The 72089-nt window shown below is 38.5% G+C and overlaps 1 long non-coding RNA gene and 1 pseudogene across 1 annotated transcript; one reads left to right on the top strand and one right to left on the bottom strand.

The window, feature by feature from the left end:
* Window positions 1-40262: 40262 nt before the first annotated feature.
* On the bottom strand, window positions 40263-41384 carry LOC133815863 (uncharacterized). Its single transcript, XR_009884872.1, has 3 exons — window positions 41252-41384; window positions 40738-40831; window positions 40263-40314 (listed from the first exon to the last, which is right to left on the bottom strand). It is a non-coding gene; the product is annotated as an uncharacterized LOC133815863 (long non-coding RNA).
* Window positions 41385-41780: 396 nt separating this feature from the next.
* Window positions 41781-43152, top strand: LOC133813963 (microtubule-associated protein 70-5-like; annotated as a pseudogene).
* The last annotated feature ends 28937 nt before the right edge of the window (window positions 43153-72089 follow it).

The raw sequence follows: 72089 nt of genomic DNA, 5'->3' as shown, positions 1-72089 counted from the left end.
TTTGGTAAACTAATTCAATTAATTTAATTAATTAAAAAGCATAGGATGTTTTGAGAAAACACATATTCTAAAATAGTGAGTGAGAGCATGAGTCATAACAATAACTCCTATGGTCTCCATTATTGGTTAACACCGATGTTTCATGGAATGGGCCTCGATGCACCTTTGTTTGCGCCCCCCTAAGGATGGTTTCTGATTGTGCTATTTTTCAAGGTTAACTTCTTTAAAGAATAGGATTGAATGATGTATTTCAATTTTGATTGACCCTAAGGCACACTCTTGAGTTAAGTCATTAATCTAAAATAATGGGTTACACTCAAAAATGTTAACTAGGCTTTCGAGCAGACTAATTAATCTTGACTAAACAAACGATTGTTCGTAAGTCAAAAGAGAAAATAGTTGATTTTAAGTTTTCACTTATGGATTTGAGAAGTGTCTCAAAATTAATTTGGGATTAGTTTGACCTACCCTAAGGCTGTTCCATTAATTTATCACAGAATTAATAATAACTATTTTTATGTGTTATTTAAATTTGTTGCATTCATGCATCATATTTACTATTCCAAAATTGATTGATATTCATAATATATGATAAGTTCATTTTGTGATATTATTCATTTATTTGAGCAATCGTGCCATCTCCTAAACATACCCTTGATGTCTTCCTCGAAACTTTCACATTTGATCTTAATGACATGCATTGTTGGTTTTCGGGAATGCTGATCGTTCTCAAAACTAAAAAGTTAATGAATGTGGTTGTTAAAAAGCCCCTCTCAGTTTCAACTTTTTCACATGGCTGTGGAGAACATGAAAAATATAGTGATTGGAGTAAGTCCAATCTTTTGGCTCGTTATTGCTTGCTTTATAGCTCGCCTCACGAAATGATAGGAAAATATATACAAATTGAGAACACCTATGATATATGGCACTCAATTATAGACGAAGCTAATGGAGTTGCTAGGTCTAATTGTTTGAAAGAAACGAAGGTAAATATGATTTACATATATTTTTCTAGTGATTATTGTACTCACACATGCCACTAACTATATTTTTTGTTGTTTTTTCTTCATTGCAGAGTAAGAATCTTTCCACAAAGAGGTTAACCGTGCGCCATATGCTAGATAGAAATGGAGCTTGGTTTTAGTTTTATTTAGAATTTAAATTTTTTTATGAACAATTTAAAATTTTAGTCTGTTCTTATTTTAGAGACTTTAGATTTCTATTTAGAACAAAAAAACTAATGTCTTAGAAAATTTTTTAGTCTATGATTAGTAATGTGATTATTAATTGGGAACTTTATTGTTTCTATGTTGCATGAACAATGTTTTGATATTTCTTTCAATAATAATTCGATTGTTATCTCAAGATATGATATTCAAATATGTTATGCAAAATTCGATTATGGGTTGTATAAACTTAAGACAAAAGAGCGATCTGTATACAACTCTGAAATGTTTAAAGTTGCAAACCCAAGGTCTACTAAACGTCAAAAGACTAATTTCGATAGTGAAACATATCTATGACATTTGAGATTAGGGCATATTGGTTTGGATAGAATTAACATACTAGCAAAAGAGGGACCTTTAAGAGAATTAACTATTGGTTCTCTTCTAGTCTGTGAATCATGCCTGGAAGGCAAGATGGCCAAAAGATATTTCTCTGCAAAAGGTTCAAGAGCCATAGAACCACTCCATCTTGTACACATTGATGTGTGTGGACCACTTAATGTACAAGCGAGAGGAGGGTTTGAATATTTCGTCACATTCATTGACGATTATTCAAGATATGGTTACCTATACTGTTGGTTTTTGATCATATGATTGACAGTGTAGTGAAAGCATGTGATAATATTTCAATTGAATAATAACAATTATTAAAGCATGGGATTGAATCATTCTAGGAACCATAACTAGAATGGAATCTTTCTCATGCGACATGAATCTGAATAAAAAGAAAAATACAAATACCTTTTTGTAGATGTAGAACACGTGTAGATCAGATAGCCTCCTAACCCACAATCTTCCATACTATGGCTCACACAAAGAGAAGGAGATAGGTGGACGTCTATGCTATTTGGTAGGATACACAAGAACACACTTTTGAATGTCAACACATGAGAGAATGTTGTTCTAACAATTCAGAGAGAACAAAGTTCTCTATTTCTCTCTCTTGGAAAATAACGTGAAAATGCATCTGATGCCTTTTTTTTCTTGATGTTATATTCTATTAATACAACAATATAAATAAGACCTAGCCCTAATCATATTGGGCCTATGCAAGGCCACATTCCATTTGGACTATGGATGGCGCAACTGCAGGGTTGTGGGCTTTGTGGTATTTTATCTCTATAAAATACTATTTGTTGGGCCTTTATCATATTATTTTATGCAGTATACAAAATTAAATATGATTAAATTAATTTTCAATAAAAAAATGTCACAAAATTATTAATATAATTTTATTTGCCATTAAATATTATTTCATAAATAATATTTTAAATACTATTTCACAAATAATATTAATTTGTGAAATTAATATTAATACTTTTTTATTTTTAATTACTTCATTTTAATACTGAAATTCTACCTCTGTGTTGTTGAGCTAGTACGAGGACAGTTTAGACCCGTAGTTCTAAGTCCAATAGTTTAATTAATTTCACTAACTTTTAGTTCCATTAATTAACTTATTATCTATGAATTATTCCACTAGAAATTCATAGTTGAACTCTCAAAACTATAGTCTTATATTATCAGAAATTATAACTATAAAGTTGTTCATTGATTTAGTCATTGCATGAGTTATGACCCTCTGCTAGTTGTTCATAATTAAAGCTAGGTCTTAACGTCTGTTAACCACTCTAATTATGTCTTTATCAATTAGTTCCATTGATCCTCTAATGAATATTATTCTATAAATTTAATTATAGAATGAAATTTTTGTTCTCTAACAGAAATTGAGCGCTCTATGTTCAAGCCTCGTATCAACACTAAAATGAACAACTATTCTGCTTGCATTTAAGTAAGGAGCAGATTCCGTATCTGTGTAGTATTATCCCAGCCACTTGTTGTTCTATGACTCTAAGATATCAGAAATTCGGTCGTAGGAATATTGAACCTTACCTGATAAGTTAAAAGTCATAAAAGCACAAATATGAGTTCATTACTCACTTTAGGATTAATGTCAAGTCTCAAACAACCATCGATTGATGAATTTTGAACTTATATATTTTAACGGAGATTATAAAAAATTCTTTCTTTCATCGTGTCCCAGTCCAATACAATCTATATTGTATATGATACCTCTATCTCTCTGTGTTGGTACACTTAATAGTCTGGATAAACTGCTCTGTCTTAAACAGAAGATAGACTGTACTCATAATCTTTATTAAATAAAGCTCCCATTTTATTTAGCGATTATGAACAATTTTTATATTATTATCTTGAATTAAATCCTCATGTATATATATCATTACACATATACTTAATTCAAGACCACATCAATAATATTGGATCTTCATGATAAATGACATGTATAATTAAATACAAATATGACTGCAAGATATTAACTTTATTTAATTAACAGTAATCGTTCATACAGAATTATGCTTTAAGGGCACAAATCCCAACATATACATGATGCAAAAGAAATCTGAAACTTTTGGAAAGTTTAAAGAATTCCAAGCTGAAGTTGAAAAAAAATTAGGTAAATCGCTGAAAGTTCTTTGATCTGATTGAGGAGGAGAGTACTTGGATTATGAATTTGAGTATCACTTGTGTGAGCATGAAATTCAATCCCAACTCATTGCACCCGAAATGCCACAACAAAATGGTATTTCAGAAAGAAGGAACATGATGTTGTTAGACATGGTTAGATCAATGATGAGCTATTCATCATTGTCACTGTCATTCGGGGGCTATGCCATTCAATGTGCCATTCACACATGCTGAAAGGAAAGACTAAAAAGTTGGAATCTCGCACTAAACTGTGCATGTATGTGGGATATTCCAATGAGACTAGATGTGGTATATTCTATAGTCTTAAAGAAAATAAAACATTTGTATCGAAAAATGCTACTTTTCTTGCAGTATGACTATATTAACAACCACAAGTCTTGCAGTAAGGTTGTACTAGAGGAGATGGTCTCAGATCAAGTAAATAGATCACTAACTGTTCGCAATGAACAACGAAAAGAGAAATCCACAAGTTTTAGTCAGAACAACATAGAGCTTTGTCATAGTGGGAAGGTTGTTAGGCAAACAAGTCGCTATGAACACGAAGTTCAAATACTTGCGTCTGACACAAACAAAGATGATCAATTGACATACAGAGATGCAATGAAAGATTCTGACAAAGAAAAATGGCAAGATGCCATGAACCTGGAAATGGAATCGATGTATTCCAATTCCGTCTGGACTCTTGAAGATCTTCCTGAAAATGTTAAGCCTACTGGTTGCAAATGGATATTCAAGAGTAAAAGAGGGCAAATAAGAAAGTGGAAATTTTCAAAGCAAGGATTGTAGCCAAGGGCTATACTCAACGAGAATGGGTTGATTATGAAGAAACCTTTTCTCTCGTGGTCTTGCTTAAATCCATTTACATACTCTTGTCTATAACTGCTTGCATGGATTATGAGATATAGAAAATAGACGTTAAGACAACATTTCTGAATGGTTATCTTGACGAGACCATTTATATGTCGCAACCAGAAGGGTTCGAAATAAAAGGTCAAGAGAAAAATGTTTGCAAGCTTCTTAGGTCCATTTATGGACTCAAACAAGCTTCTAGAACTTGGAATGTGAGATTTGATGACACAATCAAAGCATATGATTTTGAAAAAAACGTTGATGAGCCTTGTGTCTACAAACAAATCAAAGGTGGGATTGTGGTATTTCTGGTTCTTTACGTTGATGATATTCTACTGATTGGAAATGATGTAGGAACATTGACGAAAGTAAAAAAAAGGCTAGCCGAGCAATTCCAAATGGAAAATTTGGGAGATGCAAACTACATTATGGGCATCCAGTTCCTTTCTAAAGGGCAATGTCCTAAGACACCTCAAGAGAAAAGGATATGAGACAGTGTCCCTACACATCCGCGGTAGGCAGTCTAATGTACGCCATGTTGTGTACAAGACCTGACTTTTACTATGCAGTAGGGATAGTCAGTCATTATCAATCCAACCCTGGATTGAGTCATTGGGTTGCAACAAAGAATATTCTCAAGTATCTTAGGAAAACTAGAGAATATATGCTTGTATATTCAGGTGGTGACCTGAACCTTACTGGATACACTGATTCTAATTTTCAATCAGACAGAGATAGTCGGAAATCAACTTTTGGATAAGTTTTCACACTTAGTGGAGGAGCTTGGCGTAGTATCAAACAAACCAGTATTGTACATTCTACCATGGAAGCCAAATACATAGCGGCTTGTAAAGCAGCTAAATAGGTTGTGTGACTCAATAAGTTCTATTTTGATTTGGAAATGATTCCAGACATGAATAAGTCGCTGGTCCTGTACTGTGATAATAGTGGGGTGGTAGCTAACTCAAAGGAACTGAGGAGTCACAAGAGGGGAAAGCATATTGAGAGGAAGTAACACTTGATCAGGGATATTTTTCATAGAGATGTAGCAATTATGAAGATAGCTTTAGAATATAACCTTGCAGTCCTTTTATTAAGACTTTGTCTACCGAGTCTTTTAAGGATCATGTTAGCAATATGGGTTTGAGGGAGATGCCTCATTTGCTTTAGGGTAAGTGGGAGATTGTTGGGATTAGTGCCCTTTAAAGCATATGTATTGAACAATGTTTTATGAATTAAATAATTGAAATGAATTTTTGCATATATTGATTGTTTATTATTATTATTATTATTATTATATGAATATGAGAAAATTCCCAAATTCGTTATTATGACTACAATCTTGTATTTGTATGAGGGAACAAATTTAAATAGTTCGCAGTAAATCAAAATTATATGGAATCTTTGGATTAAATACCGTAAGTATGGTTCACTAATATTATGAATACATGTAATATGGATTCAGATTACTGATGTAGTAGGGCACCTTAGTGGAGGTACTTTGTATAAAGTGGTTATACATGATCGGGGCCCGATATGTTATTAATACTTAATAATATCGAGTACTTTATAAGTATTAATTAAATATATCAATTAGATGGTCATATGAAAATTGATCTTATTCTTGAAGTTATTATGAACTCCTGTTTATGTTATAAGAGTTCTTTGATTCACTCGTTATGGTTTGTCAAAATAATGATCATGCTGAAAACTTTTGTTTTGAGAAATCATTAATGAAATGGATGGGGACATAATATACATATATGAAATCTATACCTTTCTGAGAGAAATTGAATAATGGTTCTCTTAAGGGTTAGCTTTCAGAACTGAAAGGTTATTGAGCTCAAATTCATAAATCAGGTTATGAATTAACCTTCACTAGTAAAGTTAATGATACTTATATAACTAAAGATGTTAAATAGTAATTAATTCCCACTTTAATTATGAACCATTAACAAATGATTGAATTGTATGCAGTGATTAAATTGATGTACACATTTTATACTTAAGAGTACTCAATAAATAAATGTTTATAATTACAAGAATACAACCTCATATTTTTAGTGGAATAATATTGAGATTAATAAATTAAGGTTATTATATTAAAGAGTTTTAATCAATAATCTAAATTTATTGGAGCTTGAAATTATAGGTTCATAGGTCCCTGAGATGGCTCTATCAACATTATTCAAGGTAAGAGTTGAAATTGAGAAAAATTAGAGAAAATGCATATTTGAAAGAAATTTGTTCTTTAGGGTTAAATATGTAAATGAGACAAATTATTTAATTAGTATTTTAATCAAAGGAATTTTAATTTTTTAAAATAAAATGGCATTTTCGAAAATAGCTATTTAAATAATGAGTTAATTAATTAGATAAGATAAGTTATCATGTTTATATATTTTTGAATAAAAAATTATTAAAAGAAAGTGGTTGAAATATATCCCTGAAATTAGGGGTGTGCTACACGCCAACTACAGTACTGGCACTATAGTTGGCGTGTATCAGTGTAACAAGAATCAAGATTGAATCTTGTTATTTCTTTTATTCATTTATTAATTGATTTATAATTTGAATTTTGAATTTAATTAATTCTTTTGTAAATCTATCAGATAAATATTATTTCTAGATATACTTAAGTGAAAGAATATTCTAGAGAGAAAATTCTAAGCTTTTCACAAAGAGAAAAATATATCGTAATATTTTTTCTATCCCTGAAAACTATCTCAGACTTAATATTGCAAGATCTCATGAGTTGAATACACCTTGTGAATCAAAAAAATTCCCACCACTACTCTCCATGCCCACACATGTCTTGAGGTGTAGAGATACATCTTGGAAGATCTTGGTTTGAGTATTCACAAGGCTGCTTTGGATTGGATGTTTGTTGGAGTTACTAAAAGATAGCGAGGATTCTTAATTGTTCTACAATCGGTAAATCCTCATCTTTTCCTTTACCTTTGATTAATATTTTGCATATTAATGGATCCGGTTATTTAAAGATTGTTTAAATAATTTTTTTTGAAATATCTGGGCCCACTACCCCGTTCTTTCCGCTGCGCATATGGTAAACCAGTTACTAACAAAGCTTATCCTTACAGTGGCGTACCAACACATGGAGACCAGAGAAGCCTCGTTGTTATCACCTAACTGGGTGAAGCTACGAGCAGCAACTCACACATGGTGGAGCTAACCCCTTGTAGAAGTTATATGGCCAATGGAGCAACGACATTGCCGAACTTCTCAACGAAAAGGATATCCAATTGAGCTCGGCCTATCGGAGGCTCCAAAGGCCTTTCCCTGGGAGGCTTGAGCTGACGAAAAACATCAAGTGTCTCGTGCAAGGCTTTGTTTACCTCCTCCATGCGAGCCTTGAAGTGCTCCAACATCGCCTTGAAACGCTTAAGGAGCGCCCCCTCCTACCTCTTTGGGTACACCAGTAAGCAATGGATGTTCTCGACAATTGGGATCTCCACTGCCCCGGGAGCTCTAATAACTTCGAGGACTCCTTCTACATTATTGGGAGGTGATCCACTCGAGGACACTTCAAAGACGAGTGTGTCCCCCATCTGAGGCTCCTCTCTCCGAGCTGACGAGATCCGCTGCCTCTTAGGCGATGGAGAAGGTTCCATCCCCTCGCGGGGTCTGTGGGATCCTCCAGCCTCGGACCCACTTGGTGACACGACAACTCCCATGTTGGCATGTGCTATTTCTGCTAGGTGAAGAGCACATGGGCTTCTCGGGAAGCCCCATCGCTGGACTATTCCTTTAGGTTAAGCATAGAGTGCACGAACTCCCTTATGAGCCTCCCCATGTCATGAGTTGTGTTAGTCTCATAGTGGAAAAACCACCTCGCATGGAAAGAAGTCACTGTTGGTATTAAAAAAGCAAATCAAAGATACACAGCGGCGAATTTGCCCTTTTTAATAATTATTAATACTAGCCAAGATCACACACACACACACACACACAAACACACACATATATATATATATATTAAATCACATACAATCAGATTAGAGATTACCTCTTGTAGCCTATCAAGTATCCTCAAATCATTTTGTATAAAATCAATGATCTTCCAATCCAAGTTCTGAAATCTCACACCTTGATCTTCCAGACCAATCCTCAAACACACAAGGATGTGTGTGGGCACGTAGGATTCAAAATGTTGATTTATGACTCTCTATATGTACTCAACACATGAGATCTAGAGAAGAGTGATAGAGAGAAGATGAATTGAATAGCTTTCAGGTTTAGAAAAACTATCGCTTCTGTTTCAGAGAGAGATTCTAACAGTCTATGAAAAACAATTAACTTTCTTCTTCTGAAAAGTGTCGCTTCTTTTCAGGTTTATAAAGATAATTAACTAATTTAATTAATCTTTATTTTATTAAAATAAAACAGATCAATTATAACCCTATTTAATCATTTAATTTAAATCATATTTAAAAAAGAATAATTAAATAAAATAAATTATTTGAAATTCAAAATTCAAATCCTAGGGATAAGAAATCCCTGTGTGTGGCGCCACACTCATTGTATAGTGAGTATGTCGACCACATCATTAGGGTTATCCCTAATTTTCTCATTGTTTATTTAATTAATATTTAAGACAATATATTTATCCCAAAATAAATATCAGTTAATTCAAAATCAACTTTATCTTCAAATATCAATTTTAAATAAATAAATAAATATCTTATTCTAAATAAGATAATTATTAATCTCTCTTTATATATTAATCCAAACAAGATTAATATTTATTTTAATCTATATTTTTTTCAAAATAAAATTATATAGTTAAATAATTAATTAATAAATTACTCATAACTATCACATAATTATTTTATTGCCATGGAAAATTATTTCCTTTGCAATTAAGTCATTTTCTCTACAAATCTTTCTTTTGACCTCCTTATCCTTGATAGTGTAGGATAGAGGTGATTTGGGGACCATGGATCTATAATACGAAGCTCCAATAAACCAGATTATTAATTAAACTCTTTAATCTAATAATCTTATTTATTAATTCCATGATTACTCCACTATAAATATGGAGTTGCACTCTAAGTATTTATAGAATTATATTTACAAAGTTTTCTCTTGTAGTCCATTGATATAATCAATAAATGTAGTTTTGTCTTCCATTTATTGGTTCGTTAATTAGAGTTGGTCAAGATCACCGTTTTATCCTTTTGATTATTAAGTACCATTAATTCACTAGCGAATAATTAATCTATAATCAAATTATAGATATAAGCTCAATAACTATTCAGTTCCAGAATTAACCCTTACGGGAACCAATATTTGATCAGTTAGGAAAGTATGGATTCCATTATTGTAATTGATGTTCCCAGCCATTCATGATATTGAGTCTCCAAAACAAAAGTCATTAGTCTCATTATAATAAGAAACCTTAACGAGTGAATCAAAAGATCCAATAAACACAAATAGGAGTTCATGAATACTCAGGATTTAGACTGATCTACAAATGATCATCTATTATGATAAGAATCAAATCTTTATGTCAAACGACAAGTTTATAAAGATAATTAATTCTTATTGGTCCTATCATATATAATCTCTATTATATACAACACTTTTACTAGGATGTATATCCACATCAGTAATCTGAATCCAGATCACTTGCATCTCGTATGCTTAGTAAACAGCACTCGTAACCATTCATTAAAGATTCCTTAGTTGAATATGTTACTAAATATTTTATTCATTATATATGATCTTAATTCTCTCGTACTAATACAAGATCATATTCTCGTGAATGAATAATGAGAATATAATTAATTCTCTCGTACTAGAATAATTAATTCAAACAATAATTATAATATTCAAATATAATAAAATTATTCTTTTTATTTAATTCAATAAAATATCTTTACATGCTTTTAGGGCATTAATCCTAACAATCACGTCGTCAAGTGGCACAAAGCTCTGAGGATGCAACTGTCTTTTCGGATGGTGGAGATAAGGGTTGATCAAATCTTGGTAGTCCTAGTACTCATCTCGAGTCCAATGACGGTCCGAGGTGAGGCTACACCGGAGAAACGACGGAGAATCCCAAACGTGCTCAAGAGTTACCCCATCTCCTATAGACTTAGCATTATAAACTATGATGGGGGATTTACCTTGGTCTTGGGTGGAGGACTCGATGCCTGCCTGGAGTTCCTCCTTGAGCTCTTGATCTAACCGAGCGTCTTGAGTTTCTCGGGAGCGGCCCGAGCGTTCTCCAAGCGCTCCTCCGCTGGCCGCTTATTATACTGGTTGCGGGCCTGTTTGTCGATGTAATTAATGTGGGTTGTTGCCATCGCCCGGGACTTGGCTGAATTCCTGAAATGAGTCAGGTCCAAATTGTTGGAACGCTGCCCCCTCCGGAGAAGCCCCACAAAATCTAAGTTGTCCTCCGTAACCAGCTGGCTTAGCTCCAGCTCCACATTCGGGAGCGCACTCTTGGAAAGCCTGGACACAAAGTGTGCGATGAAATGGACCTAAACAAAGGAAAATAGCTGAGTATAGAGGCAACTACAAATGGAGGAGGACATATACCCAGAAGGTGACAAGAGAATTACCAACCTTGGAGAAGTATGGGATTAAAGTGGGATTGGACCGGAGCGGGAAGTCCCTGGTGAAGAAGAAGTGATCTTTGAAATCACGTGCATGGCTCTCGTTGAGATGAGGGACCTTGTACGTGACATTGGAGAACTTCATGAGGGTATAGAATGTGTCAAGATCGGTCCCTTTCTTCTTCGAGCAGGATCATAAGCTATATAGATACAAGATCTCTCCTGAGATGACTTAGGCTAGTTTCCTCTCTAGTACAGGATTTACATGCCCGCAAGGACCATGTAGCCGTTGGGGATCAATTGGAAGGGAGCGATCCCTACATACTTCATGAAATTGATGAAGTATTGATGTAGGGGCAGAGTGTCTCCCGCTTGAAAATGTGACTGGCTCCAAGCTCCGAGGCCATACACGCTCTGATGATATCTCTCCGTCTCTCGACAAAGATGGATGAGATGACCTTTAGCCCCAATCCCGTAGTGGTTCATGATGCTTGTCAAAGCATCAGGGTGCTTCAACTAACTCGGGACCTACTCCGCCTCAAACCCCGAGGCCTTGTACCGCACTGGGGTGGGGGATGGGAGTTTCGGTTGCCTCCTCCTCCATCATAAAAACATCGCTTCCTCCGGTGACCTCCTTTACTTCTAGTGCCCTCGCTTCTTCCGGTTGTCATCCACCTTCTCAGGCCATCATCATTAATTCTCGGTCAAAAGCGTAGAAGTTGTGCTGGTGTAGCTCATGAAGCTTCTCAGACCTCTGAAACAAAACCAAGAAATTAGCGCTTTGACCCAAGGAAAAATGGCCAAAACACAACAGTACCCTAAGACAACTGCTCGGGGACAAGGAGAGGGAGAACTTTCTAAATAAGGAGTGTCCCCGGAGCACCAAAATGGCCCCCTGAGACACCACAAGAAGCTCAAGAACACCAATGAAATATGGAAATTTCACAAAAATCGATTTGGTATCAAAATATGCAAAAACAACCACTTACAATTGGTTTCAACACCAACAAGGGCCTAAAATAAGGCTAAAATGAGGTAAAACAACCTCTAGTCCTAACCAATCCAATAACCTAATAAGAAACCCAGAAATCCACAACAATAAGCAAGAACAAAACAAAAAGCAGTGGAGAGAACTTACTCGATATGTAGCACGCGCCTATATGTGCAAATTCGAGTGCTAACGTGAAGATATCATGTCTAGTTCACCCAAAAATACCAGGATATCCTCCAACCTTCCGGATTCGAGGACGAGAGATTTCTAGAATAGATCAGTAAGTTCTTGACGAAATGGGAGTTTCTTGAGCTCTGGGAATGAAAATTTTCAAATGCAAAAAGTGAAGTGCGTGGGAGCCAAAATTTTGAATATATATCTCCATACATGGGAAAAAAGAAATTCACCCCTAGCCGTTGATCACCTAGGGAGTAGGTACTCAAGCGTGATCCAACGGTCACACAAATCAAGGCAATGATCGTACTTGAAAAGTTGAAAGGACGTCTTGGGTATTGAAAAAGCTACTTCATTAAATGACATCGATTGATGGGCTCGACAATAGGCACCCAACATGTGGCAACCCTTTTTTTTTTTTTGGAAATGTCAGTTTTTGAGGACACCCAATGGTCTCGACCCGATTATAGTCCCCGGAGGATACTCTTCTCAATTAAAGTCTCCTCTGCTCAATTGCCTCAGCAGCCTATAGATAGGGCTATGACACATTGTAAAGGATCCTAATTCTTATTTTCAGAGTGAGCATATACACTGCCTAAAACCCCAAGAGAACTTGAGATTTGCAAGTTCTTAACATCCTTATACAAATGACTCATGGACTAGGGTTGATTCACAACCTGAACCACGTAAAAATCATGTGTTCAATCTTCTTTTCTATAAGCTTTAGTTTAATTAGTTGTTAGCAAAAGAACTAGTCAAAATTTTGGTACTTTCATTGAGGGCTTGGAGAAAGCAAAGAGATACAAAATGTTGAACAGCTGCAGAACTCTTCCTGAAGATGACCTCCCCATGTAAGGGGTTAGAAAACTAGAGCTCAATTATGTAATTTTGAAACAAAAAGTGCAATATCACTTATAGTGAAAATAGACATATTTGAGTCAAACCACTATATATTCTAGGTTTCTATCTATTTGTCCTTTTTATTAAACATATTAAATGTTTAGATCATTTAATTTTCTCATATTAAAGTTGTATATTTGATCCTAAATATTTTCTTTTGATAATTCAATAGTAAATTTATTGCCTTAACACAACTATACTCTAAAACTCTATTATAATGCTAGAATTATACCAAATCACACTTTGACCAAATTTTTGTCTTATTTTAGTGTAGGTGAATAATGTTATGCTATATTTAGTGCAATATTCTCTTGCATCTTATATTGTATATCTTTATATTATATTCATTTCGGATATCTTTTTATTCACAATAAAAAGAACATTTTACTTTTGTAAAGAAAAAAGGATGCTTTTTTGGTGTGGTGAAACATTGGAAAGAAAAAAATAAATTGTATAAAAGTGTATTACTTTAGTACAAAAGTTATAATATTATAAAGTTTTCAATAAAGTTATAAGTGTGGGTCGGATCGAATCAATGCGACCCACATTTTTGTGCTTCTGGAAAAACGAGTCGGTCCATATATAATAATGTAGGCCAGACCGTGCTAACCCACATTAAAGGAAGATTGACCCAACACGACCCATATGTGTCGAGCTCAAATTCAAACTTACCCTTATCTTGATATATTCAAGCCAAAATAGGGACTTGAAATTCATGCCCATATTATTATTTATTAAGAAAATGATATGGATGTTTGAACACCCAACCTTCTCTCTTGTTAAATAATTTTTTTTGGTTTAAATTATAGTTTAATTTATTTTTATATGTTTTTTAACAATACTTTACATACATATTTATGTTAAAAATATTTATAATTATAAATTATTAGAAAAATAATTACTTTTAAATACTCAAATTTGTAGCTCACAAATAACAAAATAAATTAATATAGTTTTAATTTTATATTTTACAACTATTTTAGTTATAGGACTTTAAATACTCAAAGTTATATTGAAATTTTGTTATCATTTTAATTTCAATTTTTTTATTCATAAATACATATTTATTGTGTTTATTAATGTAAAATTATCGGGCTAAATTGGAGTATTTTACTATGTCTTGCCTTCAAGCTAATCCTTTTGGCTTTCATATCGTGTTTTTGTGCTTGATATTTAGACTCAACAACTATCGCAATCATGCTCGTGCCAAAAAAACCTCGAAGTTTTTCTAGTGGAATAAGGATATCCCATCATTTGAGGATATCTGTTGTAGATGAAATTTGTTGGCTTTATTGTTTTATGTAATTTCCTTTAGTCATATGGTAAAATTTATAGAATTTCACCCTGTAAAGTGATAGCCCATGTGCGATATTGATGAGTAGTGTATTTTCGAGATAGTTTTATACCATTATTACTAAGCAAATTAATTGTGAAAAAAACTTAATTCTTATTATTTTTAATATACTTGGGAGATGGTTTAATGTAGATGTGTTGTGGTGTATTCTTTGGTAAATTCAATTATTGGTGTTGGATATGTTTTGCATAATATCAATATGGGATGTGTGTAGGGGTTTTGCAATTTTCTTTATCAATAATGTGTGATTCGATACAAACTAAGTTGTTGGCTACAAGAAAGGCTATTAATTAATCATTTATTGGGCTGGGGAGTATTAGTTTCTATTTTGAAAAATGATTGCAGCATATAGGGACAACTCTAGTAAATTCTCACTTTGTTGTAATAGCTGTTATACTAATCTTATAAATGCCTATAATGATTCTCACTTTGTTGCCTATTAGTGGTGGTGAACTTTGTTGCTTTGTTATTAAAAAAAAAAAAAAACAAAGTGATTACTTTTATTTACAATAAAATATGTGACTAAACTGATATCAACATACTTGTGTTATCACTAAAACATTCATGATTAAAAATTAGTCACAAAAATTATAATTTATTGCAACTAAATGTGATTATAATCACAACAAATTTTATTATTATATAGACAAACAATCTTATAGCCCGTTATATTTTGCAAAGCCCCATTATTTGCAAAAGTAAATATCATTTACTCCATTTTCCATTTTTGTCCACAACCAAACAAAGTTTTCTCGCTTCATTTTTTTGATAATTAAAAAAATTAATATGAATATATATGACGAAACTCGGTCCTACTAGTTCAGTCGCCAGATGGTAGCATGGAGAGATAGTCTCAGTGGGGAGAGAGGCGAGTTCCACTCGCCAACGAGGAATGGCGAGTCATGCTCGCTAGTGTCGAATGACGAGGTTATTACCTTGCTAATGGATATGATACCTTGCTAATATGGAATGGCGAGGGTACCTCACTAACCGAGATGATACCTCGTTAATGTGGAATGGCACTACCAAAAAAAAAAAAACGACTTTTGTCGATGCGTTTTTGCACCGACAAAAGTAATGCTCGCCAATGTGGAATGATGCAAAAGGGTATCGTCGAAGCTTCGTCGGTACTTGAACTTTTATCGGTCCAAGCTAGAGGGGAGACGATTATAACTAGCTCCAGATTCTGATCTGGAATGGACTCGACCTCTAATTCACAAATGCGCGGAGGTGGGGGTGAATCTATAAGGACTATCTCGCGAGGCTCACTAGGTCTATGCACCTCAATCAGACTAGGTTCATACTTAGGCTGGAAGACGCCAAAGGCATGACTACCCTGACGAATGGACTCCCAGGTCAGAAGGTTGGTCCCATACGAGTTAAAAATGGTTGACCTAAACCTAAAGGTGTTGTTTACTATTACAGGGTATTTAAGGATAGCCAGGTAATGGGGGACTACTAGATGATCCACACACTGTTGAAGCGTGATATCTAGGTCTGGGTCTTCGTAATTATAGCTCACAACACGTCTTAGCTCATGCCGAGCCAAAATAAATTCGGCAGCAGCTCGGTTTATGTCCTTATCATTATTACCTTGGTCAGAGGTGCCGGCTACTGCCCCCGACTCTACTCGCCCTTGCCTTCCCTTGATTCTCAGGGCCACCTCAACAGTCCTTTTGCACACCAAGGGTGCGACCTCTTCTTGTTCTTCTTCCTCAACCTCCTTAACAATTGAAGTTTGAGATATTGGCTTCAAGGTCTGACCTTCCTTGACCATACCACATTTCTCCATCGTAATATCATTTACAACTGCCCCACACTCCTTCAATTGGGCAATGCGGTTGGCCAAGGTTTTGTATTGACCTCCCAAGATAGCTACACGAGACAATAACTTGATTAGAAATAATGGTTAACTTAGCAAAAATAAATGATTTAGATAAAGAATTCACAAGGCTGGGAAACTTACGAGGATGGTTGAAGTATCTATATATGCAGATCTTGAACCTGTTAGACATAAAGAATACATCTTTAAAGTCACTCGGGTGGCTAGGGAGGTCAATGATGGAGGCTGTGTTGGGGAATCTGGTGAGGTAGTAGAAACCATCACCTCGACCCTTTGTCTCTGGTTGGGCCTTGAGGCAAAAAAAAAAAAAAATACATAATATCAGGAGTGGGGACCTCCCACTTGTGCTTCAAAAATAAGTATTTCAACCCCGCCAGGAGTCGATACGAGTTCGGGGGGAGCTGAAACGATGTCAGTTTGATGTATTTTAAAAATTTGATGAAGTATTGGTCCAAGGGAAGGAAGGCACTTTCCTTCAGGTGCTCATTACTCCACGTTTCGAAGTTGTCTTGGAGCGGGGTGCAGCTTCGCTCTCCATCCAACGGGGTGGGTAATAAGTATTTTGAGACCCATCTCGATCCTCTGACTCAACAAGATTTTGTTCACCTTGTTTTGAGTCTTTATTCGAGACTTGATGTGCTCGGCCTTGACGAAGGCATCAGGTCCAACCTCGACCTGCCTTTCCACAACTGGACCAAAGTGGGGAATGGGGGTCTCAAAGGTGACAAGTTGTATTTATTTTTGTTCTGGAAGGAGGAGCTCACTATTGACTTCTTCTTCTAATTTTCCATAATATAGTTTTCCTGGTAACAAAGTGACTTATTAGAGGCGACCTACGATATAACCTAACTTCGATAGTAGAAGTAAGGGCAACCTAGAGTTTTACATTCAGTCTTCTCGACCTAATTTACATCCCAGCTAAATCCTCACCTGACACTATTCCATGGGTTCGCAGGTGATCATGACTCACGCGCTATAACCTCGGAAAACCCTGATACTTCAGGATTTGTGTGAGAGACCTATTGCCTTTTTGGAAAGCGGTTTGGTGTAAAACCACTCTAAATACCCTGACTTTTAAGCTACCTAGAACTGAACCTAAAAACCCTCAAATCTTTAGGCTTAGATATTCAAACACGCATCTCTCAAACCCAGAAAAACCAAAAACTGACCCATTCTTTTGTGCATTATTCCTAGCCATTCCTAATGCTATCAGTTTTGGCCATATATAAAATCTAAACAAACTCGTACAAGACCAAAACAAGTGAAAAATGCTGGAAAATTTCGTAAAACTTATTGGAAAATAAGAAAATGAAATTTAAGCCAGATATAAAAGTACTTACCATTTGGTTTCTTGGTTGACGAAGCGAAGAAAGTGAGGGAAGAACAAGAAACGATAGCAGAGTCCGAGAGTGAGAGTCTGATAGTTTATGGGAAACAAGGGAATGCCAAGAGTTTTTGAGTGTTTTGGAGAAGAAGAAAGAGAAGAGGAAAATGTCGAATGTAAAGGTTGTGAGGCTCAGGTTTGGTGCTTTTATTTATACGTAAACTTCAGGAACAAATCTAAGCCACACGATTAGATCAGTTTGAGCTCCAATGGCCCGAGTTAAATATCCCAAATGGTGACAAAAGGGAGACAGGGCAACTGTCACAGTACTTGAAACTAGATCGAGTGCCAGTGAAGAGTTGACACATGTTCCATACTTGAGTAGGTAGGTGGGCACGATTCCCCATAACAAAAGCTGAAAAGTCCCTGTTGTGTGTGTCAGACATGACGTCATGCACGAGCAGGGACTTGGGGGGCAAATGTTGTACCCTAAAAATACGAGCTGAATTACTTAGGATGGGGTACAACTGACAGACAAGCGTATGAAGAAAATGTACATATGAAGAGTATCTTGTTAACTATGGAGTAAGCAGCTCGAGCTTACTTGACAACCTATGACAACCAGAGAGTCTCCAGATTGCTTCTTACACCAATAACTTAGTTAGAGGTATACATCACCTAGATTTCCTTGGTGAAACTATGATGCACAGTGGAGGATCTGAAAAGACTCAGAGATTCGTTATAAGCCTAGATTTTATTATGTATTTATTACCCGATATAGCGGGTATAGAGTTAATAGGAATTTATGTATTTATGTAAATGAGAAGTTACCCAAATTTGTAAGTTACCATATTAATGTACAGTTACCCAAAACTTTCCATGATGATCTCCTATAAATATAAAAGAAATAGACAGAAAAAAGGATCAACTTTGTGTATGCAAAAACTCTGTTGAAATTGTCATAAACAATTTCATCAAGAGTCCTAAACAAATCAATAAGAGAGACTCGTCGTTTAGGTGGATCTTATCCACTAAACCACGTAAAATCATGTGAGTATATTTTGTTCATGCTTCTAATCATTTATTTCTATTCGGTTTGTTAAAAGCCTATTATCTCTATTGTCGGATTTCTAAATCCCCCATTGCCAAAAAACCGCGCCAACACAACATAATTAAATTGTTTGTCAAACATTAAAAAAAGTAACACTATGATAGTTAATTGTCTTCATATATAAAAAAAAGTAGTTCTAAGAGTCGAAAGCATGATCGTCGTCTTCTTAAGCTTCTGATTTTTTTGCCAAGAAGAGCTACTATGTTCAATTCCATAGGCAATATGGCATCATAATCGCCAACATAAGAAGCTGCAGACGAGGCATTATATGTACAAAAGAACATACATGAACAATATGATATTTTTTAGGAAAAATTCATAGTTTAATCCCAATTTTTTATAAAATATATAGCATCATACAAATTACATTAAAAAATGTAGAGTCCAAGAACTTTACTTAGCTAAGTTAGATAGTAATATAATAGTAATAATAGTATTATCTTTATAACTGTGGATTTTTGGTTCAGACCGGGATTTATTTGGGCACTCATAGTAGTACTTGTAGATTTTCTAAGTTTAACCGATAGTTTAGGAATATTAATTTTAACCTAAGGTTTGATTAATATGACTGATATTGAGGATAATATTTATTTTACTATAAGGTTTAGATAAGAACCAATTAGATAATAGCACATGTTATGTATGGGTTTATTAATGATTAAGTATTTTGAGGATTAAATTTATTAAGGTTAAAATTTGAATACTCTAAGGTTAGTCAACAGCTTTGAAAACGTTAGAGGGCTTAGTCAAGGCTGTTTACTCAATTTAAATTAAGCTAAAAATGTGTAATTTTGTGTTTAAATAATCAGCGTATGCCGATATATCGCAGCTATAGGGGGCGATATATCGCAGCACGAAGATACGAAAAACCCGAAACGTTGCACGATTGCCTCGGGCATACTGGCCCAGGTGATATACCGCCTCCCTCAGCATATTTTGAAAGTTTTCAAAAACGTTTTCCATTCAAACCTTCAACCTCTTGATAAGTCCAGCACCTTTCTGAACGAGTCTTCAGCCTCTGCTGAACGATAATTCAAATTATTTTCACTTAAAAAGCCATTATTTTTATTCAAGTTAAATGAGATCTTTTCATTCCTAAACTCTATAAATAGGACCTAGTACCCAGCCATTTATTCATCTATTACTCTAAGTTCAGAGGCTGCAAGTTGCTAGGTGAGTGTGAGAGTGTAAACACTTGGGTTGGGAAGTATAAGCTTGATCATTATAAGCTTATCAAACACTTGGGGAAGTGAGATTTATTCACATTTCGGTTCAAGGTTTAGATTGATCATATAAGTCTTCAAGGTATTTCCAAACTCTAGTCCATTTCTGTATTATGTTCTTTAAGTTCTCATAGTCTTCTATTCATTCTAACCTTATTCTTATTCTTGGTTAGGAAATCCAAGTTCTTAAGCACAAGGTTTTTGGTAAGTATATAGCATAGATCCTTCTTCACTTTCATCCCTTTTCTTCAATATACTCACCATATTTTAAATGGTTTTTAGGAGTGTTCCAAGGTCCCAAATCAGTCCTCATATCCCGGTTATTTTGGTAAGGAAAATAGGATAGGATTTATGTGTTATATGCTTTTATATGTTATCTTATGATTTTATGTTATGTAATATGTTATGGTATGATTATAGACTTGGGCATATGACCTATATGACTAACAAGATCCAAATAGATTATGGGCATATGACTTGCTTAGCTAGCAAGACCCTACTAATCTAATGGGCATATGACTTGTTTAGTTTATGGGACCCCAAGTAATAATGGCCATTATAGTATGTATGTGACATAAGTGTTATGGTATGTTTTTATGTTGCATTATGAATTTTTATGTATATGGCTATATGTTAGATTTTCCTTGCTGGGCATTAGGCTCACTCCTTTTTGTTTATATGTGCAGGAAAATAGTTCTAATGGCGGGAAAGGTTCTTGGAAGCTTGGGGAATGTGTATTGAGGCGGAATGGATTCAAAGAATCGAGAGTTTCGATTTGAGGATGTAGTTTTTGTTTCTTATGGTTTTTATATGTATTTTTCCGCATTTTGTTACGTAATCTCTTTTTAATTATCATTATGTCTTGTTTTGATTTTAAAACAATGGGATCCCATATCCTAACTTCAATTTTATATAAGTTTGACTTTTGTTATTTTTAAGTTTTAATAAAGTTATGATCTTGTCACTTGTAAGTGTTATTAAGAATTAGTGTTTATGAATAGTTTTCGTTAATGGTCCAAAAGTCTAGAGTAGTTGGGTCATTGCAAAAAATTTCATAAACCCTAAATGCATTTTCACATTCCCTAAACATACTATATAAAAATAAAAACATACATTTTCATAAATTTTTTGATTTGTGAGTTCTTCAAATCCCAAATTTCTTATCCAATGCAAACCTGTAGACAAATTTTTTTTTAACTAACAAACTGATTTTATGATTTTAATCTGCAATATAAAACTAAAAACAAAAAATCGGTGAACAACAAAATCCTCAATGGCTTGGCAAGGGGACTGTGGACATCAGCTCGGCAAGGGTTTGGGTAAAAAACAAGTAGGGAGGCTTGGTAGGAGATCTGTGGGGACTGTGGGTAGGGGCACGCCATATTTAGAAACAAAAAACCTCAAAAAAAGTAAAAAAAAAAAACCATACCAGAGACGAGATAGAGATGCTCGGCGAAGGGAGGCGCGACACTGCAGTGGCTCAAACTGGAGTCAAAGGTGCATTTTTTCCTAGTGAGACCAAGAGAGAGGGGTTGTAAGAGAGAGAGAGGGGTTTTGAGAGAGAGGGAAACTGAGAGAGAGGGGTTGTGAAAGAGAAGGTGAGTGATAAAGAATGAGAGAGGGGATGTGAGGTGGGTGAGTGGGAGAGAATGAGAGAGGGGTTGTAAGGTGGGTGAGCGTATTTTTTTCTTCTGTTTTGCAGAGAGAGAAGGAAGAAAAATTAAAATGGGGAAGAATAGGCCCAAGCGGCACTTGTAACGCCCTACTTCCTTAGAGTCGTTGCTATGTGAGTTACAAATGTGACATTAGCTCATTAATCAAGGTTTTTGGATAAAAGTGTAACTAACCTAAAATAAAAGTCATTAAGTATAAAAATGTTGTCATTCGTTGAAATCGTAAAGAGTTATACATTTGAGATCCCAAAATACTGTTTAGAAAATACTTTAGAACATAAAAGTATAATTAAGGTCGACCTAGGTGACAAAACAACCAATACAATCCATCTTCCCAAAATAACCCCGGCCGTGGCTACCAGAAAGGTCGAACATGTACCTGTCGCTCCACACTTTTCATACTCATGGTTGGTTGACATTTCCTTTGCCCTTACTTGCACCATAGAGCACTCGTGAGCTGAAGCCCAGAAAGAAAACTCAACACAAAACATATAACATATATATGACAATCCATAATATATAACAAACAGCAAACATGCTAAACATATTGCGGCCAGTGCCATCCCAGGCGCTTTACCAAGCCCTGGGTTTGTAGTCTTCACCAAGAGGGTGGCTCCAGCACCCTAGGACGGTCTCGCCCTAACGGCCTGCACTCAGCGTGCTCAACGCTGATCCCGACCCCTTGCCATACCCGACTTCTTACCTTTCTCGGCCTTTGTCATTCCCGACCTTCACCGTTCACTCAAAAACATGCATCACATAGTTTAATATTCATAGGTATTTAAACACATACTAAACACAAACAATCAGGCCACGCCCTGCAATACAAACAATGGGGACACACCCTGCTCTATGAGTACAATAGTTTTCCTACCTGTGTCCCAAGCTATCTGAGCAGCACAATCGCGAGCACAGTCCTCTAACTCGAGCCTTGTTGAAAACCTAGTCCCAACGCATTCATAATAATCAACCATCAAGTTCTAAACCAATAAATAACTTCAGAATATAAGTCTAGCCTTTAGGACCTTGGATTCTACCAAACCGGGTAGTAGGATCCTTCCCGAGCCTTAACATTTGGGTTCTTGAGCTTAAAACCCTCAAATAATCAACATTTCACATTTGAGTCGCGGCTCAACCCCTTAAAGGCAGCAGCGCGCTCAAGTCAGAGGCAAAATGCCTCTCTGCTGAAGGACACGGGCCGTAGCGTGCTACACCTTGCACCGCGGCGCGCCTAGGAAAATAGAGGCTTTCCAGCCTCCTCGAACACATGAGCCGCAGTGCTTGAAGAACAGGGTCGGGGCCCGAGCCTCCAAACCCATAAATCCTAGCTATTTTCTGCATTTTTCCTCGAGCCTAAACCCCAATTTCGTACCCCAAATTCCAATTCAACTCATAACCAAGCCTAGACTTCCCTTCCACATAACCTAAACATCACAACAAAACCACAAACAACTCCACACACTTATCAACACCCAAAATCAAACTCAGAACTGAACTCTCATGCAAACCTCTAATCCTAGCAGAATTTAGCAAGAAGATCAAGTCTAAGAACTTTCCTCTAAATTGTATTTGTCCATGAGCTGATTTCAATTGCCACAAACTTCAAATTTCCTAAAGCTTTAGCCTTAAATTTACAGCCTCAACCACTTGAATTTTCCCCAAAGGTTGCTTAAGTACCAAGAGAAAGAGAGGAAGAATTGAGAGAGAGAAAGCTAGAGGACTTGGCTGTTCTATTTTATTTTAACTTCCAGAATGATGAGGTAACTTAATGTAATCCCTAGTTGCCTAAGTCCCAAAATGCCTAAAATGCCCCTAAGCCTATCCTCAATCCTTTATTGCCCCCAAGGGCAATCCCGTCATTTTCCACATCTCTTTAAGACCTCGAGTGTTCCTATAAATCCTTGTTTAATCTTGACTTGTCCAGAAATTACTAAATTATTACATGTTACCCAGGTAATTCTCGAACACCAACTGTATTCCCAAAATACCCCTAGGCTCCTCCCAAGCCGAGTATTCGACCCCATTATGACTGTTTAGTTAAACTGCTCCCTAGGTCCATCTCAGATCGTGCATCACAAATATATCACCACTCACTCATGGTATCAAACACAATATACACAAATATTACATTTATGCCCCAACAAACTAAAATTACAAGTATGACCCTAATAACCAGATGGGGCCCACATGCATATTTAATTCACCTAAACATGCATTTCTAATCATATAATCACTAAATTCACATATTAACATAATCAAATCAATTATTGCTCTCTCGACACGCTAATCAAGGCCCTAAGCCTTATTAGCAAATTTGGGATGCAACAACTATCCCCCTCCTTACAGAAATTTCATCCCTGAAATTACTTGAATAACTCGGGATACTGATCCCACATATCTGTCTCAAGTTCCTAAGTCGCCTATTCTACTTTGATGTTCTCCACAACACTTTCACTAAGGCGATGGTCTTGCTTCGCAAGGCTTTATCCTTTCGGTCGAGAATTTGAACTGACTTCTCTTCATATGATAACTCTTGATCTAGCTCGAAGTTCTCATAACTCAGCACATGCATAGAATCTGATACATACTTTCGGAGTATGGATACATGAAACACATTGTGAACCCCTAATAGAGCTGGAGGCATCACCAATTTGTAAGATACCTCTCCAGCTCGTTCTAGAATCTCAATGGGGCCAACAAACCTAGGGCTCAACTTGCCCTGTACTCCAAACTGTTTCACCCCTCTCAAGGGAGAAACTCTGAGAAACACATGGTCACCGACTTGAAACTCTATTCTCCTACGTCTCAGGTCTGAGTAACTCTTCCGCGGACTCTAGGAGGCAAGCATTCGAGCTCTAATCTTCTCAATCGCCTCATTGGTCCTCTGAACAACCTCAGGACCTAGATACCTCTTCTCACATGTTTCATCCCAATGAATGGGTGATCTGCACTTCCTCCCATATAACATCTCATATGGAGCCACTCCGATAGTCGCTTGGTAACTGTTATTGTACGAAAACTCAATCAGAGGGAGATACATACTCCAAGATCCCCTAAAATCCAGTACGCAGGCTCACAACATATCCTCCAATATCTGAATCGTCCTCTTAGATTGTCCATTTGTCTGAGGATGATAACCAGTGCTAAACCGCAAGTGTGTACCCATATCCTTCTGCAGGCTCTTCCAAAACTTGGAGGTGAAGGTGAGGTCCTTGTCGTATACTATCGATCTCAGAGCCCCATGTAATCGTATAATTTCCTTCACATATAATTCAACATACTGGTCCACAGTATAAGTTGTCCTAACAAGCAAAAGTGGGAGGACTTTGTATACCTATCCACAATCACCCACACTAAATCATGTTTTCCCATAGTCTTCGGTAATCCAACCATGAAATCCATGATGATATCCTCCCATTTCCACTTCGGAATCCCTAAAGGCTGCAACAACCCTGCTGGCCTCTGATGTTCATCTTTTACCTGCTGACAAGTCAAACACTTGGCCACATAATCCACCACATCCCTTTTCATTCCCAGCCACCAATACATAGTTCTCAAATCTTGGTACATCTTCAACGTACCCGAATGTAAAGAATAAGGAGTGGTATGAGACCCATCTAAAATCTCCTGCCGGATTCCGGAATCCATTGGAACGCAAATCCGGCCTTTGTATTTAAGTAATCCCACCTCCGAAATAGAAAAGTCTTTAGTCGCTCCGGCTTAGACGCTCTCTTTGTGCTCTCTCAACTAGGGATCCTCCCCCTGTGCCTTCTTGATCCTCTCAAGAAGCGTAGACTGAAGAGTGACGTTGGCTAACTGACCAACCACCAACTCTATACGAGCTCTAGTCATCTCTTCAACTAACTTGTTTGATATCTGCCTCAAACAGAATAACTGTCCTGGGCCCCTCCAACTCAACGCGTTGGCCACCACATTGGCCTTCCCAGGATGGTATAAAATATCACAATCGTAACTTTTACCAATTCCAGCCAACGCCTCTGGCGCATATTCAGATCCTTCTGAGTAAAGAAGTACTTCAAACTCTTATGGTCGGTATATATTTAACACTTCTTGCCATATAAATAATGTCTCCAAATCTTAAGTACAAATACCAATGGCGCCAATTCCAGATCATGTGTAGGATACCTCTGCTCGTACTCCTTCAACTATCTCGACGCATAGGCTATCACCATTCTAGCTTGCATTACTAGACACCCCTAACCCTGTTTGGAAGCATCACAATAGACTACAAACTTCTCATTGTCTGATGGCAAACTCAATACTGGAGCGGTGATTAGTCACCGCTTCAACTCCTTGAAACTGTTTTCACACTTGTCTATCCACACATACTTAATCTTCTTACACGTCAATTCGGTCAATGGTGTGGCTATTCACGAGAATCCCACGACGAACCGTCGATAGTACCCTGCCAATCCCAAAAAGCTCCTAACCTCTGATACGCTACTCGGCCTGGGCCAATTCCTCACTGCCTCAATCTTACTTGGGTCAACCAAAATCCCCTCCTTACTGACAATATGACCCAGAAATGTTACTTGCAGTAGCCAAAACTCACACTTGCTAAACTTAGCATATAACCTATGCTCTCTCAGCCGTTGTAATACCAAGCGTAGATGCTGCTCTTGCTCTATCTCTGACTGACAGTACACCAGTATGTAGTCAATGAATACAATCATAAACTTATCCAGATAATCCTTGAAAACCCTATTCATTAGGTCCATAAAGGCTACTGGGGCACTGGTTAATCCAAAGGACATAACCTGGAATACATAGTGTCTATATCTCGTGCGGAAAGCAGTCTTTGGTAGGCCCTCTTCTTTAATCCTCAACTGGTGGTAGCTTGACTGAATGTCAATCTTAGAGAACACTGTCTTCCCTTGTAGCTAGTCAAACAAATCGTTGATCCTAGGTAGTGGGTACTTGTTCTTAATGGTCAACTTGTTCAATTCCCTATAGTCAATACACATTCTTAAAGATCCACCCTTCTTCTTGACAAACAACACTGGAGCACCTCACGATGAAAAACTTGGTTTGATGAATCCCAAATCCAGTAACTCTTGCAACTGAATCTTCAGTTCCTTCAACTCTGTCGAAGCCATTCTATAAGGTGTCCTAGATACTGGCTTCGCCCCTGGCGCCAACTCTATGACGAACTTGATCTCTCGGTGTGGTGGCTACCCTGGGAAGTCTGCGGGGAACAAATCAGGAAACTCACATACTAGTCTAGTCTCTTCCAGTCCAACCGAAACAACTCTGGAAGTATCCACAATGTTTGCTAAGAATCCTATGCAACCCTCTTGCATTAGTTATCTAGCCTTTAGTGCTAAAATCATAGGTACTCGCGGTCCACTCACTATCCCCATGAATACAAAGGGTACCTCCCCTTTCGGTTCAAAGGTCACCATCCTGCACTTACAGTCAATCGTCGCCCCATACTTCGATAACCAATCAATCCCCAGGATCATATCAAAGTCATCCATTGCTAACTCAATCAAATCCACAGACAACTCCCTACTGTCTATCTCTACTGGAAATCCTCTAACCCATCTCCTAGAGACTACCAGTGCCCCAGTCGGCAACAAAGTCTGAAATCCCCTAGCATACAAATCACTAGGTCTACACAACTGATCTATCACTCTAGCATAAACAAATGAATGAGTAGCCCATGAGTCAATCAATGCAGTAAAAGAAGAACCAACACTAGAAATTTGACCTGTCACGACCGAGGGACTAGCCTCAGCCTCAATCTGGGTCAAGGAAAATACTCTGGAAAGAGTGAGACTGTCGCTCTATTTCAGCTCTTCCTTCCTAGCTTGTGGGCAATCCTTCCTCAAATAACTGATGCTCCCACAAGTAAAGCAGGCCTTGATCCTGCATTCTTCCTGACATTGTCGTCTGCACCGAGGACACACTGGGAAACTCCTCTAGTTGTCTCTCCCGCCCTGACGACCACTGAAAGCACCTTGTGCCCTCCTACCTGTGTCAGGAGGAACAAAAGAGTCTGGGGCCTTTCTCTTCTGCTCACTGGGCCATTCCCCCAGCTAGATCAAGTAAAATGAGGCACCTTCCTTCGGGCATCGCGCCTAGTAGTACCCTCTCTCCATATCTGATCCTCGGCCCCCTCAGCTGTAAGGGCCTTGTCCACTACCTGTGCATAAGTGGTAGTCCCTGAATCCAAAGTTATCTTGACATCACGGGCGATCATGACATTCAATCCCCGAACAAACCGATCTCTTCGTGCCATGTCAGTCAGCACCAAATCCGGCGCGAACTTCGCTAATCGGTCAAAATTCAAAGCATACTTAGTAATCGTCTTTCAGTTATGAGTTAAGTTGGTAAACTCATCTACCTTTTGCAGCTCGGACTGTGACACTGTAATACTTCTCATTGAAAATGTTTCTGAACTCTTCCCAGGTCATAACTACAATATTCCTTCTCTGAGACACAACATCCCACCAGATGCGGGCATCTTCTCTAAACATGTAGCTGACGCAAGCTACCATCTCATTCCCTTCCACCCTTATGAAGTCCAGGATGGAAGAAATCATGTTTATCCACTGCTCTGCCCGTAGTGGGTCTGAACCACCCTCGAAGGTGGGAGGATGCTGCTTCCTAAACCTCTCATAAAATGGTTCCCACCAATTCTCCACAGTAGACTGGGCTAGCACTGGTGCCACAACCCATGGAACATGTACCCCAATGCCCTGAAGAGGGGCATGTTGCCTCAATTGTAGAAGCTCTTCTTCTGTTTGGTGAAGTCTAGTTTCCATCTAGGTGGGGCAGGTGGAAGGTCCTGACCCTGGTTGTCATCCTCGACCCTATTGCTGTGGAGTTTGATTGATCGCTGAGGCATTACTACGATATGCCTGCATTCAATAACGCAACTTATCAGGCATGATAACAACATCCAAAACCACCTCCCAATCTCATCAACCAATCATAACCAGGAAATCCACATATCACAGATATCATACAACAATCAAGTGGGCCATACTCTAGCATCATGCACATATCAACACATTCATCATGCTCTATCTATATATTCAAGCAACATGGCACTCAAGCAAGTAATTAAGCATATAATTCATTAAATACCAACCAACCCTGAGTCAAGCTTGTCACTGGCAGCGAGCGAACATGTTCAGCCGATCTCCTGGAACCATAAACCTTGGCTCGCTCTGATACCAAGTTGTAATGCCCTACTTCCTTAGAGCCATTACTATGTGAGTAACAAATGTGCCATTAGCTCACTAATCAAGGTTTTAGGTTAAAAGTGTAACTAAACTGAGATAAAAGTCATTAAGTATAAAAATGTGGTCATTTTTTGAAATCGTAAAGAGTTATACATTTGGGATCCCAAAATACTGTTTAGAAAATACTTTACAACACAAAAGTATAATTAAGGTCGACCTAGGCGACAAAACAACTAATACAATACATCTTCCCAAAATAACACTGGACATGGCAGCCAGGTAGGCCGAACATGTACCCGTCGCTCCATACTCTCCGTACTCATGGTTGGTCGACCTTTCCTTTGCCCTTACCTGCACCATAGAGCACCCATGAGTCAAAGCCCAGTAAGAAATCTTAACACAAAGCATATAACATATATATGACAATCCACAATATATAACAAACACCCACCGGGCTAAACATATAGCGACCAGCGTCGTCCCAGGCGCTTTACCAAACCCTGGGTTCGCGATCTTCATCGAGAGGGTGGCTCTAGCGCCCTAGGACAGTCTCTCCCTAACGGCCTACACTCAGCATGCTCAACACCGTTCCCAGCCCCTTGTCGTACCCGACTTCTTGCCATTCTTAGCCTTCGTCGTTCTCGGCCTTTGCCATTCCCGGCCTTCTCCGTTCATTCACAAACATGCATCACATAACATAATATTCATAGTTATTTAAACACATACTAAACACAAACAATAGGGCCACACCCTGCTCTTCAGGTGCAACAGTTTTCTTACTTGTGTCCCGAGCTATCTGAGCACTGTGATCACGAGCATAGTCCTCTAACCCGAGCGTTGTTGAAAACCTAGTCACAATGCATTCATAATAACCAACCATCAAGTTCTAAACCAATAAATAAATTCGAAATATAAATCTAGCCTCCGAGACCTTGGATTCTACCAAACCGGGTAGAAGGATTCTTCCCGAGCCTTAACATTTGGGTTCCTGAGCTTAAAACCCTCAAATGGCAAACATTTCACATTTGAACCGTGACCCAACCCCTTAACGGCCGCGACGTGCTCAAGTCAGAGGCAAAATGCCTCTCTGCTGAAGGACACGGGCCACAGCATGCTACACCTTGCGCCGCGACCCGCCTAGGAACCCCATGGAGACGTACGATCTCCCTCACATACAGCTCTGCATACTGATCTACAGTATATGTCGACCTCACTGGAAGAAAATGAGCTGACTTGGTGTATCTATCCACTATCACCCATACTGAGTCATGAAGTCCCACTGTCCTGGGTAAACCTCCCACAAAGTCCATGGTAATGTCCTCCCATTTCCACTCAGGAATACCCAATGGCTGAAGCAACCCCGCTGGTCGCTGATGCTCAGCCTTCACTTGCTGACAGGTCAAACATCTGGCAACGTACTCTACCACATCCTTCTTCATCCCGGGCCACCAGTACAAAGTCCGTAAATCCTGATACATCTTTGTGGTGCCCGGATGAAGCGAGTACGACGTCGTATGAGACTCATCTAGTATCTCTCGTCTGATCCCCTCATCAGCTAGAACACAAATCCACTCCTGATACCGAAGTAAACCAACCTCAAAAATAGAATAGTCCTTAGCTAATCCCGCTAAGACATCCTCTCTAACCCTCTGTAATTGAGCATCCGCCAACTGCCCTTCTCTGATCCGCTCTAGCAAGGTCGACCGCAGAGTTATATTAGCCAACCGGCCCACCACCAACTCTATCCCTGCTCTAATCATCTCATCAGCCAACTCCCTCGAGATCTGAACAGTGCTATATAACTGACCTGGACCTCTGCGGCTCAATGCATCAGCCACCACATTGGCTTTCCCCGGATGGTAGAGAATATCACAATCATAATCCTTTACCAGCTCCAGCCAACGCCTCTGTCTCATATTCAGGTCCTTCTGTGTAAAGAAATACTTCAAGCTTTTATGATCAGTGTACACGTTGCACTTCTCCCCATAAAGATAATGTCGCCAAATCTTCAAGGCAAAAACCACTGCTGCCAGCTCTAGGTCATGAGTAGGATACCGTTGCTCATATTCCTTCAGCTGTCGTGATGCATAAGCTATAACCTTCTCATTCTGCATCAACACACAGCCTAAGCCCAACCTCGATGCATCGCAATAAACAACGAACTTCCCTTCCCCTGAAGGCAAACTCAACACTGGCGCTGTAATAAGTCGTCGCTTCAACTCTTGGAAACTGTCTTCACACTTGTCTGACCAGATAAACTTCAAATTCTTTCTTGTCAATTCTGTCATGGGTGTTGCTATCTTCGAGAAGCCTTCTACAAACCGCCTGTAGTACCCTGCTAATCCCAGAAAACTCTGCACCTCTGAGGCGTTCCTTGGCCTCATCCAATCCCTAACTGCCTCTATCTTAGACGGATCCACCTTAATCCCATCTACACCTACAATGTGTCCAAGGAATGTCACTTCAGGTAACCAGAACTCACACTTCTTAAACTTAGCGTACAATTGATGTTCCCTTAACCTCTGAAGAACCTGCCGAAGATGAAACTCGTGCTCTATCTCTGAACTAGAATACACCAGAATGTCATCGATGAAGACTATAACAAACTGATCTAGAAAATCTTTGAACACCCTGTTCATTAAATCCATAAAGGCTGCTGGGGCATTGGTCAAACCAAAGGACATGACCAAGAACTCATAATGCCCATACTATGTCCGGAAGGCCGTCTTAGGTACGTCCTCATCCTTGATCCTCAGCTGGTAATAACCAGATCGAAGATCAATCTTTGAGAACACCGTCTTACCCTGCAGCTGGTCGAACAAGTCATCAATCCTTGGTAAGGGATACCTGTTCTTAATAGTTAACTTGTTCAATTCTCGATAGTCAATACACATCCTCAAAGTCCCGTCCTTCTTCTTAACAAACAAAACTGGTGCACCCCATGGCGAGTAGCTAGGTCTGATGAACCCTATATCCAGAAGTTCCTGCAGCTGTATCTTTAACTCTTTCAGTTCCGCCGGTGCCATCCTATATGGTGCCCTCGACACTGGCTCTGTCCCTGGTGCCAACTCAATAACAAACTCAATCTCCCTACGCGGCGGCAACCCAGGCAAATCCTCAGGGAACACATCTAAGAACTCACAAACCAATCTAGTCTCCTCTGGTCCAACTGGTAAAACTTTGGTGGTATCCACCACACTAGCCAGAAAGCCTATGCATCCACCCTGTAAGAAATCTCTGGCCCTCAATGTAGATATCCTGGGTACGCGGGGTCCATGCACCGCTCCCACAAAAACAAAGGGATCCTCGCCCTCTGGCTCAAAGGTTACCATATTCTTCCTACAGTCAATGGTAGCTCCATATCTAACCAGCCAATCCATACCTAGAATCATATCAAAGTCCCCCATACTCAACTCAATCAAGTCCACTGACAAATCCCTACCATCAACTAACACTGGCAGCGCTCTAATCCACCTCCTAGATACTACTAACTCTCATGTAGGCAATATAGTCCCAAGCCCTGAAGCACTATACTCACTAGGCCTACACAGTCTATCAATCACCCTATCAGATACAAATGAATGCGTAGCACCAGAATCAATCAAAACAGTAAAGGGAGTGCCAGCACTAGAAAGCTGACCTGTCACTACCGAGGGACTAGCCTCGGCCTCCGCCTGCGTCAGAGTGAACACTCGAGCTGGAGTCAAGCTGTCCACCTTTCCTGTCTCTCCCTTCTTTAGTGTCGGGAAATCTTTCCTGAGGTGTCCCACCACCCCGCACACATAGCAGGCCTTAGCCCGACACTCGCCCGGATGGCGTCTCCTGCACCTCGTGCACTCTGGATAAGTCCTCCACGAATCACCGCCTCCTTGACGGCCACCCTGAGTACCCCGACCTCCCCTATCAAACCTAGGAGCGATTGGAGCATCAGGAGTCTTTCTCTTCAAATCACTGGAGCCTCCGCCCCTACTAGAGCCAGAGTATGGAGGCACCGGCCTACGGCCCTCCCTTCTTGCTGCACTATCTCTCCATATCCTATTCTCCGCTTCCTCAGCGGTCAAAACCCTCTCCACAGCCTGGGCATAAGTAGTCACTCCAGGAACTGTGGTAATTCTTACATCTCGGGCTATCATAACATTCAGCCCCCTAACAAATCTGTCTAACCTGGCGGCATCGGTAGGCACAAGATCTGGTGCAAACTTTGCAAGTCTGTCAAACTTCAAGGCATACTCTGTGACTGTCATACTGCCCTGAACCAGCCCCACAAACTCATTCACCTTCGCTGCCCTGGTGGCAATGTTATAATACTTCTGATTGAATAAATCCTTAAACTCTTCCCAAGTCAACGCGGCAACATTTCTAGTCTGTGATGCCACCTCCCACCAGATTAAGGCATCCTCTCTCAGCATGTAGGTGGCACAGTCCACCCTATCATGACCTTCCACTCTCATAAAATCTAGAATGGTAGTGATCAAAGTCATCCACTGCTCAGCCTTTAGTGGATCAGGTCCACCCTCAAAGATCGGGGGCTGCTGCTTCCTGAACCGCTCATACAACGGTTCCACTTTGTTCCCAACATCAACTGGCTGTACCACGGGTACCAATGCCGGCGGCACAGTAGGGGCAACACTCCCAGATGGAGCCTGCTGCTTCCTGAACTGCTCATACAACGGTTCCACTTTGATTAGATTTTACGTTTTGATAAGTTTTTGGATGGATTGAGACTTGGGTTTTCATGGTTTTGGGAAATTAGGATGTTTGAGAACTTTGATTTTGGGGTTTGGATATGTTTGGATAGGTTTTTGGAGGATTTGAAATGGGAAAAAAAATGAAGGAAATGGCTGGGTTAGTGGTCAAGTCGTGACCTTTTTCTAGCAAGTCGCGATCCGGACGAAGGCAGAGTCAAGAGGAGCTTGCCTGGGCGGGGGGGGGGGGGGGACTGCAACTCAAGGGGGGCCAAGTCACGGCCCGCACCCTGATGCCCAGGTAGGGGCTCACTGTCATGGAGGCAAGTTGCGACCTTCAGGGCCAAGTCGTCACCTGCCTATGTAGTTTTGCCCAAATTTGGTTTTTAGTCATGGGAACTTAACTCTAAAGGCTCAGGATCGATCCTACTCTCCAGTTGGGTAGGATTCAACATCCCGGAGGCTAGGACTCAGTCCGAAAGTATTTATTTACTCATTTTTTATGGGATTTTATATTATGGTTGCGACTAGGTTGTTGCTATGGGTTTGGAAATAGGATCGTGCTTGAGGGTCGTTTATTGGTAATCAGGGCTTGGACAAAAGGTAACAAAACTGCCCAGTATGAGATGCATGTGATGCATACGATACATGTGATTATGGCATGGCATGAATGTGAAATATGGAACTGATCAGAGCTTGAGTCTCTGTAAATGTGCAGGATTATGATTACATTTGTGATCATGAGTAAGCATGTTGAATGCCTTATATTTGGATATTTGACATATGATATATGCCTGGTTGCATTGCTTACTTGTGAGTGGCACTGGCTTATCAGTCAGAAACGACAATGGTGTTTAGTACTGGTCGTGAAGCTCTGACTTATCAATCATGGTCGGCAATAGTACTGAGCACTGGTCATATAGAATTGACTTATGAGTCAAGAATGGCATTAGCGTATTGAACGCAGACCCAAAATGATTAGATCTAATCAACATGAGCATTAAATGTTTGACTGACCCATTGGTTGAACAAAACTAAAGCGCTTGGCTAGTCTAAGGCTAGTTACTAAGAGTCAGGGCTAAAAGGCTTAGGTGACTGGAAAGTCACATGGCTTAAGGTGAAGGTCCCCAGAGATAGACTCATTAGTCATCTATTCTGGGCGCAGGTCCCTAGAGATAGACTCATTAATCATCTATTCAGGGTGCAGGTCCCTAGAGATAGACTCATTAGTCATCTATTCAGGGCGCAGGTCTCCAGATTGACTTGACAGTCATGTACTAAGGGTGCAAGACCCCATAATCAGTTATTTGTACTTGCTTGCATGCATGAATAGTGTTATTACTGCTAGGGATGCTTATTATGATTTGATGACATATTATTATCTTCTTATGAGCATGTGTTTGAGTTTTCTGGATGAGCCTCGGTTCACGGGAGCTATGTGGTGCAAGTAAAGGTAAAATAAAGTTGAATCATCCTTGAGTTGGAGAGCTTATGTGACGATGTGTACATATGCAGTTGCTCGACCACCACGGTCGAGGGTTAAAGAGGAACTAGGGTTAAACCCTATTTTTTCTCTTAGGTCGGCAGGTTGTAAATATTTTATTGTAATTAACCTTTAAAATATATGTTGGGATCCCAATGTATACAATAAATGTTTTAGTGAAATGTTGTATCTTTGACCAAAATTTTTAACCCTAAACCATTAATCACATTTAGTTACACGATTATGGACAAATGACTCGTTTAGCGAGTTTAGCACTGTTTAAAATGCGCAGAGTAACAGTCCCTGGGTAGTAGGGCATTGCAACGTTACTGCGTATTTTGTAGGAGGCTTGCCCAGGAAAGTGGGGCAACATGACTCAGTATGGGTGATAGTGGATAGATATACCAAGTCAGCACATTTTCTGCCAGTGAGGACACACTATACTTTGGACTAGTATGTAAAGTTGTGTGTGAAAGAGATTGTACGCCTCCATGGGGTTCTAAAATCTATAGAGTTGGATCGAGATCCCATTTTTACCTCCAAGTTTTGGGGAAGCTTACAGAAGACTTTGGGGACTTAATTGAAGTTTAGTACAGCCTATCGTCCTCAGACAAACGGGCAGTCTAAGAGGACGATTCAAATATTGGAAGACATTCATAGAGTATGTGTACTAGATTTTGAGGGGTTTTGGAGTAAGTATTCCGTTGATTGAGTTTTCATACAATAACAGCTACCAATCAATGATTGGAGTAGCTCCATATGAGATGCTATATGGTAGGAGGTGCAGGTCACCCATTCATTGGGATGAAATGGGAGAAAGGAAGTATTTGGGTCCTAAGATGGTTCAAATGACTAACGAGGCTATTGAGAAGATCAGGGCTCGAATGCTCGCCTCACAGAGTAAACAGAAAAGCTACGCTGACCCTAAGTGTAGGAACGTGGAGTTCCAGGTAGGGGACCACATATTTCTGTGAGTTTCACCATTGTAGGGAGTAAAAAAGTTTGGAAGGAAGGGCAAGCTAAGCTCTAGGTTTGTAGGACCTTTCGAGATCCAGGAAAGGATCGGGTAGGGAGCCTATAGATTGGCTCTGACGCCATCATTGTCAGGAGTTCATGATGTGTTTCACATCTCAATGCTTCAAAATTATGTGTCAGATACGACCCATGTATTGGGATAAGAGGATCTGGAGCTACATACAGATTTGTCTTATGAGAAGCGACTAGTTCAGATCCTGGATAGAAAGGACAAGATTCTGAGGAACAAGACGATTCCTCTAGTTAAAGTTTTATGTAGAAATAACAAGGATGGGGAAGTGACCTGGGAGCTAGAGTCAGTTATGCGAGATCAACATCCCGAGTTGTTTTGGTAAATTATGAGGACGAAATTTTCAGTATGAGGGGATAATTGTAATGTCCCAAATTTGGTAATAAGGCTTAGTGCCTTGATTAGTGTTCCGAGACATCATAATTGGATTTATATGTGAAATTAATTGAATATATGTGTGATTAGTGACATATATGATTTATATGATGATATGAATACTGATGCATGTTTATGTGTATTAAATATGCATGTGGACCCGTTTTTGTTATTAAGGGCATATTTTAAATTTTGACTCGTTGATGGTATAATTGTAATTATATGTGTTATGTGATTGAGATCGCATTATTATGTGGATATATTTACGCTCTTCGGCTCAAGGCGATCCTAGTGAGCGGGTTGGCAAAAAAGTCACAATGGGGTCAAATACCCGACTCGGGTGAGCCTAGGGGTATTGGGGAAACTTCGTGCGTAGTCGGGATTTATTGGGTGATGGTAGTTATTCGGTGATTATTTGGGTATCTCGGGACTAACTGAGAATCATATGTGTAATTTGAGGATTAGCGGGAAATGTGGCTAATGACGATTTTTCCCTTGAGGGCATTAGAGATTAAGTTTTAATCTAGGGGCATTTTAGTCTTTGATTGGTGCCAAAGGGGGTAGATTTAGCCTTAGAGTACCTTAGTACTATTACTCTATAGAAGTTGCGGGAAACAAGATCAGAACAAAAGCACCTCAGCTCTCCCATTTTTCTTTCTCTCGTGGCCTTTTCTATCTCCCTCTATTGGTTGAAAGTTGACTTTGGCTTGGGAAAAGCCCTGGGATTCTTGAGTTTAGAAGGCAGCTTGGTGAGATTGAAATTTTCTCTGGGTGAGTCTAGAAGGTGTTAAACTAGGAGGATCAGCTGGGGAGTTCAATTGGGCAGAGGTAAGTTAAATTCTTGAAGCTTTTCTGAATTTTCTTTTGAGTTTATGGTGAGAGTCCGAATTTCTGAATTTTGAGGTTCTATGGGGATTTTTGGGTATATTATGGTGTTATACTGTTGTTCTGGATGATTTTTTTTGAGTTTATAACTCAATTATGGGTTTAGTTATTATTTAGGATGAATTTTGAGAAATTGGGCTTGGGAAAAATGTTATAAAATCTGGGTTCGCGGGGTCGTGCTGCGACGCTATTCTTGGAGCGCCACGGACCGCATGAACTCAGGGGCTAGGGTGGTTCTCTAAATCGCCTTAGTGTCGCGGTGCGTGATCAGGGTAGTAAGTGGGGAGGCTCTCTGACTTTTAGAGGGTCGCGATGCCTTTAAGGGGTGTCGAAGCTCAAATGGAGGATTTTGGCCCAATGGGATTTTTAAGCTCAGGAACTCAAACGTAAAGGCTTAGGAATGATTCTACTACCCGGTTTAGTAGAATTCGAGATCCCGGAGGCTAGTAAGTAATTTTAAAGCTTTTAATTAGTTTAAATCTTGATGATTACCATTATTGTGTTGTGACTAGGTTATACTGTTAGGGCTTGGAAGTAGGGATCGCGCTCAGGATCGCCATACGCTATTTGCTCGGGACTCGAGGTAAGAAAACTGCAACCTGGTTGTAATCGGGGCTCGACCCCTGTTAATGAATATGCCTATGACTGTACTTGTGATTATCTGGTTAGGCATGCTTGTATATGTTGCATCTAATAAGCGTTATGCAATCTATATCTATTATTATAACTAATTTGAAAGCTTGTCCTAAGGGCGCTGGGGACGGCAATATGCGTGCGAAACGCAGGCCATTTTGGCTTGGGTGACATGGGAGTGCAATATACAATTGGCTAGCCCAAACGCCACCCAAATAACTAGAAGTGTTGTCTACACTTATCTAACATATTGACTGCTTAAGTTGAACTATGTGTTTGTTTGAGCAAGGTTGTTACTGCTAAGCTTGTTGTCTATATTTTGTTACTTATTTAAATATGTTGATTTAAGTTTTCTTGCTGAGCTTTGGCTCACAGATGCTATGTGGTGCATGTAAGGGAAAAGGGAAGCTGGACTGTAGAGTCCCAGAATGTTTACTTAGTTAGCTAGCTAGTAGTAGTTGTAATATTTTAGATTTCGTGGATTTGGTTCAAACCGGGATTTAGTTGGAAACTCCTAGCAATAGTTATGGATTTTATAAGTTTAACCTATAGCTTAAGAATATTAATTATAACATAAGGTTTGATTAATATTGCTGGTTATTAATATGATAATTATTATAACATAAGGTTTAGATAGAGCCAATAAGAATATGACACTTGTCATGAGCATGGTTATTCCACTACAAGAAAAAACAGTATTCATAACACTTAAAAAACTGCTAACCAAGAGTATTGATAACGCTTCAGAAAATGCTAACATAGCCCTTGTTATTAAAAGTCCCGTCTTTTCTACAACAGTATTCGAATGTAATGTTCGATGTTATCTGAAATTATTCGATAACACATTTTTAGTTGCTATAATATTCAAATAATAACATTTAGTTATAAATTTGAAGTTTTATCTTATACTTTTTGCATAACACTTTTCAACTGTTACATTTGATTATTTTGATAGCATTTTTAGTTTGTTATATTATATAAATCATAACGATTTGTTACGCTTATAATATGTTATTAAATCGTAACGTATAGTAATAAAATTTTGTTACTTTAGTGTGGATAATATAATTTAAATTTTATTTTGATAAGTATACTTATATGGTTTTTTTTAATTAAAAGATTTTCATTATTGTATCTTGATAAAAAAAAAAACAAAATTAATCATAAAGTGTAATTCTTAATAGATTGATAAACCATAAGTATTACATTAAACAATAATTAATTCAAACCATGAATGTGTCTACTTCATGAGATCTTAGTTCTAACTTAAGTCTGAAAGCATAACATAATAAAGTTTTATAATCTTGAACATTTTTTACTTCAAACTATAGTTTGGATGATGTTGTTGTTGCTGTTGTTGTTGCTACTGTTGTAGCTGTTCTTCAGATTGTTGTGCTTGACTGTGAACCCTAGATGGTGTACTAGTCCTTCGAGGGAACTTGTTCAAACTCCCTGAAAAATAAATAGAGAAAGATAAGCAGCAAATATAAAACTGCATGCTAACAAGAATGAAACTAGTCTCATAAGAAATCTAATCCAATAACTGAATGAACTTGGTTGGCTCAAGTTGTTAAAAGACATTGAGAGAGTACAATATCATGTCAATGTTTTGTGATGGAAGCCTAGATGAATTTTTATTATTTATTTATTATTAAATTATGTGGAGGAGAGTCACTCATGTTAGATAGCTAATAAATTATTTGGTTGATCCTTTGTTGGAGTATAAAGATTGACCTTTTTTCCAAGAAAAAAATTGATGAGTTGGCCACTAGTGCAACTTCACTTGTAAACTAACACTAACATTTGTGTAACAGAGTTGGCCATAGTAGTTATCTAAAACTTATCAATGCACCACAGATAAATTTCACGAGGACATTTTCTAACTCAAATTCCCAAGCTATTTAACTTTCACACAAATCCTTGGACAGTATTTTTAAAAAAAAAAAAAAAAAAGGAAATGTGACATGCAAATGGCAGACATAACATGAATAATAAACTTTCTACTCTACAACCAAATTCTTTGCACATTGTTATAAGCTTAATTTATAAATAAAAAGAAAAGTGGAGTAAGGTAATCCAAAGTAGAACTCAACTTTAAAAAAATTATGCATGCGAAAAAAATAATAGATAATTAAATCTAAATAGGATTAAGTTGCATTAAACTTAACCATAGGTCTTGTCCCTGTTTCTCGACTGTAATCAATCAAGTCTTTCATACTATTAACCACTTCAGAAATCTGAAAGGCAAGCATAAATGTAATTAGAATTTAAAAGAGAGGGAAAAAGTTGTCTTAGAGTTGAGTTTGATCATATATTATGACATTTCTAAGTCTTTCTCATTATGCATTCACAAAGTATTACAAACGTAAACCTATTTGGAAAGAAGGTTGTAACTAAAATACAAGTGATATGAGATATTATATGATATTGTTTGTACACTCCAAACTTGTGAAAAGGAACTACTTGAAATGTTACTGTGCTATAAAGATGACATAAATGTGAAAGTGAAACTTTTTTCCACTGTGTCTTGATAACATTTAATGATATATCACCAAAAACTAGCAGATTCCCAAAACACACCCACAAATAATTAAATGTCACAATCATAAACAAAAATTGAAACACTAATGATATACATTTTCCTTTAAAGAAAAAATTACCTGCAAGCAGCGTACGTATCTCTTCGTATAGCCTAAATCATTCATCAACGGCACCTCCAAAGTTTTCACCAATTGGAGAGCTGATGCCACAAACCTAACATCCAATTAGCCCCATTTAAATCCAGTCAGGACATTTAAAATCAAGTCAAATCATTAAAGTCATACTGCATAGGAGTCGTAAGAAATTCAACACCAATGAACTAAACAAATACGTGACCCTTATTGGTGTGAAAATTATCCAACACAGAGACTGAAGATATAGAAAGCAGCAAGAATTACATCACATTAAGACCTAAACATGTGAAAATAAATAATCCTACTACAGAATTAAGTAACATACCCAAGGGAGCTTGAGAAAAATCGGAAAAATATTATCAAATGCATTAATCTATAAAGAACCAAGCTAAGAATACTTGCCCTATTTAGAAATGTCAGAATCTATTCATTAATTGCCAAAATTTAACATTGATCAATAAAATACATTTATCATATGGGTAACTGTACAGAAACCTACATATTACAGTTATTTTGCATCTCTGGAAGTGAGAAATTGGAAGAAGCATTTTGAGTAGCTGTTTGATATTTTTGGGCTGCAGCACCAAGCTGACTAACCTCTACAGCAAAATAAACATTAGCCACCACTGGACTAACATAACAGCAAAAAAGGCCATATGATTCATATTCATCCATATCTTAATTCCAAAAAGAATTACAAGGGAATCCACATCTTAATTAATATATCAGCAACTATGGTTGTGTGAATCCAAATCATTACTGACTATAATCAACATGAACAAAACAGAATTCAGAAATCCAAATATAAATAAGCATAATAGAAAACAAAATGAAGATTCAAACAAAGCTTGGGAGCAACTGCAAGATGAAAACTAAAATAAATAAATAATATAACAAGTGAATGCAAAGCCAATCCCATAACTATCATATAAACTATAACTTACCAAAGCTATAAATAAGAAAAGAGAATACAATGTATATCAATATGTATCAGTATATTTGTATTTTACTGTTTTAACAAGTTAATAATGAGTTCATACAACCCTGTAAGTAAACCGAGAGGCATTTATAGTGATACTATTTTTTTTCCGTCATTTTGCAGAAAAGGAAAGGGAGTTGGGGGTTGCTCACGATGAAATCAAGTCACTGAGAGCAACTGAAACTCTTAAAGATAAGGTAGTAGAAGAGGTACCGAAGAAATTTCTACCAGCCTACTATATTCACTTGAGTTTCACATACAATAAATTCAGTATACTAACACTTAAATTGTGTCTGAAGTTAGTTTTTTTGTGTTGTTATTTCCTTTCTAGCTCAAGAACGAGGATGAAAAAATGGATGAAAAAGTCTTTGTCACTAAAAATCTTCTCAATCACAAGGTGAGTTATGGTCTTTCATGAGATATTTTCAAACATTATGAGTGTACTTCAAATAAGATCTAATGGAGGCGTTTGTAATGTACAAATATTACCCAGAATCTTGAAATCAAGAGACTAACAAATGACAAAAAAGGCGCGCTGGCCGCACAGTTTGCTGCTGAAGCAGCTCTTAGAAAGGTACATACAAATCAAAAGGATGATGACTCTCTTCCTTTGGCTTCTGTTGTTGCTCCTCTTGAGGCTGAAATCAAAATGTACAAGAGTGAGGTACTACTTTAAAGAGAAAATTCCCTTACATGAGAAGTTGCATTTTGACAGGTCATGGCCAGAATTCAAGCACTTACTTTTTTTCAATTGTTTTCTTGTTAATATCATCAGATTGTAGCCCTTCGAGAAGATAAGAAGGCTTTGGAATGCCACACAACAATAAAAGAATTAGCTCTGCTTGAAGCAGAAAGGATTTTGTGAAGTGCTTTAGAAATAGCTTTGATAGTTGAAGAGGTTCAAAACTAGAACTTTGAGTTGAGGAGACAAATTGAGATCTGCCAGGTATTTATAACATCACACCAGATTCAATTTTGTTGGTTCGGTATATACATATGGTGAGGCTGAATTTTCAAGGTAACTGACATGTGTAACATGTGCAGGAAGAAAATAGAATCCTTGAGAAAACAAACCGCCAAAAGGTTCAGGAGGTGGAAAAGCTTAGCCAAACCATTCAAGAACTTGAGGAGGTTGTTCTAGCTGGAGGAGTTGCAGTCAATGCTATTCACGATTACAAATGACAGATAGAATAATTGAATGTGAGTCTAGATAAATTTACTTGTTGTCGTTTTGACAATTATGGTATGCTAACCTCATTTGAGTAAAAATTCAGGAGGAAAAGAGGACTCTAGAGCGAGAACTTGCTAGAGCAAAAGTTTCAGCAAACCACATAGCAACTGTGGTGGCCAATGTGTGGAAGGAAGAAAATGATAAAGTTATGCCAGTTAAGCAGTGGTTGGAAGAAAGAAGGCTTATGTAGGTATAGTTTGATTACCTCAAAAATTTCCTACAAATCCTACATTTGACACAATGTTACAACTCAGTTATGCCTTTCCACTGCTTTTCATCTATTGTTCTTTCTAGTTGTATGAGTCTCCTTAAAAATGAAAGAAGAAACTTATTATTACGTATATGTTAGCATTTATTTTCACTTATTATGTGAATGTTCAATTCTACAATATGTAGGCAGTAAAAAAACAACACAAACCAGTAACAAAATACGCCAAAGCCAATAGTAAAATAAATATTCTATGCCATTAAACCAGTAGCAAAATGCACCAAAGATGTTTTCAAAAAATACCTTCTTGCTTTCAAAAAATTCCATATGCACTAATACAATGCAAAAGTAATGCCATCACAAACAAATAAACCAAGCTCTTCTCTTCGTTGTGTAATAATGACTAAATGATATTCACATTCAATCATAATACAAACAATATATAGCAACCACCAAAAAAATCTATTTGAAAGGGTTTGTAAAATTCTTTAACACTAAATGTGCATAAGAATGGATTAAGGAAAAGAACGAACCTCCAAATTGTCAAGAGTGACATGTCCAACCTTGATCATCCCATTTTCCATCATTATTCAATCGGTAGACCTTAACATTGAAATTTATGTTCAAAAACTAAGGTTAATTAGTCAAATAAACATATGTATACATAGTTCAATTAGTTATATATAACTAAAAATAAAACTCCACCTGAGAATGAGACATGCATGGAGAGGAAGATAGAGAAAAAAAGAGAACCATATATGGGGCCTTGTTCTTGCTTGTCGTCTGAGGGCTGAGATAGAGAGAAAGAAAAAGGGAGGGTGTCGTGGTGTGCTTCAAGGGATCATCCTTCAGCCATCAATGGCCTGATGACGTCAACGGTGGTGATGGAAGGAAGAGCTTGAGAGACTAGAGAGTAAAGGCGCGAGAGAAGGAAGTGATAACAACAACATAGAGAGAGATAAAAAAACATATATCAAAAGTTATTATTAAGACACACCAGAAGTAAAATCTAACGAGTCCATGTATCAAAAGTTTAATTTTTTCTTAGAGGACCCGCATAGGTCAATTTGTTTCTTCAATATTCGCTTGCCTAAATACAGATGACTTAATTACCAATACTGTAGGAGGGAAATCATACTTGTTGTAAGCCTAATCGATACTATGGATTTAGCTTCGTTTACAATGGACATTAGATATTAAAAAATGCGAGAAAGAAAAATGAAGATATGTCTATAACTGGATTTCTTTTAATAAAAACTACATTGCCAAACTGCACTAAATTGCTTGGCGGGAGGGCCTAAGCTCATAACGCAACAACTAAAAAAGCTTCAGTCTTGCAAGTTAAATGGATAGATATTCACCATAACGTCGAGTAACATGACAGTATAACACATTTAGATAAAAAAACATCTATCATATAAATAAATATACTATACTAAGAGGAGCAAGATCAATAAAGACTAAATAGATCAGATATACAAAACAGAAAACAATAAAAACACTAATGAATAATTCGGATTCGAAAATACTATCACTAATAAGTACATGAACAACAATTAAGACTCATTCACCTCATTAAAGTTTCCATATTAGAGCAATCACACACCAAAACAGAAAACGAGCAAATCAAAACGCAAAGAAGAAAAATTACATGTACGGAATTGAAATTAACAAACAGGTCGTGCAATACAAATCAATAACACAACGATTCGACAAGAAATTGGAAACGAATTCCATAATAGCTGAAAACCCAGATAAAAAAAATCACAAAAACATGAAGAACCTAGACACACAAAACGCAAAAACAAAGCAAACCCAGATCACGAAAATCATCGAAAAACTTGAGAGAAAAGAAGAATTGACGAGAGAAAGAGTCGAGAGAAGGAACATACTCATGTGGAGGCAGAGAGAGATGGTAGTAGCTTCGCTCAAGAGCTTATTACAAAGAGGGCACGTCATGCATGCCTCCATCTTTTCCCTCCCCGCTTTAACAATCTGACCTGCCATCTCTGTGGGCGACTCCTTCTCTCGCTCTCTCTCTCTCTCTCTCTTTAGGCTGAGAAATTGGTGTCTATTGAAACGGCATTCGACTCAAATAAATTGAATATATATATACATTGATTATATGATATTAATTGAAATCTAAATGATAAAAAAAAAACTAAAACAAAATACCTCACAGAAAAACAGAGGTCCAACGGGAGAGATATCAGAAAGAAAGAATGACGGGGAAGCTGGCACGGTCATGGTGTGTTTCAGCGACTCGCATGAGAGAGAGAGGACTGAGGAAACTATGAGAGAGAGAGAGAGAGAGGAAGAGGAGGCGACACTAATTTAGGGAGCTGGTTTGGGTAGTTTAGGGTTTAGGGATTCAATGAGAGCAGATGAGGGATTAGAGAAATTTCTGTGGTTGTTCACTTTTTTTCTTTTCTTCTCGGATTTGACCAAAGTTTCATATGGCGCCTTGTTTCTTTTTCATTTGCGCCTAAACATATAGGGCTTGTTAAAAAATAATTAATTCTCCATTTTTTATTCATTTTCCCATTAATAACGCTTCTTCATTTATGTAATATTTTACTGTAACATATAGTCAAAATTGTTGTAGTGTTCCTAAGGATTAGATAGAGCCAATAGGATTATGACACTTGTCATATGCATGATTATTAAGGAATTATTATTTTAGTGATAAAATAAGGGAAATATAAGACTTAGTGTTCACCAGAATCTGTTAGGAGCATGACATTTGTCACAATTTTATTTATTTGTAGATTAGGTTGTTATTTAGATAATTAAATAGATTTTCCGTAACTTTAGGGTACTGTAACTTCTGACCTATTTTTGACCCAGTTATGTTATGAATTTAGAAAAATAGTAATTCTTGAAAGTTGTAGATAATTGAATTAGCTTTCTAACGGTATAAAGATGGTCTAAATCAGAGTTCTACAGCTCTAGTTATACTGATTTTACTGTAGGTGAGTTTAGAGTTAGGAGATTTAGGGAGTTAGAAGTTAGGATTCTATTTGTTTTTATTATTTTTGTTATTAATTTTAAAAATCAAGCTTTGACTCCTTAAACCTCTATCTGACCAATTTGACCAAGTCCTAAGTCTTTGACTGAAGAATATTAAAATATTTTCAATTAAATTCTTTATTTTTATTCAAAGCCAAAAAAAAAGAAGATTTTTATTCCTAGAACTCTATAAATAGGACTTAGCACCCAGCCCTTTCACTTACTCTTTAGTTGTGATCACACTCCAAGGTATTAGTGAGACATAAGAGTGATACACTTGGGTTGGGAAAGAAAAAGCTTTACTATTTTTAAGCTTTAACAAACACTTGGGAAGTAAGGATTATAGTATTTCGGTATTGAGGTTAGGCCAACCCATAAGGTCAATAAAGGTACCATTATTCTTAAGTTCAATTATGTTTAATTTCTTAGTCTTTTTAGTTTATATTCAGGTTCTAACTTTTGTTATGGTTTTGTGGTTAGGTTCTTAAGTTTTTGAACTTATGGTGTCTTTTCGGTAAGTTTTCTCTTGGTGGTTTAGTTCCAATATTTTAATCTTTTCCCTTTAGAAATACTCACTATTCTTATTATTGGTTTAGGAGTGTTCCAAGTCCCGCATTTGTTCTCATATCTCGGTTTTGGTAAGGAAAATAGGATTGATCTTGTATGTTTGTATGATATGTTATGTTATCTTATGTTGTATGTTAACATTATGTATAGTATGTTTATAGACCTTGGGCACATGACTTGTCTAGCTAGCAAGCCCCAATAATTTATGGGCATATGACTTGCTTGGCTAGCAAGCCCCACAAATCTATTGGGCATATGACTTGCTTAGTTAAACAAGCCCCAAGTAGTATGATGGCCATTGTAGTAGTATATGACATATGTTTATGGTATGCTTATAGTGTATGTTTATGATATGTTTTTCTTCATATGTTATGATATAATTTTATGTATATGATTCATGTTGTTAGTTTTTCCTTGCTGGGCATCAGGCTCACTCCTTTTCTTTTAGTGTGATGCAGGAAAATAGATGCAATGACAGAAAGATTCTTGGAAGCTTGGTGTGTGTATGGAGGTGAATGGAGTGGATGGGCTACGTGTCGATTCGAGGACAACGTTTTTTTTTTGTCTCTTTAAATCACGTTTTTATGTATTTTTCCGCATTTAGCTTTGTAAACAATTTTATTAAAAGTTATGTTTTATTTTAAAACAATGAACTCATTTATGTATTACAAATATTATTTTCCAAAGTTTCAATAAAGTTATGAATTTTCTTATGTATGTTCTTTTCAAAGTTGTAGTTATGTCTAGTAGGTTTGATGACCTAAGTCTCATAGATAGTTGTGGCGTTACAGTTGGTATCAGAGCAACGGTCCATTTGCATGAATTCTCCTTAATACACATGCTCAAAGCTCTGAATCTAACCACCAATGTAAGTGTTTATGTTATAGTTGTTATGATTATGTATTTAGTTAACGTTTTAGCCCTTATGTTTTTAGTTAAGAATATTTGTAAATTAGTTTATTTATTTTATTTATTATCTTTGCATTTATGATTGTTTATAGTGAAAGCCTTTTTCTAAATAAATATCATTGTTAGTTTTGAATGACATGTATGAGTTTGATTTTCTACAATCATAATAAATAATAAATTTAATAAATAATGAGCAAGTTTGGTGAGGGTGGATACAAATCAATGGACTGGGTTCTATATTGAGAGTTTAGGGGGGCCATAGTAGTGGGAACGATTTTACTGATGCCAACCCTCCCTCAATATGGTTAACTTTGGAACAACGATGAGTTTCGAGCCTGAGAATTAAGTCATATAGAATTATTAGAAACAGACTTAGAAAATAATAAAGATGGCTTATTTTTTATAAGTATAGAAACACACCCTAACTAAAAGAAGGCTTATAACATTTTTCATAAGAAGTCATAATTAATAGGTCCGAGTTGTGTTTGCTTAGATTAAGTTTTGCCTTAGAGCCTATTAGGGTAAGTTCTAACAAGTTCTCGGCTGTTAGAACTTTTGCTGAAGATGTCGCTTAGAAGGTCTGCACCCACGAATGTCAATGCCTCCAACGTCGCTCCTGAGACTAATGAAGCCCCTCCAGTTAGAAGAAGGGGAAGGTGTGCAACCACTGCTGCTGCTAACCGAAGTGCACCGCCGCCGCCGGTCGACAACACTGTAGAAATTATTAGGCTACGAAAACAAGTGGAAGAATTGCTGCAACAACAGCGACAACGGACTCAGCCTCGGCCGCAACCGCAGCCTCAACAAATGGCTCAAGCACCCCATCAAGTAGGTCCTTGTGGGGGATGGCCAATTGCAAATTATGCACCATACCCAGCTCAGTACATGGAGCCAATCTATGAGAGGTTTCGTAAGCAACCTGCTCCAAACTTGAAGGGACAACAAACCCCTTCGAGGCGGAAGAATGGCTCAGAAATGTAGAGCTGATCCTAGCGCACATGAATCTCAGCAACGTAGATCGCATATCCTGCATTTCGTCTCTGCTTAAGAAAGATGCTAGAATATGGTGGGACTTAGTTTAGCAGACTCACGACATCGCCACCATGACATGGACCAGATTTATGGAGCTGTTCCACAAAAAGTACTACAACTCGGCAGTCATCGCCACAAGGGTCGAGGAGTTCACTAGTCTGAAGCAGGGCAACTTGAGGGTAGCGGAGTATGCTCGACAGTTCGACAGATTAGCCAAGTTTGCACCAGAGTTGGTTCCAACTAACTTTCTAAGGGTGACCAAGTTTGTTAGAGGACTTAGACCAAAGATTGAGCTAGGAGTTAAGCTAGCAAACCTGAGAAATACTAACTATGTCGATGTTCTAGAAACGGCAATAGAAGTAGAAAGGCTTTAGGCGAATGTTAGTAAGGAGAAGGCTAGTAAGCCTGAGCCTAAACAGCAGGGTCAACCTCAAAATGGTCGGAACAACCACAACAACAGTCGTCAGCATAACAATAGTAATAGTAATGGTTAGAAGAGAAGGCATCCAAATGATAAGCAGGCCAATGGTGATAAAATAGCACAGACAAACAATGGAGGCAATAATTCGGGTTATGTAGAATACCCGCAATGCTCTAAGTGCCAAAAGAAACATCTTGGGGAATGTCATGCAAACATCGAAGGATGCTTCAACTGTGGTCAGGAAGGTCACCAAAGGAGGCAATGTCCCCAGCTCAAGCCAAAGGAGAAAAGGGACAACAAAATGGTTCCTGCCAGAGTCTTTGCCTTAACCCAGGGAAAAGTTGATGCAAGCAATAAAGTGGTCACAGGTCAGATTCATATCCTCAATAGTATATGTTCTAGTATTGTTTGATTCGGGAATAGCATACTCGTATATCTCGTTAGGAATGAAAGAGAAATTAGACAAACCTTGTAGAACTAGGTTTGTGACATAGTTGCCTTTGGGTGAAGTAGTTCTGTCATCACGAATAGTATGAGGCGTACCGATCAAAATTGAGGACATAGAACTAGAAGGAGACCTGATAGAGTTAGAGATCAAAGACTTCGACGTGATACTGGGCATGGATTGGCTAGCAAGGCATGGCACAACCATCGATAGTAGACACAAGCAAGTGATGTTCGAGACTTCTGACGGTCAAAGACTATGCTTTATGGGAAAGGTTTCAAGACTACGTTCGTCGCTTATTTCATCTCTCAAAGCTCAGAGAATGATAGAGAAAGGATGTCACACATTCTTAGCCAACATCACGAATTTGGTAAAGGAAACACCACTAAAGGTTGGAGACATCTGCATTATAAAGGAATTCCCAAAGGTATTTCCTGATGACTTACCAGGGTTGCCATTGACTCGGGAAATTGACTTCACAATTGAACTAGTACCGGGCACCGAGCCTACCTCCAAGGCACCATATCGGATGGCTCCTACCAAACTCAAGGAGTTAAAGATGTAGTTAGAAGAACTCTTAGACTTGGGTTTCATTAGATCGAGCCATTCACCATGGGGAGCACCGGTACTATTTGTGAAGAAGAAGGACGGAAGCATGCAGATGTGCATAGATCGATTACCGCGAGCTGAATAAGGTGACAATTAAGAATAAGTACCCGCTACCCCGGATTGACGATTTGTTTGATCAACTCTAAGGAGCGGCTGTGTTTTCAAAGATTGATCTACGTTCTGGGTATCATCAGCTTAAGTTACGGGAAGAGGATAATCCCAAGACGGCTTTTAGAACTCGTTATGGACAATATGAGTTTCTAGTTATGCCTTTTGGTCTTACCAACGCTCCAGCCGCATTCATGGATTTAATGAATAGGGTCTTTAAGGATTACTTGGATAAATTCGTCATAGTGTTCATCGACGATATCTTGGTGTATTCAAAGGACAAAGTCAAGCACGAGGAACATTTAAGGATGACCTTGTTACGGCTGAAGGAGCATCAGCTTTATGCCAAGTTCAAGAAGTGCAAATTTTGGTTGTCGCAAGTAGCATTCCTCGAGCACATAGTATCCAAAGAAGGAGTTGCCTTAGACCCATCTAAGATAGAGGCTGTAAAGGATTGACTAAGACCAAAGAATGCGTAAGAGGTAAGAAGTTTTCTGGGACTAGCAGGTTATTATTGGAGGTTCGTAGAGGGCTTTTCTAAGACAGCCACTCCGCTCACCAACCTGACTCGGAAGCAGCAGAGGTTCAACTGGAATGATAAGTGTGAAGAAAGTTTCCTGTTGTTAAAGGACAAGCTATGCTCAGCACCAGTACTTTGTGTACCAACACCCAATGATAAGTTTGTAGTCTATTGTGATGCGTCGAAGCAAGGGTTGGGTTATGTGCTGATGCAGAGTGACAAGGTGATAGCCTATGCCTCAAGACAGTTGAAGGAGAACGAGCAACGCTATCCAACACACGATATGGAGTTGGCAGTGGTGGTCTTTGCATTGAAAATCTGGCCCCATTATCTTTATGGAGAACGGTGTGAGATGTATACAGACCACAAAATCTTAAAGTATCTCTTCACGCAAAAGGAGCTCAACATAAGGCAGCATAGGTGGTTAGAACTAGTAAAGGATTATGACTGTGAAATTCTATACCACCCGGGAAAGGCAAATGTAGTTGCTGATGCACTGAGTAGGAAAAGTTATGGAAGTCTAGCAATGTTAGTTGGAATAGAAAAGTTGTTACAGCAAAAGCTGATCAATGCCGGAATAGAAGTAGTCATTGGTAAACTGGCTAACTTGTCCATCCAGTCAAGTCTGTTAGAAGATATACGGATCAGGCAAGGGCATGATGACACATTAGTAGCACATATGGATGCAGTTAAAGAAGGCAAGGCCACAAATTGAGATATAAGGATCAGGTATGCGTGCTGAATGATCATGGAATTAAGATGAAGATTTTAGATGAAGTGCACAATACCCCATACTCAGTTCACCCAGGGTCGACCAAGATGACTCACGACCTTAAAATGTTATATTGGTGGCCAGGAATGAAGAAAGATATAGCGGAGTATGTGTCTAAATGGTTGGTATGCCAGCAAGTGAAAGCAAAACATCAGTGCCTTGCAGGCTTATTGCAACCACTTAGCATTCCAGAATGGAAATGGGATGATATAGCCATAGATTTCGTGACGGGTTTGCCACGAACAAGTAAGCAGCATGATTCAGCTTGGATAGTAATAGATAGATTAACCAAGTCAGTTCATTTCCTATCTGTTAAGACTTCGTACACTGCAGATCAATACGCAGACGTCTAAGTCCAAAAAATAGTACGACTGCATAGAATCTCTAAGACAATAGTATTCGATAGAGGATCGGTGTTTACATCGAGATCTTGGAGTAAGTATTTTCCACTGATAGAATTCTCCTACAACAATAGCTACCAGTCAACAATCAGGATGGCACCCTACAAGCTACTTTATGGAAGAAAGGTTGATCGCCGTTGCATTAGGGCGAGGTAGGAGAAAGGAAACTACTTGGACCTGAAGCTGGTAGAGGAGCTCAAGATGTAGTAGCGCTAATTAGAAAGCGTATGCTCGCTGCTCAAAGCCGTTAGAAAAGTTATGCGGATGCCAAGCGGCGTGATGTGGAATTCAAAGTTGGAGATCAAGTCTTCTTAAGGATATCTCCTGTGAAAGGGGTGAAGCGGTTCGGGAAGAAAGGCAAGCTTAGTCCTAGGTTCATAGGTCCATTTGAGATATTGGACAAAGTGGGAGCAGTTGCATATAGATTAGCCCTACCGCCAGCTCTAGCAGATAGTCACAATGTGTTCTGCATCTCGATGCTGCGTAGATATGTGTCAGACCCATCTCACGTCCTCAAATATGATATGATAGCACTCCAGAAAGACTTGAGTTACGAGGACCGACCGAATAGCATCCTAGATAGAATGATGAAATAATTACGGTCTAAGAGTTCTCCGATAGTCAAGGTCCTATGGAGTAATAGTTCTGAATGGGAGGCAACGTGGGAGTTGGAGGAAGACAGGATAAGCTCGATATCCGGAATTGTTTGGTAAGTAAATTTCGGGGACGAAATTCTTTGTAGTAGGGGAGAATTCTAGAGTCCCAAAATGTTTACTTAGTTAGCTAGCTAGTAGTAGTTGTAGTATTTTAGATTTCGTGGATTTTGGTTCAAACCAGGATTTAGTTGGAAACTCCTAGCAATAGTTATGGATTTTATAAGTTTAACCTATAGTTTAAGAATATTAATTATAACATAAGGTTTGATTAATATTGCTAGTTATTAATATGATAATTATTATAACATAAGGTTTAGACAGAGTCAATAAGAATATGACACTTGTCATGAGCATGGTTATTCCTACGGATTAGATAGAGCCAATAGGATTATGACACTTGTCATATGCATGATTATTAAGGAATTATTATTTTAATGATAAAATAAGGGAAATATAAGACTTAGTCTTCACGAGAATATGTTAGGAGCATGACATTTGTCACAAGTCTATTTATTTGTGGATTAGGTTGTTATTTAGATAATTAAATAGATTTTCCGTAACTTTAGGGTACTGTAACTTCCGACCTATTTTTTACCTAGTTATGTTATGAATTTCGAAAATAGTAATTCTAAAAAGTTGTAGATAATTGAATTAGCTTTCTAACGGTATAGAGATGGTCTAAATCAGAGTTCTACACCTCCAGTTATGTTGATTTTACTGCCACTAAAAGTTCTTTTCCCGACACTTTTCGCTAAATGTGCTAGCAAAAATCTAAACATACATGCCGCCAATTGTTACTTTTTTTAGCAAGATTAGATTAAAAGCGTTGGGAAACGTCTAATCGTCAAAAGGTGATGACTTATGCCGGCGAGTTACCCAAAATATCCGACAAAAGTTGATTTTTGCCGGCGTAAAATAGCGCCGACAATTATTTAGACTTTTGCCGGCGCGTTTTATGAATAGTGCTGAAAACGCACTGGCAAAAGTAATCTTTCTCGCTAGTGGGGAGGGTATCTCGCTAATGTGAAATGGTGAGGCTATCTCGCTAAATGATATCCACTTTTGTAAATAATGGGGTAAGTGAACAAAATGCAAGAAATAGGGAGCATATGACAACTCTTTGTAAAGAACAAGAGGCTATAAAGTTATTTGTCATTATTATATGTAATAGATTGTGATTAAAATTACAGTATAATAACTTTGTGATTTAATATTATTTTTTAGTTACAAGTAATATTTTGTCATGACTAAATGTGACACTTAGTCACACAAAGTTATGTTATGACTAAAAAATTATCACTAAAAGATAATTTTGTTTTTAGTAATCATACACTTATTAAACCTCATTTATTCTTATTTCTTTAATATATTTGAGGGAGTAGGGGAATTTGTTCTTTTAAAAAAATTCAAGTGTAAATGAAGTAAGTTTAACTGTCTATTTATTTATTATTATAAGTTTGTTTAAAGAATTTTCGCTAAAATAATTTTAGAAAAATTGATGTATTTTGTTTTTACATCTTTAAAGAGTATAGAGTAACACAACTTAATTATTTGTCGAGTAGGAAACGATTATTAGTGCTTTTTTTACAAGAAAAACAATTATTAGTGTTAATAATGACAATTTGCAATAATATTTTCTTCAATCGTATGACACAAACACATTATTATTATTATTATTATTATGCTATTTAGGTTTTTTGCCCCCTGAACTATGACACATATATTATTGTGCCTCCTGATTTCTTTACGAAGTTAAAAATGGTCCCCGAACTATTTACTGTGATGTAATGTGGGACTTCCGTCCAATCCCGTTCATTTTTTGTAACGGGATGATGACGTGACTTTTTTCCCATGACATGGCTTGATACGTGGACAAAATAAACATGCTAATTGTGATATTGTGGAGCTAATGACATGACAATTTCTTTAGAGTAAATAGAAATTGAAAATTTAAAATAAAAAAAAAAAAAAACGATTAGATTTAGGGTCTTAGTTTCTAAGGTCACGGCATATTTCAAAGAAAAGTTTGAGGGAAAAGAACTCTTGTCCTCATTTTTCTCCCCTTGATATTTTTGTTCTCAGGAACTGTCTCCACGCCTATGGTTGTAGTTTTCTTGCCTAGCCACCACACATATGCTATTTTATTGATTCAATGGACAGTGGTAGGAGGTATGAAGAATAATGGAGTATACCCAATTGTGATTATGGGTTTCAGTCTGTTTTACACTCCACTTTGACACTAAACAATTCAGTTAGAAGGTTCTATGGTTTCCCAAGATACAAAGTTTGTAAATTTATGGTTTTATTTTATTTAAATTATGGGTTTTGATTTTTTTTTTTCCAGAGAAATGAGGTTGAGCTTTTAATACTTTCTAATAAAATTATTTTACCAAATATAAACTTATAGCTAATATTATATTCTCTGTTTAATAACTGGATATGATGTTCGTTAAGAACATTTACTATGTTATGTGATAAATTATTAAATTGATTATCTAGACTATCTTTTAGTTCATTTATTAATAAATCTATATTATTACTATCTATACTGAGTTGACAGCACTACAAAAAATGGGACTTTTGCCGGCGCAAATTTGCGCCGACAAAAGTAAGGTTTTGCACCGGCAAAACCCATGTAGTTTTTGCCGACGCAATTTTGCGCTGGCAAAGGATTGCGACGTACCCCCGTCGCTAATTTCACTTTTGCCGACGCAAATGTAATGCGCTGGCAATGGTATCTTTTGGCGATGAAAAAATACGCCGGGAAAAATAAGGATGCGCCGGCAAAATTTTTTGTCACGTTGTTGTGGAAAACACTTTTAGCGGCGCAAAAATGCGCCGGTAAAAGTTGACTCTTTTAGTGGCGTATTTTTGGGCCGGGAAAGGTGTATATATATAGTGAGGATTGAAACTTTTGCCGACGTAATTTTGCGCCAGTAAAAGTATTTTTAAATAATATTTTTGATTAAATTACTAATTTTATTTTCAATATATTAATATTAATTAATAATTTTTTATTTTAATATATTTATAATTATTTAATTTTTTAGTAATATTATTTAATTAGAAATAAAATTAAAATTAAAATTAAAATTTTATAAATAAATAAATAAAAAAATTACAACTATTAATATTTATTGTCTCCACCAAACATGAAAATATAAAAGTAGTTTAGTAAAATAAATGTCTCATAAATTAAACTTTAAATAAATAAAAAAAAAACTTCTACAAATGAGTATTGCCCGCCTCATCATCCCCGCCCCCCTCAGCATCATCGTCCTCGTCCAGATCCTGGTCTGGTAAGTCAACAGTAAAACCAGGAGCCAATTCACCAACCTGCTTCAACAAAGCACTGAGCAGGAGATCTTGACGACTCTCAAGTTTGGTATTATGCTTTTTTAGGTTCTGATTTTCTAGCATAATGTCCTCAGTTCGCTGCAAAAGGCTGTCCATTTCAGGTGGCAATTGCCCGGACATTTGAGAAGTTGACGAAGATGCTGCCCTCTTTGCGCCAATTGCCTTCAACCTAGGCAACCTTCCAAACCCTTTCTTATAACGCGAGCGGGGTCCAAGGACATCCGTGACAATATCCATATCAGGCGTGAACTGACTGTCGACATTATCGCCGACACAAGAAGCAGCAGATGATACAGGGGCCCTACTCTGCGATGCTCGATGCTCGGTCATCTCAGTCTGCACAATAAAAAGCACGTATCTCAAATTCCAATATAACATTATTTGAAAACCTAACTTATAAATTTTTAATATAACAACATATAAAATATAACTTTATTATATATCTGCCAACATTCTATCATTAATGACTGCAGACCAGTGATTGAAAAAGAATGTAATTAATTTTGTTCCCATATCAGGGAGCAAGTGGGCTACAGTAAATTTGGTCATGAAAATCCATATCTGAATGAAAGTCATGAAGATGTTGTTGATATATACGGTAAGTGCAGTTAATTCCATTAATGAGGAATTTACGTCTCCAAACATATACATCAACTACATTTGCATGTCATTCATTCAGATATGGATTTTCATGACCAAATTTACTTGAGCCCGCAAGCTCCCTGATACGGGGACAACATTAGTTACATTCTTTTTTTTTATCTTAGTCCACAATCATTAATCATAAAAATATTGGCACATAGATTATAAAGATTTAATTGTTAAAAATTTAATTAATAATTAATAAATAATTACTAATTTACAACAACCAATTAATAATTTATATTTATTAATTATTTACTAAACTTTTTTAAAGTTTAATGATCATAAATTAGTTAAGGTTATGCAACTTACATGTTTTGTCGCCGCAGCATCACTAATCCACTTATCATTCTTCTTGTGGAGGTGCTCGAATGTGTCGATCATGCTCGGGAGCTCGCCAGTAGATGGGTCCATCTAAAAAAGCAAATTATTTAAACATTTTTGACATTTATAATATTTTCGTAAATGTAAGGATATAGGTTATTATAATTTACGTGATCATAAACATGGGCAACGATGGATTTGGAACCGTGTCCTCCTGGTATGGTCATTTTTGCTCGAGCTTCTTTATTTTTCTTCGATATACGCTTCAAATAGAAAACAATACTCATTAATCTAGATTGTAATTTTATAATTAAAAATTAATTTAAAATCTACGGCATACCTGGTGAGAATCAGAAGCCCAAAAATCACATAAAATTGCCCAATCAGAAGAAGTAATCGACACAAAAGGTTTTGACTTCGCTCTCTGATTGTCCACCTCTCCTCCAACATCTACCCAGTGTTTCTTCATCGTGTGGCGCTAATCAGTCAGATGTTTTTGCATTTATCTTACCATGGCATCATTGATTACTGGATTTTCTTCTGGATAAATGAATTTTTCCTAAAATCAAAATTAAATTTGGAATTTGTTAAAATATTATGAAGATAGACACAATATTTAATAGTGAGTTATTAAAGGTTTAAAAAATGCTTACAGATAGCCTCTTTCGAATAACTTGGATATCAGCTGGTTTTACTTGTTCCCAAGCTAGTGTAGTTGGGGGTACGGTGCTACGCAAATAACGAGCCATGGAATTGTTGAACCACTTGCCGTACTTTTGAATAGCTTTTCCAGTTTGTTCATCAAACTCTACTTTCAAATGACTAACTTTTTTGGTGGCCAGCTCCTTCTCGATATTGGCACCGTAATAAGCTCCTCTGCCTCTCTTGGAGCCACCACCTGTGTCATTACTTGGTTCGGTCATTCTACATTAAAATATTCATTAATTAACTAATTCAAATTATGTATGTCTGTAGTTTTTTGTTATAAAATTAACATTTATTCATTATGATATTTCCAAACCTACCCTATTCCGACCTAGTGGATCCCTTGAAGATAGTAAGGAGTCGTGTACTTCTCCTCATTTTTTAAAAATGTTTCTCAAACATTTAAAAAAATGAGGAGCAGTACATGAATACATTGGCTATCCCCAAGGCATCCACTAGGTGCATCACTATTACTTATTGTTATAAAATTAATATTTTATTACTTATTGTCTTTCCCAACTTACCCTATTCCGACCTAGTGGATCCCTTGGAGATAGTAAGCAGTCATGTAGTCATTCTCATTTCTTCAATATGTTTCTCAAACATCTTGAAAAAATGAGAACCACTACATGAATACATTAATTATCCCCAAGGCATCCACTAGGTGCATCACTATTGTTTTTTGTTATAAAATTAACATTTTATTACTTATTGTCTTTCCCAACCTACCCTATTCCGACCTAGTAGATCCCTTGGAGATAGTAAGCAGACATGTGCAACTACCCATTTTTTCAAGATGTTTCTCAAACATCTTGAAAAAATGAGTATCAGTACATGAATACATTGACTATCCCCAAGGCATCCACTAGGTGAATCACTATTGTTTTTTGTTATTGAATTGACATTTTATTTCTTATTGTCTTTCCCAACCTACCCTATTCCGACCTAGTAGATCCCTTGGAGATAGTAAGCAGACATGTGCGACTACCCATTTTTAAAAAATATTTCATCAAATATCTTGAAAAAATGAGTACCAGTACATGAATACATTGACTATCCTCAAGGCATCCACTAGGTGCATCACTATTGTTTTTTGTTATTGAATTGACATTTTATTACTTATTGTTTTTCCCAACCTACCCTATTCCGACCTAGTAGATCCCTTGGAGATAGTAAGCAGACATGTGCGACTACCCATTTTTTCAAAATATTTCATCAAATATCTTGAAAAAATGAGTACCAGTACATGAATACATTGACTATCCCCAAGGTATCCAATAGGTGCGTGTGTACCTATATCTGATACTATCATTAATTAATGATAATAAATAAAGTTTTCATTGAATTAAATAAAAAGTTACACACACTTGTTTAAATTACATATCACTGTCCTAATCATCACTAACTACAACATCATTACGAACATCACTATCACTATCACTATCGACTAGAACATTATCGTCATCCTCATCGTCTTCACACTCGGCCAACGTGTCGTCTTCAAATTCAACTTCATCATCGACAACAAATTCATCTGAACCTTCGCCACCCAAACCATCGACGTTGTACACTTCAGTGGCATTGACATCAACCCGATCATACTGAAGATTATAAAAAATTGGAAGTTCTACCCGCAACTGAAATGAAGAAGAATTAACTTCTTGCAATATTTGTATATCATTTGTGGTCTCAGTATCATCAACATCGAAATTTGAGAAATCCCATAAATTCATCGGAATGTATTCATTAACAAGCCTCAAATCATCCCCATTTTTCACATCTCGAAGATAATACACCAACTTCGCTTGAGATGCGAGAACGAAAGGATCTTCTTTATAACATTCTTCCGTCACATATACGCTCGTAAAATTGGATTCCACTTTAATTCTACTTGTATTGAACCATCTAAATTGCTTTTATAGGCTGGAACTTAACATTCCCACATTTCTTGCACGAACAGCGAACCAAACCCCGATCGTTCAACTGATTTTTGGCGATATCAAAGAACTCCTTAACACCATTTCTATACTCCAGAGACCAACGATTCCTCGCACTCATCCAGCTCCTGTCGCTCGCCATCTTTAAGCGAAATAATTAAGAAAATATTAATAATTGTCTTAAAATGAGGGAAATGATAGTCAAAGTATTTCATGACTGTTTGTCTCCCTAATTATCACTAACTGATAATAATATCCTATCTCTGGCAAAAATAATTATTTATAGGGATATTTGCGGCTAAATTACTCAAACTTACAACTTACTAACACTTAAATGACACGTGGCACCACATGATTGGTACACATTATTATTATTTTAAACAATTTTTCATAAAAAAAATCATTTTATATTTTTCATTTTTTTTAAAACAATCCAATTTATTGTTTTCCAATTTAAAAGTAACAAAAAATAATTTTTTCTCATTTTAAAAAAAAAAATCAAATTTGTTGCTTTTAATCAATTATTTAGGATTAAGTAAAAAAAATATTTAATCTTAAATTATTGCTTGGATTTTAAACAAAATTACTTAATCTTTAATTGAAAAAAAGTAGACAAAATGATAAATAGGAAGATTTTAATAATAATAATGATAATAATAATAATAATAAATTAAAAAATTTGAGGATATTAACAATAAAAAATTAAATTAAAAAAAAATGTATTTTTCATACTTAATCTTAAATTGAAAAGAAATTTGAATTATTTTTTAAAAAAATGTAAATTTTATTTTTTGTTAAATTAAAAAATAAATTAAAAATTATTTTAAGAATAATAACAATGTGGACCGATCATGTAGTGCCACGTGTCCTTTGACTAGTCTACTTTAACATTTACTTATTTATTACTTTTAATTTAAAATTAATTTAATTATACATTAATTTCATTTTGTAATTTTTTATTAAATTCTTCAATTTGTATTGGATTATTTACTTAATCAATAACAATTTTATTATATTTATATTTTATTAAATCATTTATATTTTTAACTTTTTCAATTACAAAACATCTAATATTAATGTTAAAATTAATTATTAATTATTATGATTGGTAATTTTATTTTATTTAAATTATAGTTAAAAAATATTTTTTTGATGAATTTTTAATTATACTTAAATTTTTATTTAATTAATTATTAAACTTTTATTAATTTTACTAACTCCAACAAAATTTGGGCAGCATAACGACTATATTTCAAACTATCTCAAAAATTGAAAAACCTACAAATTAAACACATATATAACTAGAATATTCCCAAAGCAATATACAGAACATTCTCATAGTATGCACAACATAAACCAAGATTAATAATGTTGACGCCGTTTTTCGTCAACAGATAAAAGAAGAGAGCACGTAAACAATTAGAGACAATGGCCAAAAGAAACAAACAAATCAAACACACGGTTTTTTACGTGGTTCAGCAGTTAAATCTGCCTAGTCCACGAGTCTCTGTTATTAACCTCAGGATTATCTCTGAACAATTCTTTAGCATGAATTCTCCAGAGTTTTCTCTTAAGGATCAGAATTTCGGTCCTTTACAATGGTGCATGGCTTCTCTATTTATAGAGAAGGATGCAGAATACTATCCCACATATTTTGGGTAGTTACTCTTTTGTGAATAAAAATAAATGGCTTTAGATGCCAATAATCAGATATAAAAGGAAATGTCCCCCAAAGATCAGGGGGCGTATAACTGAATAAATAATATCCCACAATTCTTGGGGATTTACATCAATTAATGAGGGTTACATCTCATAGTTATAATACTTGTAGATATTCAAGGTGGTTATAACGTATCTTCAAGGCTCCAGCATTTCAGGTTTCATGTCATTGTGCGAGCCACTGACATCTCCCGAGCTAACGTTGCTTTCGAGATGGGATATCGAGCTCAAGACCCATGCTCCGAAGTTCCTGAAGATGAAGGTGTTCTCGGAGCTACCTTTCGAGATCGAGATCATTTCGAGATCACCGCATTCGAGATCATATATCATACTTTGCAGGCTCGACTTACAATCCTAGATCACTCTAATCCTCACGAGACCATTTGCTGCGAACTCAGCTTTTGAGGTCATATTTACTATGGCTCGAAATCTGGGTATAACATCTTGCCCCCTCAAAAGTATTTGTTCGAATCCTAAGAGAAGGAAACTTTTGAACTACTCTTTCTGGGAAACATACCGTCACACTCTTGAAAATGGACATGTGCCAGATGGGTATTGCTCACTTTAGGTACTTGAGTACCTTGGGAACACGCCCACGATCGTCCGTCTGACAACTTTTCGGCGCCATCTTGTCACCGATCCCCATCCATTCGATCTGTTGAGGATTTTAATCAACGCTCCTGATTAATTTAGTTTTCCCACCTATATATACAAGACCCCCTCTTCGTCTTCTTCACATTTGTTCATCACAAGCCAGAAAAAAGAAAAACACTCCCTAAACTTCTTATCACAGTTTACACTCAGTGCACGTTTTCCAGGCCGAAGAAACAAAGGAATCCTGGTTTGTTCGAGTCAGTGAGTTCTTTCTTGCAACCTCTTCTCCACTCGACGATTTCGCTGCAATCACCATCACTGTGTAAGTATGCCATTTTGTTTTTAGCTCTTTTTTTTTTATCCATGTCGTACTTGTTGCGTATGCTAGTTTGCGTTATTAGAATGATACGATAGGAGGTTTTGAATCGAGAAGCTTTTATGTTTTCTGGATTTTCTTTCTGGATGTTCGCCTCTGGTTTATACCCAGTTTTGTCCTTTGAACGAAGTTTCAACTTTCGGGGTTTTGAAAATTTTAGGCCATGTTTCTTGTACAATAAGTTTTTGGGTAAAAAACCCTCGTTCTTGACAATTGCGTGAAACCCAAACATGCCCTTTCCTGGCTAACCGCCACCTTTCTTTCCCTTGAATTTCAGGATTTTCAAAAAATCATCCACGCTCTTTTTTCTTTCCTGTGGAACACGCGCTCTGACTCTTTAGTGAGGGTCTTAATACTTAGTTTCTTGTCCTTAGATCTCCGAGCTCAACTCATCGAGCTCGTGATTCTTGCATGCATGGCCCTCACCATTTTTTCTTTCTCGTTAGATGTCACAGAATCCGGAAAGACGGTGGGGGTCATTACGAGCAATCCCTTACGAGCCCAAATCTCCGAGCCCGGAATCGGTCTTTGCCCGGAACCAACGTCGGATAAAAGAATACGAGCTTGCGCACGAGCAGGAGGACATTCGAGCCCATTATCGTCGTCAGATAGACAAGGTCATTGAAAAGAAGAGAAGAGTTCTTCGGGAAGCCATCTATCCGGAGCCCAACCCTGGACCTAGGCCAATTCCCCTCGACCCAGCGTTAAAAGTCATGGTTGCATACCACCCAGGGGAACTCCAGTTTTCCTTAATGGCGGAGCCTTCGTCTTCGTAGCCTAGGAGGGAGATGTTTGAAGCCGAGTTCTACCAGAGCTCGTTACCACCATCGACCAAATAACTGATATCTTGGCCCTCCATCGCCTTAGTTCGTTGGACACACTGAAATGTCGAGCTCCGACTAGGCATGAACGGAGCTGTTTCGCCCCTGGGGGCCGCGATTCCAGTGTAAAATACGCGGCCTGGAGCCAGGAGCATATAAGGGCAGGAGCTTTGCTGCCCCTGAAGTCCTTTTTCAGAGACTTCATTGATTTCGTTGGGTTGGCTCCATTCCAACTCAACACCAATTCATACAGGGTGCTGTCTGCCCTGAGGTCCTTGTTCCACGAGCTGGGATGGACAGGGCCTTCACCCCAAGAGATTTTATATCTCTTTTGTTTGAAGAGTAATCCCTCCCGAGCTCGGGGAAGAGATGGTTTTTACTATCTTTCGAGCTATCCCAAAGAGACAAAGATCTTTGAAGATCTTCCGAACCACCCTCCTGACTTCAAGAAGGCTTTTTTCTGGACAGACGATCTGTCCCCGTCTCGACACCGTTCGTTCAGGCGGATTCGTAAGTGTTCTCGTTACTTTCTATTTTTAAGCTCGGAATTTTAGCCCTAAAATCCATATTTAGTTGAAGTGTACCTCGTCTTTCAGCTAACTTTCAGCATCCCACCCCTAACGAAACAATGAAGGAGCACAGAGAGGCCCTGCTCCGACTCCCCTACGGCAGGAGGTCTCTCTCATTTCTATTACATGAGGACAAGCTACGAGCTTGTGGGTTGTTGGGACAGGGCCAGTCAACCTCTGACTAGTCCAGTAAAAAATATGAACGCTGGGAGGAAGTGCCACTGCCCACAGGCATCCTTCCTCCTAGGAGAGAAAGGAAAGCATCTCTCCCAATTCGCTCGAGAAGTCCGCGGTCAGGAAATGAGGCCAATGACGAAGCCTCGAGTTCGGACTCCGGTGGAGGTAAAACCCTTCCTACTTCGCGAATGTGGTCCCCCACTTTATTAAAACACAGGCCCAATAGACTAGTCTCGTGCCCACATGATAGATACCACTTCTACATATGGAGTTGGGTAGATGACTGTGTCCATAGGTTTGATAGTGGGCTCGGGAAATACGACACTATGTACACCACGGACGAGGTGTGGAATGGGATAGCTGTGCAGTATGGGACCAATGATTATAGGGACCTTTCGAGGTTATCACCAACTTATAGGGAAGGCACTCCCCCCGCCTCTTCTGAAGACGGGGGAATTTCATGGTCCCCAAGCTCGAGCTCGGGGAAGAGTCTCAATTAGGTTTTTTCTTCAACTGGTTTACATCTTTTCCCAAAGTTATTATCATTGTTTAACTCACTGTCATTATGCAGGTGCCATGAATCCCGACCTTGACGCCGTGCTCTTTAGTGATGGGGGAGCTGGCGCCCAGAAGAGCAAACGCCCGAGGATACCAAAGAGGCCCGACCGACAGTCCAAGGTACCTAAACATCACGAGACGACTCCCACGGCCCAGATCACTGCGAACACCTCCAAGGAGGTGACTGCTCAGGTTGATGGGTCAGGCCCTACTGCATCCATCTCGCAGCTTCCCACCGAGACCCGGTTAATAGTTGTTCGGCCCCCGAAGAAACCTTCTACCTCAACGGTTCAGCTGCCAACGGCCCGAACTCATACTGAGGAATATGTACTTGATGGCGCCGCTGGGACAGATGGGGCTGTACTCAGCTCGGACGTCCTTTCTCGGGTGGGTCAGAGCTTTTCTAGCTTTGGCGCCGACCACTGGGACCTCGTGCGCAAGGCCTCGGACTGCAACACTCTTTATGAGAAGAGTATCGAACTCTCCGCTGCGGTAGCCTTCTCAACTCTATTTAGAGTATTTATGTCTCAATTTACAATTCTGATTCGTTCTTTGTGTTTCAGGCCCTTGTTCTTTCAGCACAACTTAACTACAAGCTGACCAACGAGGTGCAAACGAGCTTATCTCTGGCTCAGAAGTCGAAGGATCTCGAGCTGAAGATGGCTGACGAGCTCAAAGACTCGAAGTCTGAACTTGAAAAATTGAAGACCCGTCTTGAGGAGCTTGAAAAGTCAAACGCTGAGCTCGAGAAGGCCAATGCCAAGCTCGAAGAGGAGAAGTCTGCCACCCTCGATTTCATGGAGAGCGAGAAGACCCGCCTCCTGAATGAGTCTAAGGAGCAGAGGGAGAAAGCGGTCGACCAGGCCATGTACAAGCTTTGGGCCGACAATGCCGAGCTTGACACCAGCTTCCTGGGTCCTCTTGAAGCCACATATGTTGAGCGGTGGAATGCCCGTCTTTTGGCAAGTGCAGCTGCTCGAGAGGCGGCCCAGCAGGATAGTCATGCTATTCGTCCTGAAGGGTCTGGTGATGCTGATGCTGAGAAGGCCAAGGATACTCCTCTTCCTTAAATCCGATCTCGGAGAAATCAGTTATCGGGGCTGCATCCCCTTATTTCTGTAGTTATTTAAATTTGTGCCCACAGGTCTGACACAATTTCTTTAACTATTCTTTTATATGCTTTATATTTCTTGGCTCGAAATATTTTGCATATTCTATATTGATGAACTGGTTATGTTTATTTAATTCTTACAAACATAGTTTGGATTTAGGCTCGAAATTCGATGCATTCATGCATAGTTTATCCGAATTATCCGTTTCCAACCTCGTTATTTATCAAGGTCGGACATTACTTTAACCATGAACTGAAAAGTACTTATATGGCATGTAATATGAATGATTTGGTTAATCTTTTTTTTTTTAGTTACTTTTCCTCATCCTCAGTATTTTGGCTCCAAGGTTAAGAGTTCGAAACTATATTTCTAAGATATTCCAGCCTCGACTTTGACTTATCTCGCAATAGGTTTAGGCTCCCATTTATGATCAATCGATAATTTGGCTGGTTTGTTCCAAACCTGTTGTGTTTGCACATCTGGTTAACTCCAAATATTTAGGTTTTTTGATGGTTCGGTTATATCCGAACTATCTAAGCTCGCATACTATCTAAGCTCGCGTATTTGGTCACGTCCAAATACTTTGTTTTTGATAATTCGGTTATATCCGAACTACCTAAGATCGCGTACTTGGTTATATGCAAATACTTTATATATTTTTTATTTTTTAAGCTGGTTATGTATACCAATGATGCCCCCTTAATATCCTATGAGTGTGACCATAGGTTATTAAATTAAGAGAGATTGCAAAAATAAAAATAAATTACATGTGAAACAAAGTAGACATTTTATTTGATGAGATTCAAAAACAAACTAACATAGATAGAAAATCATGGTTACAGGCAACCCTTTTCCTATACTATTGATAATAAGGTCTAAGGTGTTCGCCATTCCATGCTCGTGGTATGAGGCTCCCATCTAATCTCGCAAGTTTGTATACATCAGGGCGGATGACTGATTCTATCTGGTATGGTCCTTCCCAGTTTGGCCCGAGTACTCCTGCTGCTGGATCTCGGGTTGCTAAGAATACGCGTCTCAATACCAGATCTCCTACTCCGAACTTTCGACTTCGAACCCTTTTATTGAAATATCTTGTGGTTCGTTGCTGGTAAGCAGCATTTCTCAGCTGAGCCTCCTCCCTTTTTTCTTCGATCAAGTCTAGGGTTTCTTCGAGCTGAGTATGATTGGAACTTTGGTCGTAAATCTGAGTTCGAATCGTTGGAATTTCGACCTCAATGGGCAACATTGCCTCGCAGCCGTATGCTAGAGAAAATGGGGTATGTTCAGTTGATGTCCGAGCTGTTGTTCTATATCCCCAAAGGACTTGAGGTAATTCCTCAGGCCATCGTCCCTCTGCTTCTTCCAACTTTTTCTTCAAAGAACTTTTAAGAGTTTTATTAACGGCTTCGACCTGACCATTCGCCTGAGGGTGAGCCACTGACGAAAAGCTCTTTATTATGTCGTTCTTGTTACAAAAGTTGGTAAATAAGTCGCAATCAAACTGGGTTCCGTTGTCAGACACAATCTTTCGTGGCACTCCATATCGGCATACGATGTTCTTTACCACGAAATCTAGGATCTTCTTCGAAGTTATGGTCGCCAATGGTTCAGCCTCCGTCCATTTTGTGAAATAATCAACCGCGACCACAGCATACTTTACTCCTCCTTTGCCAGTTGGGAGCGAGCCTATGAGGTCGATGCCCCATACCGCAAAAGGCCATGGGGATGTCAACATGGTCAGTTTGGAAGGTGGAGCTCGGGGTATCGTGGCGAATCTCTGGCATTTGTCGCACTTTTTCACGTACTCGAAAGAGTCCGTTTTAATGGTTGGCCAGAAATATCCTTGGCGTATAATCTTCTTGGATAGGCTATGCCACCCGGTATGGTCTCCGCAGAACCCTTCATGAATTTCTTCAATAATCTTCTTTGCCTCGGGAGGAGTTACACATCTGAGCAATGGCATGGAATACCCTCTTCTGTATAGCCTTCCGTCCAGGATGGTGTAACGAGGAAGTTGATACATTAGTTTTCGAGCCTGATTTCGATCTTTTGGAAGAATTCCATTTTCGAGATACTCAACTATCGGGCTCATCCAGGTCGGCTCTGTCTCGATCATACACACATCTTCCTCGTCAGACTCAGTAATACTGGGTGCTGACAGGTGTTCTACGGGTACAACATTCAGCTCCTCATTTTCGGCGGAGGTGGCGAGCCGAGCTAAGGCATCTGCATTTGAGTTTTGTTCTCGGGGAACCTGTTCGATTGCATAAAACTCAAAAAACTCTAATGCGGACTTTGCCTTCTCCAGATAAGCTGCCATTTTTGTGCCACGAGCTTGGTATTCTCCCAAGATTTGATTAACCACGAGCTGGGAGTCGCTGTAGCAATGTATAGCCTTAGCCTTGAGCTATTTTGCTATCCGTAGTCCCGCAAGTAAAGCCTCGTACTCAGCTTCATTATTAGATGCTTTAAAGCTGAACCTTAACGCAGAGTGAAATTTGCTCCCTGCAGGAGTGATCAGAATAACTCCTGCCCCCGCTCCATTTTCATTTGACGGCCCGTCGACGTAAAGTTTCCACAGCTCGTGGGCCGTGGTTGTTACCTCGTCGTCGGCTATACCGGTGCACTCCACTATGAAATCCGCCAACGCTTGTGCCTTAATGGTCATTCTCGGATGGTAGGTGATCTCGAACTGTCCGAGCTCAACAGCCCACTTTAGGAGTCGACCAGACGCCTCTTGTTTAGACAAGACTTGCCTTAATGGTTGATCTGTTAGTACATGGATAGGATGTGCCTGAAAGTAAGGGCGGAGCTTGCGAGATGAGTGGATCAGACTGAGGGCGAGCTTCTCCATCAATGGATATCTTGACTCTGCCCCCAGTAATCTTTTACTGATATAGTAAACGGGTTTCTGTATTTTCTCTTCTTCTCGAACGAGCATCGCGCTTATCGCGTGTTCGGTAGTTGAGAGGTATAGGAACAGTACTTCTCCCGTCTCAGGCTTCGATAGGATGGGCGGTTTGGCTAAGTGCTTTTTGAGCTCCTGAAAGGCTAGTTCGCACTCATCTGTCCATTCGAACTTCGTACTTCCTTTTAATAAGTTGAAGAATGGGAGACCGCGGTCCGTTGACTTCGAGATGAACCTGCTCAGAGCTGCCATCCTGCCAGTCAAGCTTTGAACATCTTTATGTTTCCGAGGCGAAGGCATATCAATCAGGGCCTTTATTTTGTCCGGATTAGCCTCGATCCCACGAGAATTGACAATGAAACCCAGAAATTTTCCTGAAGACACCCCAAAAGTGCACTTCTGAGGATTCAACTTCATGTTGTACTTTCTGAGCACGCCAAAGCACTCTTCGAGGTCTTCAACATGGTTCTTGTTAAGTTGAGACTTTACAAGCATGTCATCAACATAAACTTCCATGTTGTTTCCTATTTGCTCTGAGAACATCATGTTTACGAGCCGCTGGTACGTTGCTCCGGCATTCTTGAGTCCGAATGGCATGACATTGTAGCAGTAGAGCCCTTTATCTGTGATGAAGCTCGTATGCTCTTGGTCGGGGGCGTGCATGGGAATCTGGTTATATCCAGAATAGGCATCCATGAACGACATCAGACCATGCCCCGCCGTGGCATCTACGAGCTGGTCAATTCTCGGCAGGGGAAAACAGTCTTTTGGGCAGGCCTTGTTGAGGTCCGAGTAGTCAATGCACGTTCTCCACGTCCCATTGGGCTTCGGGACCAACACTGGATTGGCCACCCAGTCAGGGTAAAAAGCGTCCCTTATGAAATTATTTGCTTTCAGCCTGTCCACTTCCTCCTTTAGTGCTTTCTTTCTGTCTTCATCCAGCTGCCTTCGCTTTTGCTGCTTCGGGGGAAAGCTTTTGTCTATATTCAATGCGTGGCTCGCTACATTAGGGCTTATTCCCACCATGTCAGAGTGTGACCACGCGAAGACATCCTGGTTTTTCTTCAGAAAGCAAATTAATTGCTATTTTGATTCGTCTTGGAGGTGTTTCCCGACCTTCACCTTCTTTGAGGGATCAGCTTCCTCGAGCTGAACCTCTTCGAGCTCTTCCAAAGGTTGGAGGTCAACCTTTTCCTCAATCCTCAGATCGATCTCCTCATCAATTTCTAAAACTGTCCCATCTTTATTTTGTATGACAACGAGTGCTTGAGCGCTCGTTTGTTTCTTTCCCCTTAAGAAAATGCTGTAGCACTCCCTTCCTGCCAATTGATCTCCTTTCAATGTTCCGACCCCGCTCGGAGTTGGGAACTTAAGGGCTAGATGCCTTACAGATGAAACTGCCCCCAGCCCGACCAGGGCGGGTCTCCCGAGCAATACATTGTAGGCAGATGGTAACTCTACTACCACGAACTCCATCATCTTGGTCACTGAGACTGGATAGTCTCCCAAGGTCACAGGGAGTTCAATGGACCCCATACAGGCGGTTCCTTCTCCAGAAAAGCCGTACAAAGTGGTTGCACAAGCCTTCAGGTCGCGAAGGGAGAGTCCCATTTTCTCTAGTGTTGCTTAAAGAATGTTAACTGAGCTCCCATTGTCTATGAGAACTCGGCGCACTCTTTTGTTGGCAAGCTGCAGGGTGATGACAAGTGGATCATGATGAGGGAACTGGACATGGGAGGCATCTTCCTCGATGAAGGTTATAGGCTGAGTTTCAACCCTTTGGCTTTTTGGTGCCCTTGGTTCGGGTTCATAAGGAGACCCGTCCCCTGTCTTCAGCTCATTCACATATCGCTTTTGAGCATTTCTACCCCCTCCTGCGAGATGAGGACCTCCCGAGATGGTTATTACGTCCTCTCCATCTATCGGCGGAGGCTTGTCTTCTTCCCGAGATCGAGAGTTATTATTCTGTGCTGCTAGAAGCGCGGCTACTCTCTGGCTGGCAGTAGTCTGTCCAGTATTCTGGTTTTTGACATACTGCCGGAAATAACCTCTCGAGATCAACCCTTCAATCTCGTCCTTCAGCTGTCGGCACTCATCAGTTGTGTGTCCGGTGTCCCTATGAAACCGGCAATACTTACTGGAATCCCTCTTGGACTTTTGATTCCTCATAGGGTCTGGACGCCTGAAGGGGACCTGGTTTTCATTAGCCAGGTAGATATTTTCCCGAGACTCGTTGAGCTCGGTGTGTACTTTATATACGGAGTAATACCTTTCTCCTTTCTTTTTCTTTCCCCCTTCATCCTCGGGGTTATTTCCCTCGCTCTTTTTCCTCTTAGAGGGATTCTCCGAGGTAGGCTGTGAAGTTACTGGATCAGCTGAGGTTGAGGCGGAGTTAATGTTTATCATTATAGTTTCGGTTTGCGAGGTTGCTTTTAGCGTTGACCTCGCCTCCTCTACATTGACAAATCTCTGCGCCCGCTTGTTAAACTCGGTTATTGACCTCACCGGTTTCCCTTGCATGTCATCCCAAAGGGCACTTCCAGGAAACACACCAGCTCGGATAGCCATCAAATGCCCACTGTCGTCCACATCTCGTGCTCGGGCGACCTCTAGATTAAATCTTGTCAGGTAGCTTTTCAGTGTTTCACCCGGCTGTTGCCGGACGTTAGTCAAAGTGGACGCCTCTGGTCTGACTCCCATCATAGCCCGGAACTGCTTCTTGAAGTCTCTAGACAATTGATCCCACGAAGTTATCGAGTGTCTCTTGTACTTCTCGAACCAACTCTTGGCAGGTCCGGCCAATGATGTCGGAAACAACATGCACCTGAGCTCGTAACCTACGTTGCTGGCTCTCATAATAGTGTTGAATGTACTTAGGTGGCTACATGGGTCGGTTTTTCCTTCAAACGCTGGGATGTGAGGAATCCGGAACCCTTGAGGAAACTGAGTGTTAGAAATATTGGGAGCAAACGGCTCGAGCTCCTCATCAGAGTCCTCGTATCGACCACTCCCTCGTTCATTCTTCAAAAGCCTAAAGGCTTTTTCGAGCTGATCAATCCTTTCTTGGACTGGGTCCTTAGGTGGTGCCTGGAATTGATAGTCATTAATCGCGATCCCAGGCTCGCATCTCCGTGAGGGATCTCTACGCCCATTCAGATGATTCCTTAGGTCCGTATTTGTCTGATCTCCTTTCCCCCTGCTCTGATTCAGATGATTTCGCAGGTCAGGATGACTCTTGTGATTTCCAGTATTTTTACGACCCCGGTCATGTTTACTGACGGACCTAGTTTCTCCGGACTCATCACTGGTGAAACTCATTGATCGGTCATTTCGTGGTGGATCCTTTCTACGTCGCCTTGTCTCCGCAGTGCGAGATCGGGACGTCTGACTTCTCTCAGATGGCGCGCCTCTCCGCTCCTGGAACGTCTCCCTGTTTCCTTGTCTTTCCCCTGCACGCCCTTGATCCTGATCTCGAAGAGGTTGAGCGTTTTTGCGGGGAGGTGAAGGATATCTTATGGGAGACGGAGGGAACCGTATTGGTGACGGTGGTTGTCGTCCTTGCCTTGGCCTAGAGGGTCCAGAATTTGCCCGAGATGGGCTAGTTTCGTTCGGTGCACTACCAGGAACCTGAGTCCTCGCCTCGGCAGGAGCTCGGTTGTTCTCAGTTCCTG

This window comes from Humulus lupulus, chromosome 2, assembly GCF_963169125.1.
Source record: "Humulus lupulus chromosome 2, drHumLupu1.1, whole genome shotgun sequence".
Lineage (NCBI taxonomy): Eukaryota > Viridiplantae > Streptophyta > Magnoliopsida > Rosales > Cannabaceae > Humulus > Humulus lupulus.
The sequence above is the reverse complement of the archived record's forward strand: the minus strand, read 5'-3'. Positions and strand labels throughout refer to the sequence as shown.